Source organism: Ambystoma mexicanum, chromosome 10, assembly GCF_040938575.1.
Source record: "Ambystoma mexicanum isolate Mex_15411 chromosome 10, UKY_AmexF1_1, whole genome shotgun sequence".
NCBI lineage: Eukaryota > Metazoa > Chordata > Amphibia > Caudata > Ambystomatidae > Ambystoma > Ambystoma mexicanum.
Genome location: NC_090932.1, coordinates 898,566,050 through 898,638,138, shown reverse-complemented (window position 1 = coordinate 898,638,138; position 72,089 = coordinate 898,566,050).

Below are 72,089 nucleotides of genomic sequence, written 5' to 3'. Positions count from 1 at the left end.
GCTGCGTCATTGCTACAATTAGTTCCTCTTCTGTGATTTCTGTATCCAGAAGAGTTTTTTGTTCAGTGCTCATGACTGGCAGGGTGATATTTTCTAAAATGGAGATGTCGAAAGGGCCCTCGGGTGCCTCATATAGTTTCGCATAGTAGGCTGCAAAGCCTTCAGCAATCTCTCTATCTGTCCAGAGTGGGCCCGCATCAGGCGTCTGATTACTCTAACCTGACTGTGTCCCTCCTCCCTGCGTTTCAACCATGCCAGGATTTTCCCCGCTCTATCCCCCATTTCATAGATTTTACCCTTCATTACTTTGTGGGCTTGTTTGGCGTTGTCTAATGCTACGTTTTGCAGATGTTTTTGAGTAGTCACCAGCGCTCTGTGCATTTCTGGTTGGTCTAGGGCTAGGTGGGATTCCTCTGCCCATGTGACTTCATTTTCTGCTGCTACCATTGTCTCAGTGTATTTCCTTTTCTCCGCTGCAGTCCAAGAGATGATTTCCCCTCGGAGCACCGGTTTGTACGCCTCCCATAGGTTTACAGGGTTTTGTACAGATCTCATATTTAAGTCAAAGTATGATTTAGTAGCAGATTGTATATGCTCTATTAGTTTTGGGAATCCCAAATAATAACCATTAAGTCACCATGATTTGGGAGGGAATGGTCTCATCGTCGCCAATTCCAGTACCAGTGGGGAGTGTTCTGAAATGCCCATCGGGAGGAATCTTGTCGCGTTAGCCTTATGCGGTGTGGTTGTTGGAAGGAAGAAATAATCCAATCTTGACAGCAATGCGTGCACCCCCGAGTGAAATGAATATGCTCTCTCATTTGGGTGAAGATCTCTCCATACATCCCTCAACCCTAATGCATCAGAAAAGGCTGCAAGTTTAGTTTGAACGTTTGGGTTCCTTCCCCTTACATGTGTGCGGTCCAGCTCTACATTCATTACATCGTTAAAGTCACCTCCAAGGGCCAAGATATCTGCTGTGTCATTTGCAATCACTGGTGTAATGTTGTTTATCAATGTTGTCAGCAGTGCAGGGGGTGAGTATATTGCCAATAGATCCCCCAACCAACTAAACCCGTCCTCTACCCTATTCCAGCCGTTACATAACCTTAGAAACCTTAAAATAAACCAAACATTCCCTTCCCCACATCCCACCACCCTATACTCCATCCCAACTCGAAGTATCTGTCACCTGAACATTAGTCGGAGATCACTGCAACTCACTCCCGACTTTGAACAATATCCCACAAATGCTGCCTGTAAGAAGGTACTTTTGGACAAGAAGCGAGAGGGGCAGGGGGGGTTTCTTCTTACCCTTGGGCTACACCTTTCTTGCCGCTTTCTTAAAAAAAAAATCCCTGTGACATTTCAAGGTCTTACGTCGAGGGGCTACGTGTGGGTTCTTGTGCCTTTTCTGCGATTGTCCATCTCGCCCCACTTCATATCACTCTGACTTCAGTGCTCATCTTGGTTTATCCCTAGTTCTGGAGCTGCCGGTTCTCGAGCCTCTGGGTGTCTACCAAGAGGAACATGGTCTGGGCCAGGTCGGGGTCTTCCGCTTTGGCGTGGTGGTCATATAGTGCAATCGCCCTTGAAATGTGACTCTGCCCATTTCCAGGCTTCTTGTGGATCTCTGAAGTGCACTGTGGTCCCCTTATGATAAATCTGAAGTTGTGCCGGAAACAACAGTCCAAATTTCACTTTCATGAAGGATAATGATCTTTTGAGTGGTTTGAAGGATTGCCTTGCTCGCTGCACCTCCCGGGTTTAGTCAGGGAAACACGCTATTCGGGACCCATTATGGGTACCTTTTGTGAGAGTCAATTGTAGTAGCACATCCCTGTCTCGATAATTAAGCATGACTGTACTGGGTGGTGCTCCTGGTATCGGTCGTCCGGACAGCATCCTGTGCGCTCTTTCTACTGAGAAATATTTTGAGAAGGCATGGGGCGCGAAAATATCCACAAACCATTGTTCCAGGAACAGTTCCATGCTGGGCCCTTCTTCCCCCTCCGGCAGTCCGAGGATGCGCACATTATTCGGGCGCAATCTTCCCTCCCACTCATCCACTCAGGTTTCTAGGGTTTTAAGATGATTCATGGCTTGTGACAGCTGCTGGTTGATGCCCCTAATGTTGTCTTCGGTTCCTGAGATATGTTGCTCCACCTCTCCCGTACAGTAGGTGAGTTTCTGCAGATCCTGGTGAAGGAAGGACACGTCTGCCTCAATGCTGTCCATTTTAATCTCCATGGATGAGCGGGAGTTGGCTATTGCCCCCATCACGTCTCGCAGCGAGATGGTCTCCTCATCACTGGAGGAGGTCAGTTTCGGATTTTGGCCCAGCAGTGCTGGGGTGCTGGTGATCGCATATTGATCCATACTGCTTTGTGTCATCGTCCTTCGCTGTTTGTCCTTGCCCATTTTGCGTGGTGGAGAACCCAACTGTCCAGCACGCTATTTCGGGGGTGTCCACGATTGCGACGAGTGTGTATCATTGCGCAGTTTCAGTATGCAGTCTCTTTGGCACTCTGCTAAGCTCTAACCTTGGCGACTAGGCTCTGAGATCTTAGGTGTCCGCAGGTTCGCTTGTGGTTTCTGGTGACTGTTGGCGTCTAAGTGTGCCCCGGTGCGAGTGCCTACCGCTGGCACGTTAACTGCAGGTGTTGCTTTTGCGTATCCTCTTGAGGTTCGTGACACTATACTCTCAGGCAGTGGCCCTGGTGTGCCCACTGTTGGGGTTATGTCCTATTGCTCCCAGTGGTGTTGTGGTGCAATTAGGCAGAAATGTCATTCAACATTCACGATCCTCCCACCAGCTGTGTTAACACCACTAAGCCTGTTTTGGGCTTCCAGGCTGGTGATGTGTAGTTATTATCCCATTGAGAGCTCAGTTTCAAGTCTCAGGAGCAACAGGGTCTTCACATCTATGTGGTCATATTTCTCCCCCTATCTTGGCAGGCATGGTGCTGCATAGGTGGCAACACACAGCCCCTGCAAAGTGGCACACAGTAACTCAGCGGTTGCAGTACCTCTGCGTGTGTCCTTATCATCAGCATGTATAGGGCACATTTGAATGACAGCAGCACCCACCTGTTGACATTAGATATGTTGTGGCTTCTTTCACGCATGTGTCTTGCCCCTCCGGGTCCGCCGGGATCCCTAGTGCGAGCTTAGCATGTGTTGCTGGGTCCCGCCCGAGGTCGCTCACTTGATGGCAGTGGTGCTTCAACAGTCTGTCACGCGGTCTCCAAGACAGGTACTCCAGCCGTTGGGAGCAGAGCAAGCGTCTCCCACTATTCGTGCTACACGGGAGGGCACAGGGACTCCACCGGACCCCAGCAGTCACCGCGCCCCTCTCTCCTTTGGCACAGGGGAACAGAGCCGCAATCCCACGATCGCAGTGCTCCCCACCAGTGCTGCCGGGTTTGCCTCTGTCCCGGGCTCCCCCACACCTCCACCTCACGAGCCCCACAAGTAGAGTCTTTTTCCCCGTTGGTGTCGGGGCAGCCCCGATCCTCAGAAAACCACAAGCAGAGGCGCACTCAGCCGGGTCAGTGCAGCGACACGGGCGCCCAGAATGCTCCCTCCGCAGCACAACGGACAATCAGATAGTGTCCACCATCTTGGAGACATGATTTGCGTCAACGCTGTACACTTTTCGTTCCTGATTGTGGGCACACCGGGTAATTCCTTCTTTTGTTTTCTTTGCTTGTGGTGACCGCTTAGTCTCCCCCTTTCAGGCAATTATGTTTTCATTGGGAAAAGTACACGGAATCAGGATTTTTTGCAGGATATCCGCTGCATTTGTCAGAGCTCCGACGTTTGCACGTCTACTCGGCTCGCATGCTGGCCAAGCCCCCCAGTAGCATTATTAAAGGTTGAACTTGAACAGCTGCATTACCCCACGCATGTAACTAGGGAGAGTCTTGCTGGTTCATTCCAAATTTGTTATAACAAGTTGCATTCTTTATGGTGAATTGCATCATGTGTCAAAAGTTTACTGCTGGGCATACACTGGGAACAATTAGACGTGTATTATACCTCGACCACATGGTCTGGTTCAGCATTTACATCATGACTATGCTGCAGGTGTATAATGGATATAGGTATCTATTAGTGGTGGTGTGTTCCCTTTCCAGGTGGATCGAGGCAGGTCTGTTTACACACCCTGATACCACTTGCGCAGCAAAGTTTTTAGTACGCAAAGTCTTTTCAAGATGGGGTGTGTGAGAGGTGCTAAGATCCGATAATGGGCCGCATTTTGTGAATGAGGTGTATGAACAGATAGGGCTCCTATTGAACATAAAACATATGTTTTCTTCTGTTTATCACCCGCAAGCAAACAGGCTATGTGAGAGTCTCAACGGCCTCCTAAAGGAAAGGATTGCCAAGATTAAATTGACATTGAAGAAGGGATGGCTTTATTGCCTACCTTTAGCCTTATATGACCTTCGGAATCAGCCTGGTTCAGACCACCACTGCAACCCTCACAAACTGCAGAATGAGAATGCCTCTTACACCACCCTCTAGGAGTGGAAGTGATGCCTAGAGTGTAGCTAAGAGTTTAGGTGATGAACTGCATGATGATTTGACATGTATGACCTCTAGCATCTCACTCATTTCAGATCAACTCGAGTGTCAGGGAGGTCGGTCTCAGAACACAGATGAAGGCAATTCAACAACCGGATCAAATGAACTTTTATCAGCACCCAAGCTATATGTTGGGGATTTGATTCTAATAAAGAACTTTACCCGGAAGTGGCACGAGCCATGGTTTCATGGCCCCTTTTGCATTGAAAAAATAACCCCCTCAGCTGTGAAGGTCCAAGGAAGACGAGCTTGGCTTCACTTAGGCAACGTGAAGGCCTGCAAAGGTGAGACCCTCCTTCCCACCGTTGCCGATCCAGAAGCAAGACAAGAAGAAGAATTTCAGCATGTGCAGACTCAATCAATGACAAAGGAGGGCGATATGATGATGGATAATGCAGATTTTTCATTTGGACTGAGAATAAAACAGACACTCCTCATAGATATTTTAGCAGGAGTGCAAACCTTTGCCGAGAATCTCAGCAATCCTGATCAAATAAACTTTAGAAATGTATTGACATATCAAAGTTATGCCTAAACGTCAGTTCTTGATCAGAAATTGGAAACATGCTCAGTATCCAGATTCATTTCTTGGTGCATACTTGTTTTAAGTAGTTAACCTCTATGGTCCTCCCAGGCAGTGATGTGCATAGACTTGTGCTTGCTGTTTTTGTATTTATCCTTCAATCTTATCCTGCTCTTGTCAGAAGAGACGTTGATAGTCACACTTTTTTACAGGATCTGAAAAATAGCCCTGTGATTAGAAGGCTGTCACAAAAGGTGGATGTCAATGTTTTGGTGCATGATATATGCTTGCATGATTACACTCTTTGTCTTTCTATCCCTCTTAGTTCACAGTCTCTACCATACTAGTACTGCCAATGAGGTAGAGGCCACTGTGGTTCCCTCCACTACTGGAACTACTTTTGATTTGCTTACTTCCACTAAGGTGGAGGCTACACTAGTTATCCCCACTGTAAGAACTATGCTTGATTTGCTTGATTTGCTTTATGAATATTATACAAACACTGACCTTGTGAAGCAAGACTATGAAGTAGTGTTCTTCATGAGCAACACATACTGGATAAGAATAGAGGAAAGGGAAGTCCCACAGTGGATGGCAATAGTGCGGCAGCGTCCAGCATTTTATCAGGAAGACTTGGAAAAGGTACAGAATGTCCTTTGAACCACCGGCCTGTATGATGTAGGCGGATTGAAGGGAATAGAGGAAGTCAAAATAAAACTGAAGCCAGCTGTGATTTTACCTCGAACAAGACAATACCCCATGTCTCGAGAGGCTGATGAGGGAATATTTCAGACTATTTCAGAACTGATGAAACAAGGTATTCTAGTACCATCAGAATTGTTGTGTAATACTGCGGTGCATCCGATCAAAAAATCGAAGGGAGGGTCATGGAGATTTATACAAGATATGACACTGATTAACCAGATTGTAGAAGCAGAGTTTCCTTTAGTCCCCATCTGGCAATGATACTATGCAATATCCCAGTGGAAGCTCAATATTTCATGGTGATCTATTTGAAAAATGCATTTTTCTCAATCCCGTTGCATAAAGACTCACAAGACTTGACTTCCTTTACGTACCGCCAAACTTGACTGAAACATACTTGATTGCCCCAAGGGTACTGTGAGTCCCCATCAATATTTAACAGAGTCTTTTAGATGGATCTAGGCAATATTGATCTTAAGATTGCGGTGATACAGTATGTAGATTACATTTTAATTTGTAGCACCACTGTACATGAGTGCAGGCAAGACTTGATTCAGTTGATAACTATTCTAGACAAGGGATACAAAGTAGAAAAAGAGAAGTTACAATATTGCCAAGAAGAAGTGTTATACATAGAGCAGTTGATTTTACATGAAGGAAAGAAGGTGAAACTGGAAAGGGCTGAGGCGATTATGAAAACTGCAAAGTCAAGCACAGTGAAATGCAAGATAAATGGAGAATATGAAATTGTAGCAGATGCAAGGCTACTGTCTCACTTTTCAGCACAAGCAGTGGAATTGTTTGCGCTTATTGTCACGCTCGAGAAACATGAAGGGCAGGAAGTGATGTTGTACAGTGACTCCACCTATGTGACGTCAACCGTACACGCAGGGCTAGCATGTTGGAATAGGAGGGGCTAGCTCCATGTGGACTGCACTCCAGTGCAGCATGCATCCTTATTGGACCGGCTTATTAAGGCACTACAACTCCCAGTGGCCATCGTTAAGTGCGCATCTCACACTAAGCAAACAGATTTTCTCTATTGCTGGAACCAAGCCGCAGACGTAGAAGCCAAAAGGGTTGCATATTTTCCAGACATCTTGAGTTTCGATACTCCAAGTGTTAAAGATAAAGTAGTTATTATTAAAAAATTTTATTGATTGATTTTGTTTTTGATGCTTACGCATCTTTACAAAATTATATCGTATATCAACATACAATCCTTACATCATTTTAGAAAAGGTTTTAAAAATTCATATATTGCACAAATCCAGATATATCCATGCAACATATATACAAGTTAAAAACATAAAACAATCATCACAAATCAATTCCATCACAAAGATTACTAAAAAGGTTAACAATAAAGCAAATGATAACAACAGAACTCTGAAGACGATGGTCCAGTAATGGGAGCTCAGATTATGTAGATAGAGCTGTCTCAATGATTCTCACTAAGCGAACGGTTGCAATGATTATGGAGTTGCATGAACCCCACATACATCTAGACCAGATTAATTCTCGCCCATATACAGTGTGTGTCAAATTAAAAGAGGTTATGGCTTTTAGTCTATCTGCTTCAAAAACAGGACAAAAGAGAAACAGATGTTTTAAGGTTTCTGTACACTCAGCATTGTTGCAAAATCTACAAACGGTATCAGTTGCCTCTGCCGAATTACTAAACCAATGCTTGGCTCTTGCTTTGGGTGAAAAAGATCTAACCGAAAGCGCAAGTATACATTTCGAATTTCCTCGCTGGGGCAGAGCGTGAGATATTGTAAACGAGGCAATTGTCTATGTCTGTATAGTGCATATTCAGTAAATGAGGAATAAAAAGCAATTTGTGAGGATGTGGACAACCAATCATTCCAAAAAAGGCGTTTGTGTGCTAAGCGCAATTTAAATTGAAGATCCTCTGGAAGAATATTAATACCAGAGAGTAAAGTCAATATACGCTTATTAAAGTTTGCGATGGATTGTGGATGGGAATCTCTCAACATCAAGTGAAAATCTTCATATAAGGAGTTTGCTGTTGGAAAGCGCATTTTTGCGGAAGTGTTTAAAATGCGCCAGTTATAACAGGAGGCCAAGGAGTTGAGGCCAAATTCGTGGCGCAAGATGGCATTAGGCAGATATGCGGGAAGACCAAGAGTGGTTTTCCATAGTTTAGCTTGTAGTTTATTAAGAAAAATAGAAAGGTCAGGAAGACATAGATCCAATCCATATAGGAGAATAGCTTCAACCTTTTTAGAGTAGAATTCCAAAAGAGGCAGTAAAGAGAACTTACAATATTTCCGAAAGATGATTTTCATTTGGTTTTGGAGCGATAATACTTTTTCATTTAATGCCTTTTGCCAAAAAGATGCAGACGAGTTATTTGACAAATTATAACCTAAATAAATAGACTGTGTGACAATCTGAATGAGATGTGAATTAATGTGCCATTGAAATTTACGTATCTTGTTCCGCGCCGAAAGTACCAAAATAGATGATTTTGAAGAATTGATAGCTAGGTTATTTTCTAAGCAAAAGTGATGAAAAGATTCTAGTTTGTTCTGAAGTCCAGAGTGAGTGCTGTCGAAAAGGAGCAGATCATCGGCATAGGCCAGCCATGAAAGATGTAACTTACCGAGACGGACCAAGTTGGATTTGGAAGGGTCCCATATACCTTCGATATCAGCTAGATAAAGATTGAAAAGAACTGCAGCCAGGTTGCAGCCTTGTTTTACACCAATTACTGTAGGGATAGGTTCAGTTAGGAGCCCATTGTTTGCAATATGCACTCTGAATGAGGTATTATGATGCATTAGTGCAATAAGTGCTACTAATGATGAGGGAAAGTTATACTTTAACATTTTGACCCAGAGTCTACTGCGAATCACGCAGTCGAATGCAGAAGACAGGTCCAATGAGGCTATGAAAATGGAGCCATGAGCAGGAATATGTGCAGCAGCTATGAGATGAGCAAGAATAGATGCATTAAGTTGTGTCCCCATATGTTTCCTGATTCCTGTCTGGACTTTGTTGAGAATGAGGTTTTCCGCTATGTGAGTTTCGACTTCCTTTAAGAGTAACAGGGCAAAAATTTTGGCCGCAACATCAATAAGGACAATAGGCCTAAAATGTAAGGGATTATTCAGAGGTCCTTTTTTGTGAAGCGGAATGATGATTGAGGTGACCCAAGACGGAGGGAGACATTTATTGATAAAAATTGATTGAAAAATCCTCAAGAAGACAGTGGCCCAAAAAAGCGGGTCGTCTTTGACGACACAAGGTGGCAAACCATCGGGTCCTGCACACTTTGAGGATTTTAATTTTGCAATTGTGACAAGGATGTCCTCTATAGACCATGGACAGAACGATGGAATATGCATAGTTAAGCCCAAGATTTCAGTTTGTGGGAATCTCGGCGGAAGTAAATATTTTTGTTCGAAAAATGTAAACCAAGATTTGCCATCAATCACTGAGTCGAATTGGGACGGGGGGTGATTAGTAACCGTCCGGAAGATTTTCCAAATATCCCGAATGTTATGTTTGCAAATAGGTTTAACCATATTTTGATTCCCTATTAAATGAAATGCCGCACAGGCCGCTTTTATACTTTTCTTGTGTTTGCTTTGAAGAATCTTTTTAGCTGCATGATAGATTGTGGTGTTGGTATAGTGGAACTTATTCCTCAATTCTCTGAATTCATGGTTTCTTTTTGTTTTCAACTTAGTGAGAGTGTTCGAAAGTAGCAATGATGAATGAGAGCTGTTGTGCTGCTTACAATTGGATTTTGCAATAGATTCCAGGTGAAAGCGGATCATATGTAGGTTCCATGAGAGAATAGACTGAGAGAGAATATCATCGTTAAGATCAGGCCACCAGTCGCGATTAACTAAAAAAGTTAGTTGGGGACAAGTTGCAGTGTTCCAACGAATGGAAAGGAGATGTCTATCTGACTGAATGATAGAGAGCGCATGCATTTTAACAAAGGAAGTTGTTTCAACAGTCATAGTACAAGAAAGAATGGCGTGATCACCATAAGGAGGAAAAGAGGGGACAATTGGAGAAAGTATGCACGAAAGATGTTTAGAGACAATTATGTAGTCGATGGCAGAACTAGCATTTCCCCTTTTCCATGTAGTGAAAGACTTTCGACGGGATGATTTAATTACATGAAGATCCCAATACAAGAAGAAGTTAACCTATCTTGCTCCATTTGCATAGGCACTCTTAAAGTATTTAGTAGATGTGAAAGGGGGGGCACATTAACGGATGCAAGTAGGTAAGCATTAAAGTCGCCACAAATTAATAGCTCTGCTTCTGGTTATTTGCAGGTTATGTCCATGATGGTATCATTTAGGACGTTAAGTGCTGCATCAATTGAGAGGGTCGAAGGATTCCAGTAAATTGAAATCAGCACTACATTTTTAAATCCACAAATATTGATATTAACGTCTATTAAGAGAAACAATTGGGTAGATAGAGTGCGATTTAGGTCAAAGCATAGGGCATTATTAAGGAGTATGGAAATGCCATCGATCGGCCGGCCATACGACGGTTGAGAGGCAACATTATGAAAGGATGAAAATCCATCAAAGTGAAATTCATTGCAATGCATGGTTTCTTGAAGGAAAAGAATAGAAGGTAACCTTTCCATGTTCCTGTGGGCAAACCAGGTTGAGAGATTATTGCAACCACAACAGTTCCATGATTGCAGGATCAGCTCTTTGCATTATAGGTTTGGAGTGGGAACCGGATTAACAGATGTTTGTTGTGAAGAATGTTTTGAAATGGGGAGAATTCCCAAAAGACCATTCAATGCAGAGGTCAGGGAGGCTAATTGAGAAAGAATTTTAGAATTTTCAGAATGATCAGGGGGACCACCAGGGAGACTATTAAGATCCTTTGGCAACATAGTAGGTTTGAATTCAAGAAAATTCATCGCCTTTTCAAAAGATGAGAAGGCCTGCATTTCCAAGAATAAGAATAATAGGAAGAATAAATCAGATTTATGCTCCCAGATTGATTTCGCTATGATCGGAGACAACACTTTGCAGAGCATACGATTGTTGTTGATTAAGGGTAGCTTTATCCATTCCACGTCCAGTGAAATCAGATTGGGCAAAGAGGGAATTTTATAAAGAGTGTTCATCAAAAATGTACGATTAATCGGAGCTACACCATTGGTTTGGGAGTTACTGGACCATCCAATGAGCGTTTTCATTTCTGTCGAAATGTCATCGAAGGCAACCAACTTCTGGTTGTTCATCACCAGAAGGGAAGAAGATAAACTTGTTGGATCAGACTTCACTTGAGCACCAATTGTAACATCTTGAGGTAAAGGGGCATCTATATTCCCAGAAGCAGGTATGCAAATATCGTGTGAGGGTTGCGCAGGTTGTCCGTCTACCTCTGCCGTTGATGAATGCAGCAAATGTGAACATGCACACGGTAACAAAGTGTGAGATGAGATTTGCATATTAAGGACAGTTGCCGGAAGTGATTTTAGCGTTGAAGAATCTGAGCAAGGTTGATGAATCATTGCCTGAACTGCCACAGGGGCAAGCGCACTAGCTACGGTCATAGCATTGGAGGAGTTATTTTTGGTACTCAAAACCGAAGTTGTTTTGTTCTCTATAGAAGGAAAAAAGGACTTCAGATTTGCTTGTGTCAGAGAACAGGAAGAGGCGAGCTCTTCGGCACTTGAAGAGCATACAAAAGTACTTTTCTCCTCTAGTATGTTTTCGGCAATTGGTTTCAGGAGGGAACTGGCTGCACTTTTCTTCCCTCCTTTAAGTGCTTTTGTTGAAGATTTTACTTGAAGTGCAAGTTGGCTTTCTTCATTTAATTGACTAAAATTCAAAGGAAAGTCTTCGTTCCTGGAGGAGTTTGCACGAACGTTCTCCTGAGAATCTTTTTTATTCATGTTAGATTTGTGTCTGCGTTTTACTGCTCGCTGATGAGCTTTTTTAATTTTGCGAGACGGATGGTAAAGTTTTTTGGAAAAATCCATAGATTCAGACATCGCAGTGGATTCACTCACGTCTAATATGTTTATAAGGGCAGAAGGGCTGTCTGGAGAAGTGCCAACCGTCTCTGTGGCGTGCAATGCAGTGTCATTTTGGAGCTGGTCAGCAGAGAACAGATTCAATTTAAACATCATTTGTTCAATTTGTAAGATTCTTTCATGTTGTAATATAGCAATTTCTATAGAATCAATTTTAGGGAGCGGTGGAATAATAGGCTCCGCTATGTTGGGTTTGGCAACTGCCATTGCAAAGGATGTAGGAGTGTCCTTTAACAACAGAGATGTTACATCAGTAGTTTGGGTACTTTGAGAGACCAACTCCTGCAAGGGCAGGAGAGGGGGCAAGCTCTTGTTACAAGCTCGGCTGTACGCTCAGGACATGATACATGAAAGTTGTGGCATGCTTCTTACGCTAACATAAATCCTTAAATTTTAGAAAGTTCAGAAGAATTAGTTATTATGCAATCTTTCATGTCTTTTAAGAGTAAGTGAGTGAATTCGTGGCATTTGTCCAGAAGATTTAGGATCCGTGTGAGGACTGGAAAGGAATGTAGTTCGCGTTCTAAAACATGAGAAGAATTCTCCTCATGAAGGATCAAGGACATCTGAGAATGAGGGGAGATTGGAACAGAGGCAGCTTCTCGAGAGAGCTGTTTTATGGCTCAGTCATGTAATAAGGGATCATCAAGTTGTAGTTCCCTATCTGCAGGGAGTTCGTTGGATGGGGAACTTCCCATTTTGCTGGGTGCAAAAAAGGCATTAGCAGAATCACTGGGGGTAGTTGGGTTTATAAGAAGAGGTAAGGAGGGAAAAGGAGTAGGATGAAAGTGCACATGTTCCCGAAGCCCACATGAATCAGTGATAGGAGTAGATGGGCCCAAGGAGAGGCTTATTCGCCTCTCTAAGGCCGCAATGATGCCAGGTGCTAACATCGAGGTGTCGGACAGGGGAATGAAAGGCTTGGCCAATTCCTCTGAGGGATTGTCTGCATAGAAGTCAAGTTCATTTGCAGTTTTCAGTGTGAAGGAGGTGTTTGCATCTGTTGAAACATGTGCCTCCAACAGGGCTGTATCAATTGTCATTGCGCAAGGCAAATGAGCCCGCAAGGGGATTTCGGAACTAGGGAGCGACAAAATGTGTGAGGATAGAGAAGAACGACTTCTGATCAGAGGGAATGGTGTGCATGGTTTCTGGTCCAGATTTGGGCAGTTTTTTAATTAAAGAGGATTTTACCGAGTCTCGCAGGCGCTTACCATTCCTTAAAGTGGTAATAGTGCAATCCATAAGATCAGAGGCGTGTGTTGCCACTGATAGATAGGCGTAACAATTGCAGTGGACACTCCAGAATAGTAAATATCCAGGTATTAAGGAAATTCTGCCAGGGACAAAGGAAAAGCAGGGACTGTGCCCAACCAGACAATCGATGGAACCTGCGCACCCGAACACCGAGCACCGCGAACGGCAAACAGTACTTTGCTTGTGCTTTGCGGTGCGCGGCGCGGGTGCGCCTGGATAATGCTATTTGAAAGAAAGCAGAGGGTGTCCTCTGTGTGGAGGGGGCAGAGCTGACGTGGCTGGGAAACACCTACGGGACAAAAAAAATGAAAATGGAGGGAGTGGGTTAAACACACTGCGTGACTAAGCTAAATGAGCCAACCACACAACACACACCCTTAAGTGCACAACCACAGTGACTTGCAGTACTAACAGTACTCTAGGTACACAATCACCTCTGCAAGGTCAGGCAGATCAGTGTCCCGGTCAAAGACGTCCTCCTTGAGAGAAAGCAACTTCAGGGCTCCTTCGGCGAAGCGAGGCAGCAGAGCGGAGACAGCAAACAGTACTTTGCTTGTGCTTCGCGGTAAAGTAGTCATGACCATGGTAATACAAGAAGGGTTCAACAAATTGTCAATGACCCAATTAATGGAGATTCAACTAAGTGCACCGCAGGAAGAGCAGGAATTATGTAAGCAAAGGCGGTGTTTCTTATCCCCCACTGAAGCATTATGGTGACAAGATAGCACTGGAAATCCAGTGATGCCAGTAGCATTATTTTTTTTAAAATTACATTGGTTTTCTTATACTCATTACAACAACGGACTCTCACGGAGTCGAAGCATAACAAAACATACTGAAGTTGGTAATTAGATCCACGCACCGTACACCAAACACACAATAACATACCTATTGCAACATCATCACACTGTCATGGTTTATGCATTAGTCAGACTAGATGGAGCAGACATATCATCGAGCATCTTCCCACCGTTGCTATATTTTCCCAGCTTTCCCAATGCAGCCTCCGGCCTTATATACGCTCTGTTCCATTGCAACACACACATCAACCTCTACAGCCCATTGTTCAACTTGCGATAATATATCCGAACCCCATAGTCTTGCAATGTTCCGCTTGATCAGGGCTGTTGTGGTTGAAAAGAATGCTTTCTCGTACCGGGACATTTCCTCTTCTCCTTCAATTCCCAGCAATAGCGATTTGGGCTCTCTGGGGATTGTTCGACTCAGGACTTTTGAAAGTACGTTGCAGCGTTGTTGTCAGTACCGGCGTATCCTAGGGCATTCCCATAATATGTGGAAAAATGTCCCTTCCTCATGACGGCACCGTAGACAGTTAGGGTCTGTACTTTTCCCCCAGTGGTAGAGGGCCACCCTCGGGTAATACACTCTGTGCAGGATCTTTAGCTGAATGAGCCGGAGCCTAGATGAGATGGCTGTTTCACGGGGGTACATCAGAGATGTAACCCAGTCCTCTGGCAATATCTCCCCTACATCTCGTTCCCACTTAGCCCTCAAGCTCAACAGTTCAGGCATAGCGAAGGAGGTTATGACATTATACATAGTAGAGGTGACCCTATTATTAATACATTCTAAGACAATATTCCTCTCAATGGGGGTATACTCTGGCATGTTGGACAGGGCTGGGAGGTATCTTTGTAGTGCATGTTTTAGCTGTGTGTGGTGATATCTTTCTGTTTCGGGAAGGTGGAATTTCTCGGTTAAGCATTCAAATGACCGCAATTTGCCCATCTCCACCACATCCCCCACTTTCGTTATTCCATTGGCTGTCCAGCATTGCCATTTGGGTAATTTCCCTACCTCAGATAGATTCCTGTTGTCCCATAGTGGCTGCACTGGGGTAATCTTTTTGTCCCATCCAATAAACCTGTGTGTTTCTGCCCAGACTAGTGTCAATTGGGTTGTCGTTCGACGAGGAGGCGTCCTGCGCACTTTCTGATACAGGCTTCCCAGTGGAGGTGGTTATTGTCTTGTGTATAGATCGGCTTTGATATGTGGAAGTGATGCATCATCATGTAAAATATCATTTACTACTGCCATCTGGCTTGCCCAATAGTACGTTTGGAGGCGTGGTAGCCCAATACCACCCTCCCAGATAGATCTTTGGAGTGTGCTGAGTGCTATTCTTGGGTGTCTGCCCCCCCCCTTAGCAGTTTCCGCAGTATTCCATCAATTCTGCGGAATATATCCACCGGGATTTGGAGCGGGGCATTCTGCAGGATATATAAGAACTGGGGCAGCGCCATCATTTTAAAGAGTGCTGCCTTTCCCAAGAGGGTCAGAGGCAGGGAAGCCCAGTGGCGGGTATCCGTTTTAAATCTTTCGATAACTGATTGTAGGTTCTTCTCAATGTATTCGTCCAGCCTTGTGGTGATCACTATGCCTAGGTATCTAAATTGTGTATACTCAACTTGGTATGGACAGTTCACTGGAACTGCGTTCTCCATCTCCCTGACTGGGTACAGTATTGATTTGGCCCAGTTTACCTTGAGTCCGCTAAAGGCAGCGTATATTTGCAGGAGGTCAGTTATTATGGGGCAAACTGTGCCCGGGTTCTTTAGGTACATTAGTAGGTCATCCGCATATAGGGAGATCCTATCTTCCCAGCTTGTTGGCCCTGGAAAGCACCCCCAGGTCTGCGTCTCCATCAACAATCTCGCCAGGGGTTCCAATGCCAGTGCAAAGAGCAATGCGGACATGGGGCAGCCCTGCCTCGTTCCTCTGCCTAATTTGAAGGGTTCAGATGGCCAGCCGTTCACTTTAGTTTCAGCTTCTGGGGAGCTGTATAGTAGTTGTACCCACCCCATGAATTCTGTGCCGAAGCCCATCTGTCGCATTTTCTCCCAGATTGTTTCCCAATATATTGAATCAGAGGCTTTTTCGAAATCAATTGCCAATAGCGCCAAGGGTTCCTGGGAGTCTTGTGTTCTTTCCTGTGCTAAGTGAACTCTTCGTATGTTCATGCGTGTCGATCTATTTGGCATGAAACCATATTGATCGGCGTGTACTAATGATGTTATAACCCGTTGGAGCCTAATAGCCAGTATTTTTGCTAGGAGTTTTGTCTCACTATTTATTAGGGAAATTGGTCTATATGAACTGCATTTGTCAGGGGGCTTATCGGTTTTTGGAATCACAATAATAATGGCTTTCCTAAGGTCTGTTGGCAAACGCCCTTGTTCTTTGGCATGGCGGTACATGTTTAGCAGGTCTGGAGCCAGTTCACTCTGACCTATTTTTTTCCACATCTCGACCGTAAAGCCGTTAGGGCCCGGGGTCTTGCTGGATTGGAGCTGCGTCATTGCTACAATTAGTTCCTCTCTTGTGATTTCTGTATCCAGAAGAGTTTTTTGTTCAGTGCTCATGACTGGCAGGGTGATGTTTTCTAAAATGGAGATGTCGAAAGGGCCCTCGGGTGCCTCATATAGTTTCGCATAGTAGGCTGCAAAGCCTTCAGCAATCTCTCTATCTGTCCAGAGTGGGCCCGCATCAGGCGTCTGATTACTCTAACCTGACTGTGTCCCTCCTCCCTGCGTTTCAACCATGCCAGGATTCTCCCCGCTCTATCCCCCATTTCATAGATTTTACCCTTCATTACTTTGTGGGCTTGTTTGGCGTTGTCTAATGCTACGTTTTGCAGATGTTTTTGAGTAGTCACCAGCGCTCTGTGCATTTCTGGTTGGTCTAGGGCTAGGTGGGATTCCTCTGCCCATGTGACTTCATTTTCTGCTGCTACCATTGTCTCAGTGTATTTCCTTTTCTCCGCTGCAGTCCGAGAGATGATTTCCCCTCGGAGCACCGGTTTGTACGCCTCCCATAGGTTTACAGGGTTTTGTACAAATCTCATATTTAAGTCAAAGTATGATTTAGTAGCAGATTGTATATGCTCTATTAGTTTTGGGAATCCCAAATAATAACCATTAAGTCACCATGATTTGGGAGGGAGTGGTCTCATCGTCGCCAATTCCAGTACCAGTGGGGAGTGGTCTGAAATGCCCATCGGGAGGAATCTTGTCGCGATAGCCTTATGCAGTGTGGTTGTTGGAAGGAAGAAATAATCCAATCTCGACAGCAATGCGTGCACCCCCGAGTGAAATGAATACGCTCTCTCATTTGGGTGAAGATCTCTCCATACATCCCTCAACCCTAATGCATCAGAAAAGGCTGCTAGTTTAGTTTGAACGTTTGGGTTCCTTCCCCTTACATGTGTGCGGTCCAGTTCTACATTCATTACATCGTTAAAGTCACCTCCAAGGGCCAAGATATCTGCTGTGTCATTTGCAATCACTGGTGTAATGTTGTTTATCAATGTTGTCAGCAGTGCAGGGGGTGAGTAAATTGCCAATAGATCCCCCAACCAACTAAACCCGTCCTCTACCCTATTCCAGCCGTTACATAACCTTAGAAAGCATAAAATAAACCAAACATTCCCTTCCCCACATCCCACCACCCTATACTCCATCCCAACTCGAAGTATCTGTCACCTGAACATTAGTCGGAGATCACTGCAACTCACTCCGGACTTTGAACAATATTCCACAAATGCTGCCTGTAAGAAGGTACTTTTGGACAAGAAGCGAGAGGGGCAGGGGGGGGTTTCTTCTTACCCCTGGGCTACAGCTTTCTTGCCGCTTTCTTAAAAAAAAAATCCCTGTGACATTTCAAGGTCTTACGTCGAGGGGCTACGTGTGGGTTCTTGTGCCTTTTCTGCGATTGTCCATCTCGACCCACTTCATATCACTCTGACTTCAGCGCTCATCTTGGTTTATCGCTAGTTCTGGAGCTGCCGGTTCTCGAGCCTCGGGGTGTCTACCAAGAGGAACATGGTCTGGGCCATGTCGGGGTCTTCCGCTTTGGCGTGGTGGTCATATAGTGCAATCGCCCTTGAAATGTGACTCTGCCCATTTCCAGGCTTCTTGTGGATCTCTGAAGTGCACTGTGGTCCCCTTATGATAAATCTGAAGTTGTGCCAGAAACAACAGTCCAAATTTCACTTTCATGAAGGATAATTGTCTTTTGAGTGGTTTGAAGGATTGTCTTGCTCGCTGCACCTCCCGGGTTTAGTCAGGGAAACACGCTATTCGGGACCCATTATGGGTGATCGTACCTTTTGTGAGAGTCAATTGTAGCAGCACATCCCTGTCTCGATAATTAAGCATGACTGTACTGGGTGGTGCTCCTGGTGTCGGTCGTCCGGACGGCATCCTGTGCGCTCTTTCTACTGAGAAATATTTTGAGAAGGCATGGGGCGCGAAAATATCCACAAGCCATTGTTCCAGGAACAGTTCCATGCTGGGCCCTTCTTCCCCCTCCGGCAGTCCGAGGATGCGCACATTATTCGGGCGCAATCTTCCCTCCCCCTCATCCACTCAGGTTTCTAGGGTTTTAAGATGATTCATGGCTTGTGACAGCTGCTGGTTGATGCCCCTAATGTTGTCTTCAGTTCCTGAGATATGTTGCTCCACCTCTCCCGTACAGGAGGTGAGTTTCTGCAGATCCTGGTGAAGGAAGGACACGTCTGCCTCAATGCTGTCCATTTTAATCTCCATGGATGAGCGGGAGTTGGCTATTGCCCCCATCACGTCTCGCAGCGAGATGGTCTCCTCATCACTGGAGGAGGTCAGTTTCGGATTTTGCTGGTGATCGCATATTGATCCATACTGCTTTGTGTCATCATCCTTCGCTGTTTGTCCTTGCCCATTTTGCGTGGTGGGGAACCCAACTGTCCAGCACGCTATTTCGGGGGTGTCCACGATTGCGACGAGTGTGTATCATTGCGCAGTTTCAGTATGCAGTCTCTTTGGCACTCTGCTAAGCTCTAACCTTGGCGACTAGGCTCTGAGATCTTAGGTGTCCGCAGGTTCGCTTGTGGTTTCTGGTGACTGTTGGCGTCTGAGTGTGCCCCGGTGCGAGTGCCTACCGCTGGCACGTTAACTGCAGGTGTTGCTTTTGCGTATCCTCTTGAGGTTTGTGACACTATACTCTCAGGCAGTGGCCCTGGTGTGACCACTGTTGGGGTTATGTCCTATTGCTCCCAGTGGTGTTGTGGTGCAATTAGGCAGAAATGTCATTCAACATTCACGATCCTCCCACCAGCTGTGTTAACACCACTAAGCCTGTTTTGGGCTTCCAGGCTGGTGATGTGTAGTTATTATCCCACTGAGAGCTCAGTTTCAAGTCTCAGGAGCAACAGGGTCTTCACATCTATGTGGTCATATTTCTCCCCCTATCTTGGCAGGCATGGTGCTGCATAGGTGGCAACACACAGAGCCTGCAAAGTGGCACACAGTAACTCAGCGGTTGCAGTACCTCTGCGTGTGTCCTTATCATCAGCATGTATAGGGCACATTTGAATGACAGCAGCACCCACCTGTTGACATTATATATGTTGTGGCTTCTTTCACGCATGTGTCTTGCCCCTCCGGGTCCGCCGGGATCCCTAGTGCGAGCTCAGCATGTGTTGCTGGGTCCCGCCCGAGGTCGCTCACTTGATGGCAGTGGTGCTTCAACAGTCTGTCACGCGGTCTCCAGGACAGGTACTCCAGCCGTTGGGAGCAGAGCAAGCGTCTCCCACTATTTGTGCTACACGGGAGGGCACAGGGACTCCACCGGACCCCAGCAGTCACCGTGCCCCTCTCTCCTTTGGCACAGGGGAACAGAGCCGCAATCCCACGATCGCAGTGCTCCCCACCAGTGCTGCCGGGTTTGCCTCTGTCCCGGGCTCCCCCACACCTCCACCTCACGAGTCCCACAAGTAGAGTCTTTTTCCCCGTTGGTGTCGGGGCAGCCCCGATCCTCAGAAAACCACAAGCAGAGGCGCACTCAGCCGGGTCAGTGCAGCGACACGGGCGCCCAGAATGCTCCCTCCGCAGCACAACAGACAATCAGATAGTGTCCACCATCTTGGAGACATGATTTGCGTCAACGCTGTACACTTTTCGTTCCTGATTGTGGGCACACCGGGTAATTCCTTCTTTTGTTTTCTTTGCTTGTGGTGACCGCTTAGTCTCCCCCTTTCAGGCAATTATGTTTTCATTGGGAAAAGTACACGGAATCAGGATTTTGTGCAGGATATCCGCTGCATTTGTCGGAGCTCCGACGTTTGTACGTCTACTCGGCTCGCATGCTGGCCAAGCCCCCCAGTAGCATTATTAAAGGTTGAACTTGAACAGCTGCATTACCCCACGCATGTAACTAGGGAGAGTCTTGCTGGTTCATTCCAAATTTGTTATAACAAGTTGCATTCTTTATGGTGAATTGCATCGTGTGTCAAAAGTTTACTGCTGGGCATACACTGAGAACAATTAGACGTGTATTATACCTCGACCACATGGTCTGGTTCAGCATTTACATCATGACTATGCTGCAGGTGTATAATGGATATAGGTATCTATTAGTGGTGGTGTGTTCCCTTTCCAGGTGGATCGAGGCAGGTCTGTTTACACACCCTGATACCACTTGCGCAGCAAAGTTTTTAGTACGCAAAGTCTTTTCAAGATGGGGGATGTGAGAGGTGCGAAGATCCGATAATGGGCCGCATTTTGTGAATGAGGAGTATGAACAGATAGGGCTCCTATTGAACATAAAACATATGTTTTCTTCTGTTTATCACCCGCAAGCAAACAGGCTATGTGAGAGTCTCAACGGCCTCCTAAAGGAAAGGATTGCCAAGATTAAATTGACATTGAAGAAGGGATGGCTTTATTGCCTACCTTTAGCCTTATATGACCTTCGGAATCAGCCTGGTTCAGACCACCACTGCACCCCTCACAAACTAGTGACAGGGTGCAGAATGAGAATGCCTCTTACACCACCCTCTAGGAGTGGAAGTGATGCCTAGAGTGTAGCTAAGAATTTAGGTGATGAACTGCATGATGATTTGACATGTATGACCTCTAGCATCTCTCTCATTTCAGATCAACTCAGGTGTCAGGGAGGTCGGTCTCAGAACACAGATGAAGGCAATTCAACAACCGGATCAAATGAACTTTTATCAGCACCCAAGCTAAATGTTGGGGATTTGATTCTAATAAAGAACTTTACCCGGAAGTGGCACGAGCCATGGTTTCATGGCCCCCATTGCATTGAAAATATAACCCCCTCAGCTGTGAAGGTCCAAGGAAGACGAGCTTGGCTTCACTTAGGCAACGTGAAGGCCTGCAAAGGTGAGACCCTCCTTCCCACCGTTGCCGATCCAGAAGCAAGACAAGAAGAAGAATTTCAGCATGTGCAGACTCAATCAATGACAAAGAAGGGCGATATGATGACGGATAATGCAGATTTTTCATTTGGACTGAGAATAAAACAGACACTCCTTATAGATATTTTAGCAGGAGTGCAAACCTTTGCCGAGAATCTCAGCAATCCTGATCAAATAAACTTAAGAAATGTATTGACATATCAAAGTTATGCCAAAACGTCAGTTCTTGATCAGAAATTGGAAACATGCTCAGTATCCAGATTCATTTCTTGGTGCATACTTGTTCTAAGTAGTTAACCTCTATGGTCCTCCCAGGCAGTGATGTGCATAGACTTGTGCTTGCTGTTTTTGTATTTATCCTTCAATCTTATCCTGCTCTTGTCAGAAGAGACGTTGATATTCACACTTTTTTACAGGATCTGAAAAATAGCCCTGTGATTAGAAGGCTGTCACAAAAGGTGGATGTCAATGTTTTGGTGCATGATATATGCTTGCATGATTACACTCTTTGTCTTTCTATCCCTCTTAGTTCACAGTCTCTACCATACTAGTACTGCCAATGAGGTAGAGGCCACTGTGGTTCCCTCCACTACTGGAACTACTTTTGATTTGCTTACTTCCACTAAGGTAGAGGCTACACTAGTTATCCCCACTGTAAGAACTATGCTTGATTTGCTTGATTTGCTTTATGAATATTATACAAACACTGACCTTGTGGTGAGACATAAGAGAAATGCACAGGAACATGTGGTATCAGCACATGAAAAGTGTGGGAGAGCGAACGTCTAAGGAGAGTTGTTACGTCTGCGCTCTCATACCGTATGCCATGAATACAGTGCGCACTTTCATATCTAGACAAGTCCCAAAACATGATGCCAGATGCCTTGTTCATCTTGGAGCATGGGACAATTCCAAGGAGTTTGGGCTACTTTGTGGTGGAGATCTAAACAGTTGTCTCCATTCCAGGATGATTATATCAAGACTGCGCAGATGGAGAAACAACCTGGATGGGAGAGCAAAATGCTTACGTATCCTGCAACAGGACAGGAAGAGGTAGTTGTTGTAGCCATGAAGAGACTGAACTGCCCTGATAAAACAGAAGTAGCTGGATGGCCTGGATGTTGGGAACAAACTCAAGTCTTGGTTTATGGACAAGTGAAATCCAAGAAGGGATGGGAAGGAGGACTGATGTCCTGCACAGCTCATCCATTGAAGTCAGAATATGTGCATGAGGTACAGAGAGTTACCGATGAGTGTTTGAAGTCATGGGCCAAACATGCCAAGCTGCTGACATGGATAGAAGATGAATCGGGTCCTATGGTTGTGATCCCATTGGCGAATGCGACATTGTGCTTCCAGAGACATGGAAAGAATCATGTAGGAGATAACAAAGGCTGCAAAACTACAGTTGATGTTACTATAATGGGAGCAGGAACAGCTGTTCTGATGGATCCATATTGGGCTTGTGGGCCTTGTGCCTACATGAAGCTGCCCAAGTATTGGGGAGGAACGTGTTCCTTGGTGCTCATTCATGTTCCAGCATTAGTGATTCCTCAGAGTGACTTGAACATTGGAGAATTTCCAAAGGTAGATGCCCATTTGAGAAAGAGAAGAGCGCTTAAATTTCTCAATCAAACCAAAAGAGAGAACTACTTCTCAGCTAAGTCAATAGATGCCTTTGAGTTTCTCGCACTTTGAAACACTTATGGATAGGAGCATTATAAATGCCAAATCATATCGTAACATTTCATACCTTATGAGTATATGTTGTTTAGTCAGACTGCTTCGAAGGGAGCTCCTGCAGACAATCAACACCACCATAAAGGGATTCAATGCTATCAAAGAAGAATTAAGGGCCATACGACTGATGACCCTACAGAACAGATATGACCTCGACATGATCACTGCAATGGAGAGTGGAGTTTGCGCCAAGATTGGGCCATCAGGTTGCACGCTCATAACATCTCACGATGACAAGAATGGGCCATAACGTTGCTGATGAATCTGCATAAGAAGGTGGAAGACAGATGACAATTGGTTTGAGTTCATATTCTCATGGGTTCCATAGTGGATGGCGAACATCTTTAAGTTTCTTGGAGCAGGATTAGGGATGGTGATGTTTGGATTCTGTGTGATCAGGATAATGATTACACAGTGTATAAAGACGGCAAAGAAGGCAGTAGGAATGAAGATCATAATCAATGTCGAATCAGGGTTTGGACCCAAAGAATTGACAGATGAAGATATCAGAAAATATATAGAGGCCAGCATCGTAGAACCTGAGGGAACGTAACTCCTGTATCTAAAGAATCATAAGAACTACGTAGGTTGATGGGTCTATTGAAATCTGAATGGGCAATTCAGCTACATGACCTGTAGTGTGGACGAACATGTAAAATCAGCCAGCACCCTGAAGGGGGTGATGAAGATCTGGACTCCGAAGAAGCAATTCTTCAAGGGAAGGTATCAAGATGAGAAGACCGGTGAAGGTGTGGTTGATGACTTGACCAGTGGGGGGAGTATAGAGGAGCAGCTGAATGCCTCTGCAGGACATCTCGCCCCCACCTGTATGGTGGAGGCCTGAGATTGTGCCATGCTTGACACCCGCAGTTGTGATCATACCCCAGAGAATATTTGAAAGAAGATACCCTCTGAGAAAACCCTATCAGATGTACTCCCGAATAGATGATAATCTAACGGAGGAAATCTCTGAAGGAATATGAAAAAGAGCAAGAAAAGGAGTTGGTGGCGCCACGCGAGTTGAACGTGACGCACAGAGAAGACTGGCTGAAGAAGAAGATGCATGACCCTTCTAGAAACTGATGATGAAATAAAGAATCGAGTAACCTTTCATATATGAAAAGAAGAGTGCCAGTGTGAAGAGCACTGCAGAAAATGCAAGACGTGTTACGCTCACCTGGCTCCCACAGAGGCATCAATCGGAACTGAACAGCTGCGGTCTCCACCAATGTGACGCGTAGGGCCGAGATGACGGACTGGACTGGCCCACCTAGCTTCGTTTGATTGGCCCGTAGGAATATTCTTCTGCAAATGAAGAAAGTGAATTAACCACCCGTGGAGTTGAGCGTAAATCCCCCCACCCCCGCTGTTCTCCCCACAGATCACCTTTGATATCCCCTCTTATAGTCTTACCTGATGGTTTGAAAAGATGAGCTCTCCATCCTGCATTGAGCGCAGGGGCGCGTTGATAACCAGTTGCTTCACTGGCTTGAAGGAATTGGTGAGTTCCAGAACAATATTGACTCCGAGATTCCCGGCAAGACGCTGTAAGTATAAAGTTCGAAAGAGTTCCAATGCCTGACTTTCACTCTTGTCCGATTCCTTGCAGGTTGCAGCTTGACCCTAATGAAGAGTTCCTTGTGGCAACCGGTAGTATTCTGGTAAGGATTTGTATTTTCCAACACAGTTCGATAAAATAATGTCAATATGTAACCCGTTGCTTTCTCCCTTATTCAGGCGCTGAGAGAAAGTATGAAGTCTCTGGGAATAATACCTCCGGTGGTAAAATCAGGTAAGTCTATTGTGGTGAGGAAGGTTCCCCTTGTTAGTCCCTTTGTTTCACCTTGCTGTCCTTTTGTTTCCCCTTAGGGGCCGGGGTTCGTCGAAGATGCAGTGGAAGCTGCGCCGACCCGTGAAGAGGAATAGTACCCCAGGTGGTAAAATCAGATAAGTCTATGGGGGGTAACTAATATTCCTCTGTGTATTCCCTTGGCTCACCTTGCTGTTCTTGTCTTCTCCTTAGGTGCTGGAGTGCGGCGGGAACATGCGGGAGGATGCGGTGGAATGTGAAGATGCTGCGAAGGCCGGTGAGTTCAGCGCGGTGCTGCAGCAGGCGAGGGGACGCGCATAAATAGCTTCTTTCTTCCAGCTCGAAGGCGCAATGGATCGGGAATTCAGGTAAGGATCAAAGGTATTGCTCTTGTTCTAACCTTTTCTCCTTCTTTCTCCCTTTTTCTAGTAGCTCCAAACTCGAGGCGGGCGTGGCAGAAGGCTGGATGCAGACTTGCAGGCACGGTGAACGTTACGCTGCTGGATGCAGAATAACGCGCAGCGTGTGCTGCTCTTCAGGCGTGGTTTAAATAGCCTCCAAAGCAGGTAAGTATTCCTCCCCAGCCCCGCCCGAGTAAAAAATAGTCCCTAAGTAAAGTAGTCCCTTCCAAGCCTCTTTTGGCTTGTAGCTCTTACAGCATGGTCTGCATCAGGTAAGTTTGCAGCATGGTCTGCATCAGATAAGTTTTAATCTATGAGCCTTGCGCCTATGGCGCCAGGACTGACTCTCCATATGAGCTGGACCCAAATAGCACCTAGCAGGGGTTGTTGGGCTTGCTTGGAATAACTTGATGCCTGCTTCCGGGTTTGCTGGACTTGGTCTGAGTCCCCGGGAGTAGGCATCATGACAGCACTCCCCCCCCAAGGCCCCTCCTAAAGTCGTTCTTCCCTGTGGTTTTGGTTTGTCTGGGAAATTTCGGTGGAATTTTTTCACCAATCGGGGTGCATGAACTTGGTCACTAGGTTCCCATGACCTTTCCTGTGGTCCGTAACCTTTCCAGTCGATTAAATAAAAGAGTTTTGACTTTATCAGCTTGGAGTCCAGGATGTTCTTAACTTCAAATTCGGGTTCTCCGTCTACAAGGATAGGGTCTGGTGGCTTAGTTAGTCTTGTCCCTGGTTGCACTGGCTTCAAAAGTGACACATTAAAGACGGGGTGAATTTGCATATTAGCAGGTAAGTCCAACTTGACAGCCACCGGGTTGATAATGGCCTTAATAGAGTAAGGTCCCAAATATATGGGGTTAAAGGTCCGTGTTCCCTTTACAGGTATGTGTTTTGTGGCTAACCATACTTGGTCCCCTATCTGGTATTGTGGAGTATCACTTCTATGCCGATCAGCATCTTTATGTATTTTTCTTTCACCTGTTTTAAATGTGTAGTTGCTTCCTTAAAGGCTTATGTAATCGTAGTGTGCAGATGGTCCACTGCGGGCATTTCTAAGTGTTGGGGTGAGTCAAGGTCTGAGGTTCGAGGATGGTGCCCATATAAGGTATAAAAGGGGCTTTGTCCAGTTCCAAAGTGTACTGAATTATTGTATGCATATTCGGTGATCCAAAGAATGTCTTTCCAATTACTCTCAGTCCGATGTAACATACAATGCAGGTATGGTTTGTCCTCTCCGTTTGACCATCGGTCTGGGGGTGGTGACTGGTCGATAACCTCACATCGATTTGCACCAATTGACAGCATTTTTTCCAGAAATGTGAAATGTATTGACTGCCCCGGTCAAAGACCAATATGGACGGAAATCCATGTATGCAAACAATGTTTTCCAGGAACTCCTTGGCCAGGATTGAAGCTGAAGGTAATCCCTTTAAAGGAATAAAGTGGGCCATCTTGGAAAAAAGATCCACAATAACTAGAATGGTGTTAAATCCATTGCATGGGGGTAGATCAGTAATAAAGTTTAACGATAAGGTGTGCCATGGTGTAGGCGGAATGTCTAAAGGTTGTAAGGGTCCAGCTGTTTTTTTCTTTTGACTTTTGTTTTGGGTGCAAATGCCACAAGACATCACAAATGATTTAATATCCTTTCGCCAGGTGGGCCACCAGAATTGTCTTTTAATTTTAGCTTCCCTTTTTGCAATACCCGGGTGGCCCTCCATTAGGGTATCATGATAACGGGAAATGACTAGCTCTTGTAGTTCCTTGTGTGGCAGAAATAGCCGCCCTTGGTAATAAGGCAGATCATTGGTGACAGAGTAGTCCGGGCCTTTTTTTACCCAGTCCTGCAGGGCTGTATGATCAAAGAGTTGCTGGATCTTTACCTGAATGTCCTCTAGTGTCTGTAGAGTAGTCATGCCAAGAATTCTTTGTTCGAAAATTATAGGTACTGGTTCTGGGTTCACTTCTGTCTCTCCCATCCCTATTCAGAATAAGGCGTCTGCTTTACCATTCTTACAACCTGGTCGATAGGTTATTACGAAATCGAAACTCGGCAAAGAACAATGCCCATCGGAGTTGACGTGACGATTGGGCCTTGGCTGTCTTTAAATACTGTCAGTTCCGGTGATCGGTGATCACAATAATGGTATGCCTGGCACCGAGAAGATAGTGCCGCCAAGCCTTGAAGATGGATTTAATGGCTAATAACTCCTTGTCGGTAACCGCATAGTTCAACTCGGGTGCCGAGAACTTTCTGGACCAAAATGCTACTGGATGAAGCTGGCCAGTTTCAGGGTCCTTTTGAGACAGGACAGCTCCCATGGCCAGACTGGATGCATCCGTTTCCACTATGTATGGAAGTTCAGGGCGCGGGTGCTTTAATACAGGTGCAGACGTGAATTTCGCTTTCAGCTCTTGTAAGGCATTTTCAGCTTCTTCAGTCCACATAAAGCGTTTATTTTCTCGCAAGAGTGCTGTGACGGGATGTACAACATGTGAAAAATCCGGGATGAATCTGCGGTAGAAATTGGCAAATCCGAGCATGCTTTGTACTCCTTTAACTGAACTTGGTGATGGCCACTTAAGGATTACGTCCACCTTTTGTGAGTCCATTCGGACTCCCTTTGGGGTCAGGATAAACCCAAGGAATTCAACTTCTGTGGCATGAAAAACACATTTTTCCAGTTTTGCATATAGTTTGTGCTGGCACAATTTATCAAGGACAGCTCGGACGTGCTTCACATGGTCAGATTCTGAAGAGGAGTATACTAGAATATCATCGATATATACGACAACACAAACGTCAATGAGTTCACGAAGGACATCGTTCATGAAGTATTGGAAGGCTGCTGGTGCATTGCACAACCCGAAAGGCATCACCTGGTATTCAAATAACCCATACTTAGTGCGGAAAGCAGTCTTCCATTCGTCGCCTTCTTTTACACGTACCAGATGGTATGCCCGCCGGAGATTTAATTTAGTGTATATACAAGCGTCCTTCACTTGGTCTAGTAGTTCGGGGATCAGAGGCAATGGGTAACGGTTCTTAACAGTTATCTGGTTCAATGCGCGGTAGTCTATGCACGTTCTGAGGTCACCTTCCTTTTTGGGCACGAAGAACAAAGCTGAAGATGCAGGGGACTTGGATGGGCAAATAAAGCCATTGGCAAGGTACTGGTCTAAGTATTGTCGTAGGTGAAAGTTCTCAGGTTCCGTAAGGGCATAGATCCTGCTACAAGGAGGTTGTGCACCGGGTATGAGATCGATTTGACAATCGTACGATCCCTGTGAGGAGGTAAGGTGTTTGCCTGTTCTTTTTGGAAGACACCCTGGAATTCTTGGTATTCTGGAGGTAGTTGCATGACTGCTGTGGTTACTGTGGCAAGGCCTGCATTCTGATTTTTCTTTGGGTAACAGCTTTGTGCACAATCCGGGAAGGTTATTCTCTTCTCTCGCCAATCAATACAAGGATTATGTGTTTCCAACCAAGGTATCCCCAGTATTATTTGGAACTGTGGGGCTTTGATTAGATCAAACACAATAGTCTCTCGATGCCCATCCTGACCCAATGGTGTCATCTCTGCGGTGGAATGAGTTACAGGCCCAGAGGCAATTTCAGTTCCATCGACTGTGGTGATGACATTTGAGGTTGTTTTTCGGCAGAGAGGTAGATTCATCCTGGAAGCCAATTCATAGTCCACAGTTTCCTATGGCCCCGCTATCAATGTATGCCCTTACTGTGTGCATACGCAATGGCTGCCCTGGATCTACGAGGACCATTGGTATGATGAAATGCGAGGTCTGAGTATCCTTCTTCAAGCTCGGCAAGTGGACCTCTACGCTTGTCGGGCGTGGTCGTTTCCCGAGTCTGACTCCATACCGCTTTTATCAGCAGCTCCTACCACCTTCTAGTGTGGTTTTACATGGCAATCCCGGAGAAAATGCCCAGAAATTCCACAATATAAACACAATTCCATTTGCCGTCTCCTTTCTCTTTCCTTCTGGGTTAAGGATCCTTTAACCCCTCTGATTTGGATGGGTTCTGAAGCATCTGCTCCTTTGGGGTTAGCGTGGGTTTTGACCAACACCCGATTCTCAAACTTGGCTCGATCAGCCTTTCTGTTCTGAAGTCTGTTATCTAACTGGACCACTAAGTCTATATATTCAGCGCAGTCTTGAGGTGGGTTCACGACTTCAGCCAAGACATCCTTGAGTTCTCCTCGAAGCCCTTGATGAAATAACGTGATTCGTTTTACCTCAGGCCATCCAGTTTCCACTATCAACCTATTCAAGGTTGTGATGTAGGATAGAAGGTCCTGGTTACCCTGTTGTAGGGACAAAAGTTCGTTATCCAGGGCCTGTCCTTGGGAGTGCCGGGCAAATAGTATTTCCATGCTCGTTTGAAAGCCCTGAAAATCCTGAAGAATTGGGTCATCCTGAGTAACTAGTGGAATTGACCAATCAGCTGCACTGCCGCTGAGATATGACAATACAAAGGCTACCTTGGCTTGATCTTTTGGGAAGGCTCCAGGTCTGCATAAAAAGTGCAAGCGGCATTGGTTCATAAACAAGGCGAACCTTTTGGGATCTCCGGCAAAGCGTTCGGGTGGAGCTAATGGAATATTTCCTGGTAGGTTTATTTGCACAGGGTTACTCGATAATACAGGAGCTGGATTTCCCCCGGAACCAGGTAGGGGTGCTTGTCCAGCCTGGCTTTGCAATAGTTGCCTAGCAAGGTCATCAGTTCGCTCCTTTGACAAAATCAGTTCTCTCCTAAGAGCATTGGTTTCTTGACGGGCGGAATGCACTTCAGCCCTCAGTATCGCCTAGTAATTGGGCCAATTGGTCAGTCTCTGAGGTATCCATAACGCCCGGGTGGGAATTTGTGGGTAGGCTTCGCGTTCTGTTACGCTCACCTGTCTCCCACAGAGGCGTCGATCGGAACTGGACAGGTGCGGTCTCCACCAATGTGGCGCGTAGGGCCAAGATGACGGACTGGATTGGCCCACCTAGCTTCGTTTGCTTGGCCCGTAGGAATATTCTTCTGCAAATGGAGAAAGGGAATTAACCACCCGTGGAGTTGAGCGTAAATCCCCCACCCTCGCTGTTCTCCCCACAGATCACCTTTGATGTCCCTTATAGTCTCACCTGATGGTTTGAAAAGATGAGCTCTCCATCCTGCATTGAGCGCAGGGGCGCGTTGATAACCAGTTGCTTCACTGGCTAGAAGGAATTGGTGAGTTCCAGAACAATATTGACTCCGAGATTCCCGGCAAGACGCCGTAAGTATAAAGTTCGTAAGAGTTGAAATGCCTGACTTTCACTCTTGTCCGATTCCTTGCAGGTTGCAGCTCGACCCTAATGAAGAGTTCCTCGTGGCAACCAGTAGTATTCTGGTAAGGATTTGTATTTTCCAACTCAGTTCGATAAAATAATGTCAATATGTAACCTGTTGCTTTCTCCCTTATTCAGGCGCTGAGAGAAAGTATGAAGTCTCGGGGAATAATACCTCCGGCGGTAAAATCAGGTAAGTCTATTGTGGTGAGGAGGGTTCCCCTTGTTAGTCCCTTTGTTTCACCTTGCTGTCCTTTTGTTTCCCCTTAGGGGCCGGGGTTCGGCGAAGATGCAGTGGAAGCTGCGCCGGCCCGTGAAGAGGAATAGTACCCCCGGTGGTAAAATCAGGTAAGTCTATGGGGGGTAACTAATATTCCTCTGTGTATTCCCTTGGCTTACCTTGCTGTTCTTGTCTTCTCCTTAGGTGCCGGAGTGCGGCGGGAACCTGCGGGAGGATGCGGTGGAATGTGAAGATGCTGCGAAGGCCGGTGAGTTCAGCGCGGCGCTGCAGCAGGCGAGGGGACGCGCACAAATAGCTTCTTTCTTCCAGCTCGAAGGCGCGATGGATCGGAAATTCAGGTAAGGATCAAAGGTATTGCTCTTGTTCTAACCTTTTCTCCTTCTTTCTCCCTTTTTCTAGTAGCCCCAACTTGAGGCGGGCGTGGCAGAAGGCTGGATGCAGACTTGCAGGCACGGTGAGCGTTACGCTGCTGGATGCAGAATAACGCGAAGTGTGTGCTGCTCTTCGGGCGTGGTTTAAATAGCCTCCAAAGTAGTCCCAGGTAAGTATTCCTCCCCAGCCCCGCCCGAGTAAAAAATAGTCCCTAAGTAAAGTAGTCCCTACCAAGCCTCTCTTGGCTTGGAGCTCTTGCAGCATGGTCTGCATCAGGTAGGTTTGCAGCATGGTCTGCATCAGGTAAGTTTTAATCTATGAGCCTGGCGCCTATTGTACCTGGACTGACTCTCCATATGAGCCTGGCGGCATAGGCGCCAGGACTGGACCCAAATAGCCCCTAGCAGGGGTTGTTGGGCTTGCTTGGAATAACTTGATGTCTGCTCCCGGGGTTGCTGGACTAGGTCTGGGTCCCCGGGGGTAAGCATCATGACAGACGTCCAATAACTGTACAGATGCAGCAACGCAAGTAGACTAAGTGATCTTAGAAGCTCGCTATATGTAGTGAATAGACTGCAGACACAACCGCCATTATATAGAAACTGGATATCAGTGTCATAAATTCAGTAAGCTCAGACCCAGGGAGAATGAAGGCAGAGAGATGTGTTGCAGAAAGAATTAGCTGAGATCGCAAACTTGAATGGTGAAGTTGTCTAGCTTGGTGTTAAGGCTGAAGGCAGTCAAGATGGGTTATCTATTCTTGAAGGTGAACCTGCAAGCTGAACCATCCCTTGTTAAGGTACAAAGAAAGAACACCATCGGGGTAATTCAAAGATTCCAGCGCACAAGTGGCGCACGCGGCTTGCGCACAGTGTGCGCGTGCGACAGTCTGCGCCAGCCGTGTGCGCCAAAATCCATTTCCGCGCACAGCGTATTCATGGATTTTAAAATCCATAACCAGCCGTGGTGCAGAGTGGCGCAGTGACCCTGCAGCAGCGCCAGTTACGCCCCAACCCCTCCCCGTGCGCCATGTACAGCGCACAAATCCCGTACATGGCGCACAGGCCCCCAACCACGAAAACGCCTGTAAAACTCCCCGCGCACCCCTCCGAATACACATACCCCGCTGCACGGGGAGTTTCATACGCGATTGGCCGTGTGCGAGTGGGGTACGTGTATTACTGGGGTGCGCGGGAAGATTCACACGTGATTGGCCCTGTGCGAGCGGGGTATGTGTATTTTGGAGGTGCGCAGGGAGTTTCACACGCGATTGGGCCTGTGCGAGTGGGGTACGTGTATTTCAGGGGTGCGCGGGGAGTTCCACACGCGATTATCCCTGTGCAAGCGGGGTACGTGTATTACTGGGTTGCGTGGGAAGTTTCACACGTGATTGGCCCTGTGCGAGCAGGGTACGTGCATTTCGGGGGTACGCAGGAAGTTTCACACGCGATTGTCCCTGTGTGAGTGTGGTACGTGTATTACTGGGGTGCGCGGGGAGTTCCACACGCGATTATCCCTGTGCAAGCGGGGTACGTGTATTACTGGGTTGCGTGGGAAGTTTCACACGTGATTGGCCCTGTGCGAGCAGGGTACGTGCATTTCGGGGGTACGCGGGAAGTTTCACACGCGATTGTCCCTGTGTGAGCGGGGTATGTGTAATACTGGGGTGTGCAGGGAGTTCCACACGCGATTGTCCCTGTGGAAGAGGGGTACGTGTATTACTGGGGTGCGCGGGAAGTCTCACACGCGATTGGCCCTGTGCGAGCGGGGTACGTGTATTACTGGGGTGCGCAGGGAGTTCCACACGCGATTGGCCCTGTGCGAGCGGGGTACGTGTATTACTGGGGTGCGCAGGGAGTTCCTCACGTGATTGGGCCTGTGCGAGCGGGGTACGTGGATTTCGGGGGTGTGCGGGAAGATTGACACGTGATTTCGCTGTCAGAGCGGGGTACATCTATCCAATGGGGTGCACAGGGAGTCCCACACGTGAATTGGCAGTGTGGGTCCTCCCAGCTGTGCCCTCTACCCCCTCCACGGCCCCTGCAAGCAACCCACACCACAGGGGACTACCCTGCACCCCTGGTCATGCCCCGCAGACAGCCCATCCACCATGGGCATGCCCCCCAGCCAGCCCACATGTCACCTTCCACTAGTGATCACCAACTCATGTCCCCCAGCAGCCCCACCCACCCAGCAGTGAGGGGCACCTGCCAGCAGGCCACGACTCATGTCCCCCAGCACCCCCACCTCCCAGCAGTGAGGGGCACCTGCCAGCAGGCCCCAACTCATGTCCGCCAGCACCCCCACCCACCCAGCAGTGAGGGGCACCTGCCAGCCGGCCCCCGACTCATGTCCCCCAGCACCCACACTCCCCAGAAGTGAGGGGCACCTGCCAGCAGGCCCCGACTCATGTCCCCCAGCACCCCACCCCCCAGCAGTGAGGGGCACCTGCCAGCAGGCCCCGACTCATGTCCCCCAGCACCCCCACCACCCAGCATTGACAGGCACCTGCCAGCAGGCCCCGACTCATGTCCCCTGCACCCCCACCCCCCAGCAGTGAGGGGCACCTGCCAGCAGGCCCCGACTCATGTCCCTTAGCACCCCCATCCACCCAGCAGTGAGGGGCACCTGCCAGCAGGCCCCGACTCATGTCCCTCAGCACCCCCACACCCCAGCAGTGAGGGGCACCTGCCAGCAGGCCCCGACTCATGTCCCCCAGCACCCCCACCCCACAGCAGTGAGAGGCACCTGCCAGCAGGCCCCGACTCATGTCCCCCAGCACCCCCACCCACCCAGCAGTGAGCCTCAGGCCCTGACTCATGTCCCCCATCACCCCCACCCCCAGCAGTGAGGGGCACCTGCGAGCAGGCCCTGACTCACGTCCCAACAAATAACATGTCCTAACAAAACAGACCCATGTCCCTAAAGCCAACCGTAATCCCCCTTGCCCCCCAATCCAAGCGTGTAACCATCCACAGAAACCAATCCCAAATTACCCATCCCATGATAGTCTAAATGAACCACCATGCCCATGCAGAAATGCACAACGTAGCCAGACAGTGGCAACACGTGACTGAGGAAATGTTCAATGAGACATGAACAAAACCAATGACAGAACACACCAATTCAGAAGTTATCAAAATTGTATTAAAAACATAATGAACTGACTTTGAGGAATAGTAAAATTAAAATCAATGTACAATGACCGATTTAGAAAAAAAAATATTGTAAATCCAATGAAGTAAAAAAAAAAAGAAAAATCATGTACAATAAAAAAGTGGTCCATTGCCAATGTCCATAATATAAACATAATCCAAATAAAAAAAAAACATTGATCCATGGGAATATAGAAAAAGAAAGTATGTACAAGTCTGCAACTATATACAATGTAAGTCCAAATGGTCCATGATACACAAACAAAAGGAAACCTACAAAAAAGCCCTATGACGAAAAAACTATATACACACGAAGTGGAGCAATGTCGATTAACTCCAAATTAAAAGAAAAAAAAAGAAACCTAACACTATCTAACTATATACAATGGCGGCGGGCAAGTCCTACGGCTCACTCTGTGATGTCCCAGGCCAGGGCATCATCGAACTCCATGTTGATGTCCCGGAGGCGGGACTCTGCCCTGGCCCTAAGGTCTTGCAGGGAAGCACTCATGGCCTGTTCCAACTCCCTGCGAGTTGCCTCGAGGCACTCTGCCCGCCTCAACGCCCGACGCATGGAGAACTCCGCCCTAACCATGGTGAGCCATGCCTCTTCCGCCCGCCGCTGCTCCGCATCTATACGCTGGCCCAATCGCAGCCACACGGAAGACACACCCATTCCGGGGTCCTCCTGCCCTCCGGCCGATGCCTGCCCCTCTGATGTCGATGGCCCCGAGCCATCATTTCTCCCACCTAGAGCCTGCTGCTGTTGCTGCTGTCCATCTGCCCTGTCCGATGCCTGCACATCCTCCATCTGCTGGTCTCCAGTTGGCAGGGATGGGATCTCCACCAAGCTGGCTGTGTTGATCAGGCCAGGTCCACAGGGGGCCCTGGTGGAATCTGGGCTGGAAGACGGCAGGGAGAACGACTGACGCATAGTCTCCACAGAGGAGGAGAGGTCCGCCAGAGTGCGCGACACATGTAGGAAGCCACCGACCAAGGGCCCTCCCAACAGTGCCACGTCGCAACTCTGCTCTTCGTGATGGCGTGCGTGCTCCGCCCAGGAAACACGCACGTCATCACAAATGTCACGCGTGCGCAACGTGACACCAACCAGGACGGAGCCCATACGGTCATGGGACCCCTCGTCCGCAGGTAGTGGAGAGGCAGATGACGTGGCACTCGCCCCTACCTGCGGACGGGCCTGGGACGGGGCATCCCTGCTGGTGCATGGTGGTGCAGTCACAGGGTCATGGACAGCGACATGTACAGGCCCCTCCGCGGTGACCTGTGCTGCCTCCTGACCCTGGCCCTGGGCTGCACCACTTGCACCAGTGGTACTACCCCCACCAGGCCCCATGTGTGCCTCAGTAGCGGGCTCCTCCTCCCCTGTGGAGACCACCAACCTGGATGTCTCCACACCATCTTCCGCCATTGCAAGCCCCTGTGGGGGCTCACCCGGCCCTTCCGCTACAGCCGTAGTGGCAGACGCGGCACCAGCCCCCTTGCTCCCGGATGATGGCAATTCCTGGGAGGGTGGCTGGGCCTTGCATCGCTGCCCGGTGGAGGCATCCCCGCTGCTTGGCTCCACAGCGCCGTCTCCGCCCTCTTCTTCATTTGACGCTGCATAGAGGGAGACATAGAACTCAAGCATCAGGTTACAGTACAATATTCCCCTAGACAGTAAGCAATAAAACACGAGTGGCACGGTCATATGTCACTTCCATCCTGTCCCTCCACAACACATGGGTGAATGCACGCAACCCACATGCAGAAACAGTCCCGACACCTGCAATCAACATCAGCATCCATGTACAAGGGCCTCTGTTAACCAAAATGTTGCCTTCAAACTCACATGCATCCTGGCTCACACTGATCCCACGCACACTCATCACTGCAGGGTCATGCATCATGGCTTGTACTTTGAAACACCATGGATGCATGACACATGTCTGTGATGATGTGTAGATTCCCTCATGCAGTGCCGTCACCGTTGTGACAATGGATACAAAGGTGACGGCACTGCATGAGTGAATCTACACATCATCACGGACATGTGTCATGTATCCATGGCGTTTCAAAGTCACACACACACTTCTTAGACACACACACATGTGCACCATACATGTACATGACAGCAGCACCCATCCCTCACACCCCCCCATGTCCAAGAACAGAGACTGGTATGCTTTCATGTGTGCATTCCGCATACAGCTCCCCATGTTGCATTGGAACACATGCACCATCCATGTGGTTCACACATTACTGGTCTCACATGCATGACCATGATGTCCCTGCACACACACATCCATACATGGCCTATGTCACACACACAGGCAAGTATCAGACTATCAGCACACTGCAACATGCCCTGTCTCACACAGCAATGCTTGGCCACTTACCGCTCAACTCCAGACGGGTCTGCCTCCGAAGGATCTGGGCGTGGAGCGCTGGGCCTACGTGTTCCAGGACCCTCATCTGGATGTTGCCCATGCTGCCCCGGCCCCCCTCCGTGAGGTGCCGGGCACTGTAGAGGGTCCTGGACCTCAAGTCCTCCCAGTGCTTCTTGATGTGCTTGATGTCGCGGGCTGCCACCCCCTCCGCGTTGATGGCAACCACTGCATCCTCCCAGATCCTCGATCATCCTTGCTTGTTGGCGCATGATGTTCCGAAGAGGGCATCATAATGCCCCAGGACATGCTGCACCAGGACACCAACTTCCTTCTCACTGAAGCTGGTGGCCCTCTGCCTCTCTGACTGGGGGTCGCCAGTGGTCTCAGGTGGTGTTTGCCCCGACATGGTGACCCCCGAGGCAGGCGTGGGTGGGCAACTGGGTCCTGGGGCTGGGCTGTGGAGCGATGGTACCCCAGTCGGGAGTCTTCTGGTCCAGCAGGGATGGACACAGCAACTGGACCCCTGCAGATGGCTGACGTGCAGGCACCAAATAGCAGGGCACGTGGGCAGCAGACAGGCAGGCAGCAGCAGATGGCTGGTGGGAGCGTGCTCAAGGGTCTTGGGGGCAGGAAAATGGGCTTGTGGGCAGGAGCGTGGTCTTCCGTGTGTTTTCGTGTGGCCAGCTTGATACGGAGTGATTTGGCACGTGAAAAAATTGCACATCAGCGTGTAATTCGAGGAAAGGCCCTTAGCACGTAAGCTCGTCTGTGACGTAGAGCGCACGGGCGTTTCCCTCATGACGTGGGCATAGTGGTTCAGCGCACGCGTGAAAAAACTGCACGTCTGCGTGTGAATGCGTGTAATCTGAGAAAAGGGGCTATGGGCTATGCCCGCAGGCGTTTCCCTCAGCACGGGTTAAATGTGAGCGGGGCCAGCAGTTTGCTGTACGTGCCTTTCGTTGAGACCGACGTATGTTGCTACTTCATGTTGTTTCGCGCGCCATCACAACTTCACAGCGGATCAAGGACGTATCTCTTCTTTTGGCGGGGGCTACACATGTTTTTCATTATCACGCTAGTCAGATGGTGAGTCGCGCACGCTATTTTTCCCACAGCAGGTGGCCCTGTGTATCGCACCCGTTTTCGAGGTCATAGTAGCCTGCGTGTCCCACGCGTATGGGTTTTTTGTATTACTGGGTGCCAGCGCGTACTGCGGGAGGTTGATTCCACGCACGTAGGCTGCAGGGTTGCGTGCACGGTTTTACTGCAGTTTTGGGGTGCCTGAGCATTGCGTGACCCGTCACTACATCACCAGGGTCACATACAGCCTTGCAGGTGCAGGGGGGCTGTTAACATCTTGCATCCCACCCCCTTCACCCCAATTGCCCAGGACAATTGTGATGTACACCTCCCATTGGCACTCCTCCATCTGTGCCAGCACTGCTCCATCTGTGTCATGGTTGGGAGGCCACCAAAGGTGAGGGGCGCCTCAGCTGGGCGTCCTCCTCATGGTGGGCGTGGTCAGGGATGTGGCCAGGGTGACCAGGGAGTAGGGGGACTCCAGGGTGTCCAGGGTGGCCGCAGAGGGGGAAGAGGCAGGGGTGCGCCACTTGAGCATGATGTTGTCCCATGTGTCGGTGCAGTCGTGCCACCACCCCCTGTGGTTCCGGGAGATGCAGCTTCTGCATCTGGCACTGGTGCCCGTGTGACCCGGCAGTCTGTTTCATCGACTGCCACAGGCCCAAGGGTAGTGGTAGCTGCAGGTGCAGCTGTGGACACCACCACCCAGGCTCAGGGTCTGCCAGCGCAGGCTGCGTTGGCACTTGAAGAGCCCTTGTAAGATTTCCAACAGGCCAGGTGGGAAACCGTAGGTGCACGCAGGGCTGCCCTGACCAAGACACGTGTCCCTGGGGCAGTAATGTCATCTGCTGCCCCGAACAGCCGGGTGTTGGCAAGTGCAGGGGCAGATGCAGCCAACAACACCCCGGTTGTGAGTCTGCCAACCTGGACAGTCGCGGTCAATGACCCTGCCACAGCGGATGTTGCTGCGCAGGGTCCATTAGAGTGCACCCAGCTGACGCAAGTCAGGCCTTTGGTCGTCCCTCCACCTGCCACTCCCTTGGCTCAATCCACCGGTGCTACTGGCCATAGTGATCAGGGTGGCATTTGCCAGCCAGGGTCTGTGCCACAATCCAAGAGGAGGAAGGTTGCACCTGCAGCACAGGCTGGTACCCCACACACAGCCACGACCTCCTGCATGTCGAGGAAGAAGCCTTTCTGCAACCAGGAACTGGACTACCTCGTGGACTACGTGCGGGACCACAGCCGTGACAAGCTAGTGGGTCATAATTGTCAGACTATGGCTGCCCACCGTGATACCCACTGGAAGCAAGTTGCGGGACATGTGAGTGCATTCGGCCATGAGGTGCGCACGGCACAAGAGTGCAAAAAGCATTGGAATGACCTCAAACGCAGTGGTAAGGCTAAGTGTGCCTCAAATTACAACTTGACTCCGGTGACTGGCAGTGGGCCTGCACCTGAGGAGGAAGACCTCACTCCGCATGAGTCACTCGTTGCGGAGTTCATACCATCTGAATCGGTCGAAGGAGTGGGAGTGATGCCGGACTTTGATGCCCAGTCCAGTGAGTGTTGCTGCGTGTTTGTTGTGGACATGTGTGTTTTACTTGTGTGATGTGTTGTGCATGACTGCCACTACATGTCACGTGTACATGGTTCTGATGTGCAAGTAATGCAATGCTTCCCTGATGCATGTCTGCTCTGCTGGATGGTGGACATGTGGAGCGGACGGGGACTGTCCGCGTCACTGCTATTGCACCCTACTCACATGCTGGTCACCAGGATGCCCCTCAAGTCCATGTTCCAGCTCACTGGCCCTTCTGCATGTAGCGTGGGGTGACCTTCCTCTCAGCCCAGGGACTATGTCATAGCATGACTGACGTGCATGTGTCCTCTGCCTGCATGCGGGTACTCCATTTAGGCATGCTCCCTTGCCCCTCCACCCCCCTCGGCACCCCAATTCCACTTAGCACTGGTATGCTTCAATTGTGTCTTTGAGTACTTCCCTGTTCATGCGTCCTGTGTACATGCTAACTTCCAGCAGCCAATCTGCCAGACATATGCTGTGTGGTACATCCTTTGTACTTGATGCAGGGTGTCTCACTTGGACTGTGCAGAGGTCAGATGCCCCGCAGGGACATGAGTGCCCATTCATGCTCCATGTGTATTCCACGCATGCCCCTATGTGTCCTTGACTGGATGATCATTGAAATACGGGTCCAGGGGGACCTACATTGCATGGCATTTCATCAGCCTTCCCATGTCCACTGTGGCTCAGTCCTGCGTCGCACACATGTTTAGGGTGTGACAGTCCGTGTGGGTCACAGGCCTCAGCCTGTTTAATAGCCAATGACTCTGTCCGACTGGTGTAGTGTCTTCTTCACACGTGGGTGTACTCCGGAGGTTCCATCATGTGTCCTGACTAATGTCCCATCATCATTTGCTGTGTTGTCACTTGACTCACATGATGCAGTTGATGCTAGTCTATACTGTCTGTCAATACACAGGTCTATGGTCAGCCTTTTGATACCATGCTAGGCATCCCTGCATTTGCACTTGGGGGGAGGGGTGGTTTGCTTGTAGCCATGCTAGCCATTGAATGCACATTGCACGTGATGGCTGAAGTTGACCTTGCACTGCCTTCACATTTTCAGATACACATCATGAAGTACTTGTACATGTAGACAGTGAGTAACGTACAAATTTGCTGCACTGCATCGACCCATTTCTGTGCAAAATGACACCATTCTACATGCCTAATCACAGAAGCAGTGTCAAGTTGACTCAGCATGCATGGCAGGTTCTCTTTTGTGTGTGACAAGTCTGCTTGTTGTGTTTGGTGTCTGTGTGATGTCTGTGTGTGTGTTGTGTGCTTCTAACATGTGTAGTGACATTTTGTCTCTCTACTTTTCAGATGATGACGCAATGGAGCCAGAGGATGGTGTTGTCATGCCAGGCTCAGGGTTGTTATCACTACAGCAACCCGGCACAAGTGGGGGTCGTGGGGTGGTAGGCCACGAAAACCCACATGTGCTACAGTCCATCTTGTCTCTGGCTGGCAATGAGTCCAGCCCTGATAACCACTCTGACGTCCATGTCGAGTTGGATGAGCATCAGGTCCATATGTCAGGGGTGAGTGATTCTGATGTGGGCACTCCTCTGTCCGCGACACCTGCACTGAGGGGTCAGACAGTCTTGGAACCTCCGCCTGTGGTGGTTTGGGATGCAGGGTCACCCTCCACACCAGTCACTGATGTGCCTGGGCCATCACGTCGACGGGGGCATGTAGTCGTGCAGCCGCGGGCGGTGCCAACACAACGAGGACACCCAGTCCTTGGGTCCCACAGGGATCAAGCCCAGAAACGCTGTCGCCGCGCGCAACCGCTGTATACTGAGTGGGAGCAAGACATGACTGCCAATTCTGAACGCCAGGGGGCAGCAATGGAGAACATCGCTGTGAGCATGGAGTGTGTGGCCCAATCCGTGCTCCCCCCTACTAGGCAGGTGCTTCTCCAGCAGCAGGTGGCACGGTCCACGGCCCGCTCACTCAGGCTGGGCATGGCGGCCTCAGACAGGGCACGCCAGGCTGAGATGGTCTCTGTGCGTCGAGCAATTGCTGCTCATGCAGAGGCACACATGGAGGCCCTGAGGGAGGAGTATGCTTCCCTCAGATCCACTCTAGGTGTCCTTATGATGTCCCAGAGGGAGCGGGGAGAGGAGAGGTTTGCGCAGCTTGAGTGTACCGTCTTGGCTGAGGTACATGCTTGCCTGGAGGTGCAACAGTTGTCCAGCCAGGCCTTGCTGGAGGAACTCCGTGTTACACGTGTTACCTTGCAAGAGGAAGCACGTGTATCACGTGAGGTCCTGCATGCAGACCTACGTGTGATCGCCGCACAGAACCAGGCTCACCCGTCCGGCAGACTTGCTGCCAACGAGGGGCAAGCTGCGGCTAGGCGTGGTCAGGCTCCTGTGCCACATCCTCCTTTCCAGGAAGAGCCAGACTCGGACGACAATCTATCTCCCACATGGTATGATTTTTCCTTTCTCCATTGTAATTACATTGTACATGTTTTTGTATTGTTGACTTATTATTTTTACATTTTGAAATTGTTAACATATGTTTTGTCCTTTGACATTATGGATTGCAAAATTTGCAATATTGTGCCATGTATGATTACTGTACTGTTCCATGGCTCATCCCTTGTTTTGCCCTGTAACCTTGGGTCCACACAATTTGTTTAATTTATTTGCAATACATTCTTTTGTGTTTACTTAAACAAACTTGTAGCCTCAGAGGAAGGGCAAGTGCCCGAAACATGTGTCAGGCTACCTCAGTGTCAATTAAAACTCATTTAATCGACTAGCGTTATTTAGTGTTTATGCGCAGTGTGTCTGCTAATACTGTATCTAATTCTACCTACCTGGCGGTGGACTTGGCAAACCCCGCCCCTGCATTCACCTGCAGCTTTCTTCACTACTCCAAAACTTCTTAGGTCCTTGCGCTGAACCTCGCCAGTCCCCCCTTGCCAATTCATTTTTGTTCTTCACTTGGGGCATAGAGGCTCAGCTGCAGAGCCCCTCTTCTTTATCTATCAACAAATTAGTATTATGGAAACAGCAGCAGAATATATTTTGACTAGAGAGGATGATATTAAAGCCTTATTTGCTCCTAAAGGCTCAACCCTGAACCCCTTCAAAAGATTGATAGCTGAAAATGATGATCTCCGATCCAAGTTTATTAAATTAGAACGCCTCAGCATTAGAGAGCTCAACAAATTTTGGGAAAAAACGACCCTAACACATTATCTCAAAGAAAATAAAATTCCTAGGGGCCTTCGTATACTTATTTTGCCAGATTTTGAAGACCCTGCTGATAATGATTTAGCAACTGATTGGGAAGCCAACCTATCGGCCAGTTCAAATACCATGCTCAAACTTCTTATTGAGCATGCAAGCAGAGATCGCATTGTAACTCAAATTGATGCACTCAAAGATGAGATTGCACATTTTGATGCACCAAGTGCTACCATAGATAAAAATTATAAAACCCTCTATACCCGCCTACGAAGACATCAAGATGAGGTCAAACTTCGTAAATCACGCAAATTTTCCCGTGATGACAGAGACTATCAGGACAATAGGGTGTACACATACCAACCCAAATATAATGAAGTCTCTCGATCACGACCTACCAGTGCAGCCTCCTCATCAGCAAGCTCCGAAGTAGATAGTGATGCTGACAAAGCTGATACAGATACAGACCCCTCAGTGGGACCTAGCCATAAAGAAGTGGATCTCTCTTATGTTTCTGAGGTTTCCACTGGCAATCGAGCCCATATTACTTTACCTCAACCAACCCCTTTTTTAGAGCAGATTTGCCGTTACAAGAAAGGCAATCGTCAAGCCGCACTGGCGGCCATGAAAAAAGTCAGATTTCAAACACCACTAGTCACAAGTACCACAATCCCAGACCCAAGCCTCGGGGCACTAGGGGCGGCCAATCCCATAGGCGCAAACGCCCCCCCTCCACCGCAACGCAGAGTGACTCGGTCGCTGATGCCAGCAAAATCTCAGGAATCAGACAAGATAGATCTGATTTCTAATTTGAGTGACTACCCTCTCTCTCAAGACGAAAGAGTACTCCTGAATAAGGGACTCTCGTTCGCTCCTACTAACACTAATGATTATGTGCAGATTCAGATTGATCTTTTCAAATTTATCCGTAAAATCAAACTTAAAAAATATTTTGCTACGCAAGTGAATTTCTTTAAATCTAAATCACATCAGCCTGCCCCATCAGACGTCACATTACAGACAATGTTAAGTACACATGTTCTCATGTCTTTGGAAGAATGCGAACATGATTCAACTGCTAATGTGATGGATTTGTTGCATGATCTAAGTATACAACAGCAAAATTTGAAAATAAAGGAATTATCGAGCAAATCAAAATTTGTGCCTACTTTCCCCAAGGACAATTTAATTGATACATTTCACCAAGCAGTAACTAATGACATACACAAATTGCAAGATTCTACCAATTCGAAAAAAGGGTGCAAACGCAACTTATCTCACCAACAACAAATAGCATTACAAAAGTTAGCCTCCAACGATAACTTGATCTTCAAAGAGGCAGACAAAGGTGGCAATGTGGTAATAATGAACAAGAAAGACTACATTGCCATGGGTCTTGAACATTTAAACTCACCTGGTTGTTATGTTACTTTGCCCTCAAACCCAATTGGTACAATACGGGCAACAGTCAGCCAACTTGTGGCCAGATGGTGCACCAGAGGCCTCTTATCAGATGTTGGAAAAAGGTTTCTCATTGTAGATGGTCCAGTCATGCCCACAGCCTACTTCCTGCCCAAGATTCATAAAGCCTATACCACAATACCAGAAGGGAGACCCATCCTGAGTGGAGGGGGTGGCATCTTTGAACCAATCTCTATTTATATCAATGAATGTCTTGCACCCCTGGTGACGTCCATTCCGACCTTTATTCGAGATACCATGCACATCTTACATATATTGGACCAATTACCTGTTCTCCCTGATAAGTTATTAGTGACGCTTGATGTCAAAGCACTCTATACCTCTATTGACCATGTTAAGGCAGTAACCAGTGTGGATTATATTTTCCGTGAGCATTCTGCCTCGTTCTTCGAACACATTGAATTGATCAAAGAACTCCTTCTCTGTGCACTTTCTAACAATGTATTTCTGTTTAATAACATCTACTATCGTCAACTCATTGGTATAGCAATGGGAGCAAACTATGCGCCTGCCCTTGCAAATATATTCATGCATCACTTTGAACAACTGGTTGTGTTTACAAATGTTATGTTTTCACCATATATCCATACTTGGAAGAGATATATAGATGATGTGATTCTGATTTGGACGGGCTCCTGTGACACACTCAATGACTTTGTGAATTATCTTAACTCTAACTCATGGGGAATTCAATTTACTCAGACCGTTAGCCACAGTAGTATCAATTTCTTGGACTTAACCATTACTATTTCAGATAACAAATTGATAACTAAAACTTATCGTAAATCGACTTCGGTTAACTCATTACTCCATGCGAGCAGTTGCCATAAGAAATCGGTCTCATGTAATATTCCTAAAGGAGAATTCATACGTGCCAGACGCAACTGTTCCTCAAATCAGGATTTTCAAACAGAATGTGCATTTATCCGTAATCGCTTTTTGGCCAGAGGATACGACACTCGCTTCCTTGACAAAGCTCAACGGGAGGTGAAATCGCTAAAGAGAGAGGATTTGCTCACTCCAAAAGTACGTCCTCAGAATACTCATAGCAATAAACTGAAATTTATTACCAAATATAACACAGAAAGTTCCAATCTGTACAGCATAGTCAAGAGACATTGGCACATCCTCCAACTGGACAGAGATATCACACCCTGGGTAGATGACTCGCCAAATTTCATCTACACCAAGGCAAATAATCTTAAAAACATCCTCTCACCTTCATTTATGTCTAACCCACAACATAAACCAACTTGGCTACAGCTAGCAAGTACAAGTGGATTCCGTAAGTGTGGGGGGTGTTCGATGTGCACCTTTGCACTTGAAACAAGCAAGCTTGAATTTGGCCATTTGGGTACACATACAATCACCTCATTTATTAACTGTAATACCAAGTTTTGTGTATACTGTATTCTGTGTGTATGTGGACAGTGTTACATTGGCAGTACAATTCGGCCACTAAAGATCAGAATTAGAGAACACTTGGCCTCCACCTCCCAGACAGATTCTAAATATCCATTAGCAGTACATTGGCAACAAACTCACCAAATGGATAACAAAGCAGAAATTAGATTCACCGGGATGGCCAAAGTTACACTACCACAACGAGGTGGGAATTTGATTCTCAAATTGCAACAATTAGAAGCGCAGCTTATCTGCCGTTATTGCACTGTCACACATGGCCTCAATACAGACCATGAACTTTCTGTGTTTTTATGAGCTAAGAGCAATGCACAAATGTATTGTTCAAATTGACTTCTCACTGTTCTCTCTCTCCATTTTGCTTGTGGTTCTTCGTGTGTCATAAACTTAGCTGGTTTACAATTGCCGATCATTGCCATACCTGCTAATATTAGGTGTAACAGGCAGGATTGGTTATTCATTCAATTGTACTCGCTACGCAGCTTTTCTCTTCACCTATCACAATCTTCAAACCCGTCTCTTTGTTGGGTTATTTCTCCAAATTCACGTATATTTTTACTTCCAATGCGGTCAAGGGGGTCGAGTCAATTCGATACTGGCCCTTTTTTACTTCAGTTATAACTGTCAATCTCACCGCATTTGTGTTATAAAACAAAACAGCATGACGATTACTTACAGGCCATACCTCTGTCATTCCTATAAGACGGAGCTGGGCTGTTATGAGTACATACTTCTCTAATTAATTAATTCAAATTATTTGCTCATTTCTATTTTACCATCCAGCTAACTGAGGCAGATCTAATCTGCAGATCTCATCCCCTACAGGGGCGCACACACACTCAAGATGGCGGCCTCACATTCCCACACGTTAGGCCGCGCACGTTGACTTGCACACACTGCTGCTATAATTATGGCAACATGGGTCGCGGCCGGCAGGCTCCAGATTCAATTCTCAGCGGAAACGCTGGTAAGTACTACACTTGCACGTAGACCCCTAGGGCTCCGAGGGTCTACGCACTTAGCAATTACCAAACCAGACAAGCAGCTGATTCTAATTGCGCTGCCTGTCTGTCTTTTTCTCCCTCTTTCTTTTCGCTGGACACGCGCTACACGCTCGTCTTCTCTCCATTATCCTTGTATCATTATGCTTCCTTACTTCCTTGTTGCAACTGCAAATGACAGGTACTCATTTGGCAATTGCCCTCCCATATGCTTAACTGGTTTTATTATGTAAATAGTGCACATGTATAACATATTTTTTATAAAATTGAACTTACAGTGGAGCCCATGAGAAATCCATCTTAAATTGCTTACCTTCAATTAGGGTAAGTGTATAGTGACTATTTTGCAGGAATGTTAAGATGACAAAATTTAAATTAGTGATGCCGCCTCTATAAAGTGTCCTAAATTGGCTTTTTTATCTCACTTTCTCTCAGTTCATAATTGAACTACATCTGCTCACAGGTAAACTTATGTAATATTTAATAGTCCTTATATCTTGTATGGCCCACCGAGAACCATCAGGCTAATGAATTCTTATTTACCCTCTCTTCCCTTCTTCCACTGTTGATCTGTTGAATTCAAACATGCAAATGGTATGATTTTTCCTTTCTCCATTGTAATTACATTGTACATGTTTTTGTATTGTTGACTTATTATTTTTACATTTTGAAATGGTTAACATATTTTTTGTCCTTTGACATTATGGATTGCAAAATTTGCAATATTGTGCCATGTATGATTACTGTACTGTTCCATGGCTCATCCCTTGTTTTGCCCTGCAACCTTGGGTCCACACAATTTGTTTAATTTATTTGCAATACATTCTTTTGTGTTTACTTAAACAAACTTGTAGCCTCAGAGGAAGGACAAGTGCCCGAAACATGTGTCAGGCTACCTCAGTGTCAATTAAAACTCATTTAATCAACTAGCGTTATTTAGTGTTTATGCGCAGTGTGTCTGCAAAAACTGTATCTAATTCTATCTCCCACATAGGTCGGGCTGTGCAGACGTTGAACCCATGGGGTTTTTTTTTCCTCAACATAATTGCATGTGGGTGTTGAGCAGCACCTTATACCTCCCCCCTTCTGGGTGCCTCCCCCCAGGTCGTATGTGGCCATTTTTGATTTTTCTTTTAGTTTAGTTAGTTAAGTTTCTATTTGATAGTTAGTTTAATTAGGTTATGTAGGTTTTTATAGTTAGTGTAATTAGTTAATATAGTTTAAAATTGCTTGTCTATTGTGCTTTCATGTGACAGTGTGGTGCTTTGTGGCTTTTGAAAGCATCCACTGTCTGTTCCAGCTGGGCCCTTCAAGCTTGTCTTGTGTATGTGTTTGCAGCTTTGGGTCCTTGACTCACATATGCCACTCCTGCTTCCCTTATCCATGGGATCGCAAGGATGGTTTGGTATAACAGCCTATTACACAAGGGCTTTGGACTGTCATATATATACATGTGCTTGTTGCAATTCATGCCGTAGATAGTGTGTTCCACACTTTGCCTGTGAAAGACGGACTGATGGTGTGATTTCTGATGTACGTCTCTGACATGGTCCAGTCATGAAATGCCTGAAGAGACACCCACAGATGAATTTAAAGCATTAATCATGTGTTTCATGCCCTTTCTGCAGGGGGATGAGCCTCCAGACTACCTTTGCCAGCAGACATGGGCCATTGGACGTCTGGAAGCTGGACACGTTTGGTGGTGCCGACATGTGCATGTGTGCGCACGGAGAGGCACAGGGACTGCGCTCATACATCCGAAAACAGCTGACATGTTTCAAGGGACTCCAGGCAAGGTGAGCAGCACAGAGGGGCCACAACACAGCAAAACTTCCACCAGGCCAGTTGCACATGCATGCTTAGTAGCAGCACTGACGGTGAGCTTGGACAAATATTGGTGTTGAAGTGCACAATACAGCTGAGATGTGTTGGTGGACTAATGGCTAGTTGATGGGAAAGTTGTCTGGGGCACCTGCAGGGGCAGTGGCACATACCCTCCGGTCCACCATGGTCCATTCAGGCACTTGTATTAGCCATGTAGCGTTGCGAGACATCGAAAGAAGCAGCTCACAGGGACAGACAGCAAGGGACAGACTCGTGTGCAGTGCATTTCATTTCCATGTAGAACTTGACACATGCACTACCTACTTTATTTCGGTCATGGTGGAACACGACTTGTTCTGAAGTCATACCTTGCTATATGCGTCTGGCTGCTTACCCAGGGAACATTGCATGTTGTGTAAATCGTGACACATTGGTCTTCCATTTGCCACGCACCCACCAGCGCCTGACTTACTGCATTGACTGTGTATGAACCATCACAGGGGTAATGTTACGTATGGGTACGAAGCATCCACACCAGATTGTTTGTTTGTAGAGTAGTTTGTTAGTTTGGGGCATATATGGTGGTGTGTTTGTGTGTTATGGGCATGCACAGATTAGTAACTGTGGCTCTCTTTGCAGCATTGAACTGCCTCTTTTACCGGACCTCAGAGTGCGCAGGCAGAAGGACAGCACTCACCCCAGAGATAAGTTTCTCTTTGTCTTCCATTTGAGTAATTTGTTACTATGTTCATGATGATCAAGTTTGGTGTACTTGTGTGTGTGTTAATGTGAATAGTACAGTTTTGTGCATTTCCTACTTTACCATGTCAATCCTACTCCCCTCTCCTGCCCCGCATTCCGGTTATCCAGTATAGCAATGCCTGTCCTGACTGCATATCCCTGACCCTCCTTCCCCACCATGGTCTCAGAGGCCTGTGTGAGTTTGACCTTGCAGGCACCCAGACCACGGTGGGGGTGGTTGGTTCATGCCACTCCTGCACCTGTGCACGTGAGCTGTGACAGTACACATCAGTTTGTGGTGCATCATTCTGTGTTACATACCACACATGGTACACATCCTGTTGTGACATTGTTTTACTGTGCTACCTTGGTTGTTACGTCATTGTGGTAGTACTTGGGCTTTGTGAATTACTGCTACTTCAAGTCATCTACTGGAGGCTCTTCTGGTTTGTTTTGCTGCCTGCAGGCTTTTTGGTTGGCTTCTGTGTTGGCCTGCTTTGAGTTCTCTTTGATGTGGTGTTTTTGCAAGTCAAGGTGGCCTCTGAGGGTGCTGGATGCTTTTTGCACACAAGGTGGGAGATGGTGACAAAGGGGAAGGGTGATCCTGTGGCCAGGTGAAAATCAAGGATGAAGGCTCATAACCCAGGTGCAGTTGTGCAGTGGGTCATGGTGATTTGTGAGGGAGGGGGGGTGTTTTGTTGTTGACAGTTGCCTTGCCCTACAGTCTGATGCACACCCTGACATTGTAATTGCGGTATCCTATGTACATGATGTATTCTGTTGATCAATGCCTGTTCATGTGTTGTGTTTACCTGTCAGGTGTAAGGGAATAGTTATGGTTTGACATGCTGGGGTGTACACATGGTGAATGTTCACATGTGATGTGTAGAGGAAACTGATGGTCACTTGATTGCACATGCATATATTGAGTGCATGTCCCTACTGACCCACACACTCGCACTATGATCCACTACATGTACAACCACCCTTCCATGTCCACATGTACACTCTGTTTTCCTTCTGGTGGCCACTGAGTCCCTGCAGCACATGATCTATGACCAATTGTGGATCCTGTACATGCGTAATTTGCTATTTGATGTAGTTTGTCGCTTAGATGTGATGCTCAGGGTGTGCGTCACACACAATGGCTGTTCACTATGCTGTGCGCTGAGCAGTGTATTGCAGGAGGTGGGCACGGCACACAGATGCTGCAGTGTTGATTTTGCAATGCACAATGTGCATGTAGACAGGCATTCATTGTTATGTTACAACTACAACTGTTGGAATGCATTTGGATATGACTTCTTTTGGGTGGGAGGTTGTTGGTCAGTCATTTCATCTGATTCCATGTCAGGCATCATTGTCTGATGCCATTTTACATTTTTCACATGTCAATGGGCCTCATTACGACCCAGGCGCTAATGGGTTAACGGCGCCGTAAAAGGCTACGGCGCCGTTAAACTATTAGCGCCTAATTACGAGGTCCCTTTGCAGGACCCGACCTTAACGGCTGGTGTAGACCAGCCGTTAAAGTAGGGACCCGCAAAGGGACCTTCGTGCTAATTACGGTGCCGCAATTTGCGGCACCGTACTTAGCGCCTTCCCCATTCCCATTGAGTCCTATGGGGCAAAAATGGGAATGGGGAAGGGCCATGGAGGAAAAGGGGAATTACCGCCCTGCCAACCTTGTAATGGGGTGGTAATTCCCCCTTTCTCCATGGTGGAGTCGGTAACTTACCGGCATGGACCATGGTGCTAATAGCACCATGGTCTTCCGCCAGGGTCGTAATGAGGCCCAATGTGTACTTTATTGGTACTGTGTTGATGTATAGCTATTGCTTGCCATGTCATGTTGTGGTTTGGGAGGTTTTGGGTGACATACCAGTGATATTCATGGCCTGTTTTGCAGGTCTTTGTGATTCACACCTTGCATGTGTGCCTTTTGGTCACTCAGGATTGCTTATGTTTAAGTAGCTAGGGATGCACACAATGTGGCACTTCAATGGCAACATTCTCAGGGTGGTAAGGTTGTGACAGTTGACTGTCTCTTTGTCATTATTGATTGTCACCTGGTATGTGCCAGGCCTGTGTGCACTCCACAGGGGTGGGAGTTTAGGTGAAAAATTTGGCCACAAGCTGGGTCCGGGCTTCCTCGCCACGTACCTGTCCCCTCCCATGGGCAGCGCCTTTGCCTGAGGTTGGGGATGTGGGGGCACCACCATGTCCACCGGTACACCCTGCCGTGTTGCAACATTGTGCAGGACACATGCTGCCACAATGATCCTGCACACTACTGGGGGTGCATAGAGTAGCTACCCGCCAGAGCGGTCAAGGGAGCGGAAGCGTGACTTGAGCACTCCGAATGTGCTCTCCACTATGGCCCTGGTTGCTATATGGGCTGCGTTGTATCTTACCTGGGGTGGTGTGGTGGGGTTCCGGATTGGCGTCATCATGTGGTTGCTCAGAGGGTAGGCACTGTCCCCTGCAGAGGTGATGATGGTTGTGATTATTGGGGTTTGTGTATTTGTGTGTGTGTGTGTGACATGCATGCATGTGCACAGGCATTTGTACTCACCTAGGAGCCATGTGTCACCATGATGCCCAGCTTCCAGGGCCCGGCTCAGGGTGGACATTCTGTATATGAAACTGTCATGGGTGGAGCCAGGGTAGTTTGCATAGACAGAGGTGATGATTCCCTTTGCATCGCATGCCACCTTCACGTTGATGGAATGCCAGTGCTTGCAGTTTCGGTAGATGTGCTCAGTGGTCCTAGGTGGACGTAGGGCCACATGGGTGAAATCTATGGCACCAAGCACTTTGGGGAAGTGTGCCACCCTGTAAAAGTCCTGGACAACGGCCTGCCTTTCTGTGGGTGTTCTGGGCATGTATATGTGCCTGCGGACTGAGGGGCGCGCTGTCATGATTGCCAAGACATGGTGTAGGCAGTGTGACTGTGTGGCCTGCGAGACCCCCCCACTATGGCAGTAGTCCGCTGAAATGACCCAGTGGCAAAAAAATGCAGGACATTGAGCACCTTCTCCAAGGGGCTCAATGCTTGTGAGCAGAGGGTGGGGGATGTAAGGTCATCTTGCCACTCCCTGACCAGGTCTAGGATGATACAAGGTGGAAACCTATGCCTGCCGTAGACCTGGTCGTCAGGCATCCCAAAAAGGCTTGTCCGGGGTGAAAAAATGCGGCCTTGGCTATTCTCCTCCTCCTGCGGTGTCCCACGATCAGTGCTGCGACAAATGGGGCATTCATTGTAGCTGTATATATGTGTTTGTTGTTTGCGTGCACTTTTATACTGTGCGCGGGGACGCTTCTGCCTGCCTTCCTGTGGCAGACGTGTTGACGCCTATGCACGTCTTTTGCCGTGCGCAGGTTTCCCGTATTCGAATCCATGAATACGGGTTGTTTGCGTGCGTGTGGGCGTTCCGTGTAGTTCCCTGCAGTACTTCCCCAGTTACGCCTTCTTTTTCACGCGTTGTTCCCCATTCCGTGTGTTACGCCAACTTTTGTTGTGTGCTTTCACTGTGCGCGTGGCGCACGCCGTTTGATGACGTGTGCGCCCGCGTGTGCCACGCACGGATTTGGCGCACAACTAGTGGAAAACACGCGCAGCGCCTTCCTTGAATCGCACGTGTGCGCTTGCTTTCTCACGCTTGCGCCACCTTGCGCCTGCTTGCGCTGGGATTTTCGACGCATGTTTGTTCCATGAATTGGCCTCTATGCGTGTCAAGTTTTATTCATTTAAGACATTTAGGGGGTAATTCATAGAATTTAGCACACAAGTGGCGCACGCGGCTGGCGCACAGTGTGCGCGTGCGAATCTCTGCGCCAGCCGCGTGCGCTAAAATGCATTTCCGCGCACAGCGCACAGCGTATTCATGGATTTTAGCTACCAAAACCAGCCATGGCGCACAGTGGCACAGCGACCCTGCAGCAGCGCCAGTTACGCCCCCAAGAACGCCCCTCTCGCAGGGATAAGCCATCAAAATAAATCCACAATCCAGCGCAAAGGGCTGCGCAAACCCTGTACCAGTATACATGGCCACCACACAGCACACGGCAAGCGGGGAACGTGAATTGGCCCTGTGCGAGTGGGGTACGTGTATTACTGGGGTTCGCGGGAAGTTTCACACGCGATTGGCCCTATGCGAGTGGGGTACGTGTATTACTAGGGCGCAGGGGAAGTTTCACACGCGAAAGGGCCTGTGCGAGTGGGGTACGTGTATAACTGGGGTTCGTGGCAAGTTTCACACGCGATAGGCCCTGTGCGAGTGGGGTACGTGTATTACTGGGGTTCGCAGGAAGTTTCACACGCGATAGGCCCTGTGCGAGTGGGGTACGTGTATTGCTGGGATTCGCGGGAAGTTTCACACGCGAAAGGGCCTGTGCAAGTGGCGTACGTGTATAACTGGGGTTTGTGTGAAGACTCACACGCGATTGGATCCGGGTATGTGTATTTCGGGGGGTGCGCGGGAAGTTTCACACGCGATTGGCCCTGTGTGAGCGGGGTACGTGTATAACTGGGGTTCGCGTGAAGTCTCACACACGATTTGAGCAGGGAACGTGTATTTCGGGGGTGCGCGGGGAGTCCAACACGTGAATTGGCAGTGTGGGTCCTCCCAGGTGTTCCCTCTACACCCTCCACGGTAGACTACCACACCACAGGGGACTACCCTGCACGTCCCGCAGGCTGCCCATCCACCATGGGCATGCCCCCCAGCCAAGCCACATGTCAGCTTGCACTACTGATCACCAACTCATGTCCCCCAGCACGCCCACCCCCCAGCAGTGCAGGGCACCTGCCAGCAGGCCCCCACTCATGTCCCCCTGCACCCCCACCCCCCAGCAGTGCAGGGCACCTGCCAGCAGGCCCCCACTCATGTCCCACTCATGTGCCCCTGCACCCCCACCCCCCAGCAGTGCAGGGCACCTGCCAGCAGGCCCCCACTCATGTCCCCCTGCACCCCCACCCCCCAGCAGTGCAGGGCACCTGCCAGCAGGCCCCCACTCATGTCCCACTCATGTGCCCCTGCACCCCCACCCCCCAGCAGTGCAGGGCACCTGCCAGCAGGCCCCCACTCATGTCCCCCTGCACCCCCACCCGTGCAGGGCACCTGCCAGCAGGCCCCCACTCATGTCCACCTGCCCCCACGTCATGACGATCCTCAATCATGGCCCTTATGGCCAGCCTCCCCAGCCCAAAGACCCAACCAAGTATTGCATCCACCCACATAGAAAAGGCAATTACATGATACAACCCCAAAGGCAAGTATGTAAATGAACACATGTTCGTCACACACACACAATGGGTGCAAGTGAATGTGAAAACCCATATCATGACATGCATGAAACCAATGAGATAATACCACACATCGAAGTATGAAGAAAAAAATGTATTAAACACAACATGAATGTAATTAAAAGAAAACACACAACAATGGGAATAATTAAAGAAATGCTGCATGTCCGTAAAAGAATAAAAAACAAGAAATCATAATCCAAAGAAATCCAAAAGAAATGGTGTCCAAAGTCACAGTCCAACAAAGCAAATCCAAGGGAAAAAAGAAAGTGAAATCCATTGCTCCATGGTGAAAATAAAAAAAATGAGAATAATCCAATGGTGAACTATGTACAAATGAACAATCCAGGGTCCATGAGCCCAACTGATGAAATGAAACCTACCAAAAATACTACCTAATAAAAAACTATATACAAAAACATGGTGCATTGTCCAAGCGCAACCAAAATAAAAAAAAAGGAAAGGAAACCTAACACTATCTAACTATATACAATGGCGGCAGGCAAGTCCTGCGGCTCACTCTGTGGTGTCCCGGGCCAGGGCATCATCGAACTCCATGTCGATGTCCCGGAGGCGGGCCTCTTCCCTGGCCCCGAGGTCTCGCATGGAGGCACTCATGGCCTGTTCCAACTCCCTGCGAGTCGCCTCGAGGCATTCTGCCCACCTCAATGCCTGATGCATGGAGAACTCCGCCCTGACCATGGTGAGCCGTGCCTCTTCCGCCCGCCGCCGCTCCGCAACTATGCGCTGGCCCAACTGCAGCCGCACGGAAGACACATCCATTCCAGGGTCCTCCTGCCCTCTGGCCGATGCCTGCCCAGAGCCATCATTGCTCCCACCTAGAGCCTGCTCCTGCTGATGCTGTCCATGTGCCCTGTCCGATGATGCCTGCACATCCTCCACCCCTGCTGGACCGCCGACTCCCGACTGTGGCAGGGAGGGGATCTCCACCAAGCTGGCTGTGTTGGTCAGGCCATGTCCACAGGGGGCCCTGGTGGAATCTGGGCCGGAAGACGGCAGGGAGAACGACTGGCGCATAGTCTCCACAGAGGAGGAGAGGTCCGCCAGAGTGCGTGTCACATGTAGGAACCCACCAACCAGGGCCCCTCCCAACAGTGCCACGTCACGACGCTGCTCTTCGTGATGGCATGCGTTCTCTGCCCAGGAAGAACGCACGTAATCACGAATCTCACGCTTGCGCAACGCGACATCAATCAGGACGGAGCCCATACGTTCATGGGACCCCTCGTCTGCAGGTAGTGGAGAGGCAGATGACATGGCACTCTCCCCTACCTGCGGACGGGCCTGGGACGGGGCCTCCCTGCTGGTGCATGGTGGTGCAGTCACAGGGTCAAGGACAGGGACATGCACAGGCCCCTCCGCTGTGACCTGTGCTGCCTACTGACCCTGGCCCCGGACTGCACCACTTGCACCAGTGGTACTACCCCCACCAGGCCTCATGTGCGGCTCAGTAGCAGGCTCCTCCTCCTCTGTGGAGACCACCAACCTGGATGTCTCAGTACCGTCTTCCGTCATTGCAAGCCCCTGTGGGGGCTCACCCGGCCCTTCCGCCAAAGCCGTAGTGGCAGACGCGGCACCAGCCCCCTCGCTCCCAGGTGATGGCAAGTCCTGGGAGGGTGGCTGTGCCTTGCGTCGCCACCCAGTGGAGGCATCCCCGCCGCTTGGCTCCACAGCGCCGTCTCTGCCCTCTTCTTCACTTGACGTTGCGTAGAGGGAGACATAGAACACAAGCATCAGGGTACAGTACAATATTCCCCTAGACAGGAAGCAATAACACATGAGTGGCAGTGTCTAACTTCACTTCCATCCTGTCCCTACACAACACATGGGTGAATGCACACAACACACATCCATAAACACGCATGGCGACTGCAATCAATATCAGCATCCATGTACAAGTGCCTCTAGTAATCAAAATGTTGCCTTCAAACTCACATGCATCCTGGCTCACACTGATCCCATGCACACACATCACTGGAGGGTCATGCATCATGCCTTGTACACGATAGACACAGTGCATACAATGGTGACCGCACTGCATGAGTGAATCTACACATCATCACGGACATGTGTCATGAATCCATGGCGTATCGTAGTCACAGACACACTTCTCAGACACACACACATGTGCACCATACATGTACATGACAGCAGCACCCATCGCTCACACCCATCACCATGTGCAAGAACAGACACTGGCATGCTTTCATGTGTGCATTTGCCATACAGCTCCCCATGTAGCATTGGAACTCATGCACCAACCATGTGGTTCGCACATTACTGGTCTCACATGCATGACCATGATGTCCCTGCACACACACATCCATACATGGCCCATGTCACACATACAGGCAAGTATCAGACTACCAGCACACTGCAACATGCCCTGTCTCGCACACCAATGCTTGGCCACTTACCGCTCAACTCCAGACGGGTCTTCCTCTGAAGGATCTGAGCGTGGAGCGCAGGGCATATGTGTTCCAGGACCCTCATCTGGATGTCACTCATGCTGACCCGGCCCCCCTCCGCGAGGTGCCGGGCCTTGTGGAGGGTCCTGGACCTGAAATCCTCCCAGCGCTTCTTGACGTGCTTGATGTCGCGGGTTGTCACCCCCTCCGCATTGATGGCAACCACTACATTGTTCCAGATCCTCTCCCGTCCTTCCTTGTTGGCGCGTGATGTTCCGAAGAGGGCATCATAATGCCCCAGGACATGCTCCACCAGGACACCAACTTCCTTCACACTGAAGCTGGTGGCCCTCTGCCTCTCTGGCTGGGGGTCGACAGTGGTCTCAGATGGTGTTTGCCCTGACATGGCGACCCCTGAGGCAGGCGTGGGTGGGCAACTGGGTCCTGGGGCTGGGCTGTGGAGCGATGGTATCCCAGTCGGGAGTCTTCTGTTCCAGCAGGGGTGGACACAGCAACTGGAACCCTGGCTGACGTGCAGGCACCAAATAGCAGGGCACGTGGGCAGCAGGCAGTCAGGAAGCAGCAGATGGCAGGTGGCAGCATGCTCGGGGCTCTGGGGGCAGGAAAATGGCCTTCAGGGCAGAAGCGTAGTCTTCCGTTGGTGTACGCGTGGCCAGCTTGATACAGAGTGAATTGGCACGTGAAAAAACTGCACGTCAGTGTGAAATCCGAGGAAAGGCCCTTAGTGCGTAAGCGTGTCAGCACACGTACGCGATCTCATTGGACCAAAGGCCCTTAGCGCCTAAGCACGTCTGTGACGTATCGCGCACGGGCATTGCCCTGGCACGGGTTGAAGATCCCACGTGGCTTTCCATTGCTCTGTATGCGCTTTTCGTGGGGTGCGGGCATGTGTTTTCCAGTCATTGGGGTTCACACGTTATAACTTCTCAGCGGGTGGGTGTTGGCGACGTGTTCTTCTACACACAAGGCAGAAGGTGAGTGGTATCCCTTCGCACAGGGCCAATCGCATGTGAAACTTGCTGCGCACCCCAGTAATACACGTACCCCACTCGCACAGGGCCCGTTCACGTGTAAAACTTCTCGCGAACTCCAGTAATACACATACCCCACTCGCACAGGGCCAATCGCGTGTGAAATTACCCGGGAACCCCAGTTATACACGTACCCCACTCGCACAGGGCCAATCGCTTGTAAAACTTCCCGCGAACCCCAGTAATACACATACCCCACTCGCACAGGGCCAATCGCGTGTGAAACTACCCGCGAACCCCAGTAATACACGTACCCCACTCGCACAGGGCCAATCGTGTGTAAAACTTCCCGCGAACCCCAGTAATACATGTACCCCACTTGCACATGGCCCGTTCGCGTGTGAAACTTCTCGCGAACCCCAGTAATACACGTACCCTACTCGCACAGGGCCAATCGCATGTGAAACTACCCGGGAACCCCAGTAATACACTTACCCCACTCGCACAGGGCCAATCGCATGTAAAACTTCCCACGAACCCCAGTAATACACGTATCCCACTTCCACAGGGCCCTTTCGCGTGTAAAACTTCCCGCGCACCCCCGAAATACACGCACACGCTATTTTTCACACAGCGGGTGTCGTGTTTGTTGCGTAACCCTTTTTTTTAGGGCCATACTGGCCTGCCTGTTGATCGCGTACATTTTTTTTGGGCTCCTGGCTGCCACACCGTACTACGTGTGTCATTTTTAACGCACATGGGCTACTGGGGGCGCTTGTCTCTTTTTCTTCTTTTTATGGGGTGCCTGTGTGTTGCATGCACGTCATTTATCCTAGGGGGCCACAGTATGGGACATTCATCATAGCTGTATATATGTGCTTTTTATTTGCGCACACTTTTGTAATGCGCAGGGACACTACCGCCTGCCTTCGTGTGGCAGACGTGTTTAGGCCTGTGTGTGTCTTTGCCCGTGCGCAGGTTTGCCCTATTCGATTCCATGAATACGTGTTGTTCGCGTGCGTGTGGGCGTTCCATGTACTTCCCAGCAGTACTTCCCCAGTTACGCCTTCTTTTTCACGCGTTGTTACCCATTCTGCGTGTTACGCCCCGTGTCCCACCCCCTTTTGAGTGTGTGCGCTTTCCCTGTGCGCGTCACGCAAGGCGTTTGAGCTGTTGCAATGACGTGTGGGCCCGTGTGCGCCACGCTCGGGTTTGGCGCACATCCCAAGGAAAACACGCGCAGGGACTTCCTTGAATCGCACACGTGCGCGTGCGCCTGTTTTTTCATGCTTGCGCCAAGATTTTTGGCGCACGTTTGTTCCATGAATCAGCCCCATAATTGCTGCAAAATGGTCCAAATTGTGGTCTCCTATCACGTGAGCCAAGGATGGAAATAGAGTGGCCATGGAGTTCTTGAATAATGATAGTGCGTGCTTGCACTCCCTTATATTCCCAGAGACAAGAATACACTGCAAGGCCAAGATCAAAGACCATCTTCATGGCAGAAGGCATGCGTGATGAGAAACGTTGGGCTAATTGGGTGGGGAGGTAAAGTCATGCCCACCTCCTGGCAACTGGGTATGAGCTTATGTGCTGCTAAAGTGAACAAAATGTTCCTGACATGACACAAATGTGCCCACTAATTATAGAGAGCTGCATAACGAAGGGCCTTATAGTTTGAGAGCCAATGATTTATTCTGTACTTAATAATGTTGAAGATGACTTGCACTAGAGGTAGGTACAAGTTGTCCACCTGACAGTAGAGCTCCTGGTCTCTTTACTACATGGTTAGACATTAGCTACACTCTGCCAAGCGATCCTGTCCATAAGCCTTTTGGACTACACTTCCCTACCACCCTGGTAGTTTTTTTTCCATATATCGCTGATGGCGGCCATTTTCTCATCACGTTTTACTTTGTTAGATCTGCTTCTTTTTGTAAACTCGAGAGCTCTTTGCAATCTCGATAGCTCAAGAGTTCTGGCTTATTGTGGGTACATTTCAATGCCTGAATTATGGCATTACACTATTTTCTCCAAGCCACATACTGACTAATGCATATACGGAGCAGTCCATTTTATATTTTTACAGCCGCTACCACGGTAATGATACCAACAAGGACGGCATTAATACACTAGTTCTTTTTCCATGACACACCCTAGTGCCATGGCAACCTAATATATACAAGCGGCGAGACACGTTCTCCCATTTGCCTACAAGGATTTGTTTCAAATGCAGCATTTGCTCTATACACAGGTAGGATCATGTCTCCTTGTTCTCTTAATTTTTTGCTTTTAGCTACACTAAACCCTGAATGGGCACTATATGTTTCCCATTCCTTTTCAGCTGCTGATTCTCTCCATTCACACATGATCTCAAACCTCAGGGGATCCAATAGGTAATTTAAATATTTTGTTTCATTATTTACACACAGTGTTTCTCGACTTTTGAAACACAGACCTCTATTCAAGATGGAATACTCAAGAGAATCTCACGTGTCAAGGTCTTAGATAATATATTTTTCACTCAACATTTTGTCTATGCGTGTGGTGCAGGTCTGACCACATACATACTAAAGGGACACTGCTCCCACGAAGAATGTCGTGAACATTTAGTGCTCTTCACTGCATGAAAACACACATCATTCAGACCCTCCAGTTTATTGCGACTTTGCAATCCCGCAAAATGCTGCGAAAACGCTGTTTTGCGCAAAATGCCGCAAAAATGGCCGTTTTGTGCAAAAACAGCATGTTTAAAAAAAAAATAATGTAACTTTTTTTTTTTTTAAAGTAATCTGCAAAAATTACTGTTTTGAAAAAAAGAATCCTCAGGGTGCCAGGTTCTCAACTTTTTTTTAAATTTATTTACACAAGAAATGAAATCACTTGTGCCCCAAAAATTGCAGCCCAATCCACAAGGGACACATGAATGGGCACATTTTATATGCGCGCCCATTCAGATGGCCTTTTTCACCTCCTTGATCAAATAAAGTGGTGTTTCTGTCCATTTAAAAGCACGGGATGTGGGGCTGCCACTGCATGACAGGGGGCCTCATTACAACCCAGGCGTTAAGGGTTTAACGGCGCCGTAAAAGGTGTCGGCGCTGTTAAACCCTTAACGCCTGATTACGAGGTCCCTTTGCGGGTTGCACTTTAACGCCATCTTTTAGCAGGCATTAATAAACCAACCCGCAAAGGGACCTAGGAGCTAATTACGGCACCGTAATTTACGGTGCCGTAATTAGCACCTTCCCTATTCCCATTGAGCCCTATGGGCCAAAAATGGGAATGGGGAAGGGGCCATGGTGAATGGGGAATTACCGCCCCGCCAACCTTGGAACGGGGCGGTAATTCCGCCATTCCCCATGGCGGACCCCGGCATGGACCATGGTGCTAATAGCACCATGGTTTAGCGCCGGGATCGTAATGAGGCCCTGGGTCTTTCCTGACCCTGTAATGTATTTCTTTTAAGGTATGAACCGCTGCTGAGTCGCTTGCATTTCTGTTCCTCAAACAGAATAAAAATGCATTTTTTGGGTCTCATTTTACAGCGGCAGGCACCTAGAGTGCCTGTCCCTGTGAAAGGCGCTGGGAGCTTGCAGAACACTGTCGGGAGAGCGATTCTATTCAAAGTACTGCCCATTTTGATGACAAAAATCTATCGAATGTTACAATTTGACCAATTTCATCCAGTACTATTCGATCGATTTTTATAAATACTGAACATGTGTTGCGGGGGTGTCACCCGCTCCCCTTGTTCAGTATTTTTGGTCTAGGGTGGTTGCAGAAGTGTTTTCCCCTTTTTCCTCAAAATTGGAGACGGGGACAGAAAAAAAAAGAAAATAACGAAAAAGGGACCCTGCAGAGTCGGATCCGACCCGCGTTAGAGGGACGGATCCGACCTGCGTTAGAGGGACGTATCTGGCACCGCAGGGTTGCAGGGGAAGCGGCAGCGACCAAGCAGTTAAGTAGGAGAGGGGGTCGGGTGGTGGTGAAAGGTACATTTTGGGTTGTTTGGGTGAAGTGCAAATCAATTCGCAGCAAAATTGACTACAGTCAATTCCGCCGCAAATAATTACACTTCGGTCAAACAACCCAGAACACCATTCAAGGCAGCTGCCAGCGCACAATTTGCGCTACAGCTCAAGCCTGTAGAAATGCGCCGGTCACCTTTGAGAATAAGGTGACCTGCTCATTTCCAAAAATGGGTTGTCTAAAAATAGCATATCCTCCGTTCTTTTTTTAAATGCCCCATCATTTGAGGAACTGGGTCAAAATCTACATTTAAAAAAAAAACAAAAAAATGGTTACACTATGACAGAGAGGGAGAGTGATGGGTGAGATGTGAAGTGATGGGTAAGAAAGCAGAGGGAGAGCAGTGGGTCAGAGGAGGAAGAGCTGCACAAGAGAGCAGAGGAAGCAGTGATGCGGTGGGCCAGAAATCTGAGAGCGAGCAGAGGTACAGAAAGTAGAGGAAGCGGTTGGCCAGAAAGAGGCAGTGAGCTGCAGATTGGGAAAAAGGATGAGGGAAGAATGCGATAGAATGGGAGAAAAGATGCAAGATGCAGAAGCAGCCCAAAAGAATGAAGGAGTGTATATTGACGGAGGAATTGTAGAGTGTAAGGTGTGAGTTGGGAGTATGATTTGGAGTGTGGCAGGGGCTGGGCAGTGCACATTGTGACTTGACAGTGTGACATAGTATGTGAGTATTTGTATGACAGAGTGAGAGGTTAAGGAATGTAAGTTGTGATGGAGAGTTGGTGAGATTTGTGTGGGTGTTTGGGGGATTGGAGAACATAGAAGGAGAATATTTTCAGCATTACAATTGATAATGATCAATTTAGTTAATACTATTAAGTAGGCATGAACATTAAACCAGAAATGTAGCCAAATCAAACACTGTTCTGCCAAGCCAGAGACATCTGGGACTCTTCCTATTAAATTAATACAAAAGATACATAATAATGATACCCTGGCTCTCTTTTAGCCTTGCACTCTGCCTATTTCCTGCAATGTGGCAATCTTACACCCTCCAGTTAATACAAAATGTCCCGCAAAAATGCCGCAATAAATAAAGGTTTGTGCTGCAAAATTTGCCATTTCATGCCGCAAAATCCTGGAAGGTCTGCATAATGCATCTTGGGCATATCACCGGTGCTTGCAGTTACTCAACTTAATGGTTATAAGACACAGTCTATTGGAGCATATAGCTTCTTTTGTGAAATATGAAAGAGATTCTCTCTTATCTCTTCAGCATTTTCTAATACAATTAAATACTATACTGACAGATTTTTATATTATTTTGTATTGTAGACTTTTGAACTGCACCTGAGGAAGGGAAACAGAATCCCAAAATGTGTTGTGCTGATGATATCAAACATAAAGAATGTTTAACCTACTGGACTGAATCATTGTCATTTGTTCATTTTATTATTAAACCAATCAATGTAATATGAGCATTTTAAGTATTATGAACTGTTTACAACTATATTGGCTGAATTTTCAGTACCAAGGTGTGCAGGGAACGGGAGTTTCTGATACTTTTGGATACTCTTTCTTGTCTATCAAATTGACCTCAGCCTAAAACAACATTTCCCACATTGAGCCACACCATCAACAAGGTTCCCCCTGGATCTGGGTATGCTCCTCTCGATCAACTTTTCAGAATACCATGTCTGTGATAGAATTTCTCTCTATCTCTAACATGCTCCCAGAAAGGACACCCTATTTTCCTAAAGGAAGTCTGACTCCCTGTTGCCTTAGCCGTTACATTTTCCATAGCCAAAACACACTACATTTTGACCGACCAATGAGCTGTAATCGGGCCCTCTTCCATTTTCCAAAAGTGTGCTAATGTCAATCGGGCTGCATTCAACATGTGGGTGATCAGAAATGCCATTACACCCTTCATATCATACAGATTTTCAATGGATTGCTTTTCTCCCGCAGATTCCTCATTTGATAGATATCCCATCCAGCTTTGCTGCTTTGGAAATTTTTTCAACAGGGGGTGTAGTGGACCTTGTCTTGCTCGGTACTCAATCGACAGCTCCAGATGTGACGTCAGGCATTGTATATAAACTCCGACACTACGCCCCATACCACAGTTCCTTTTTTCTGTGCGCTATCACGCTGCTTGGGAACACGGTCGAGTCTTCGACTTATTCAACGTTTTTGTCTGAAAACTTTAACAAAAATCTAAAGATGTCAGTTGCATGGGTTTCTGGCTTCAAGCGGTATATCGATTGTCGCACCAAAATTTCCATCACTTACCCGCATGAGTTATGGCTCTGGTGCCTCGGCACGGATCACTGGACAGAAGGGTTTGCGTCCTGTGCCAAAATGCAGCCGGAATCCCTTTGCAATCGGCTACTAAGCTCGCGCTGGGCCGACCGCCCTCAAAATCTGTTGCGCCGTTGACGGTTCAGTCCTCAGAAGCTGAAACCGAGGGGCACACCCCTGAGAAAGAACATCAGAAAAAGAAGAAACGGTCCCACTTAAGGAGCCATTCTTCTTCGTCCCGTGAGAAGAAGAGGCGTCACTGCCATCGTCGGGACTCTGATTCGTCGATGGAAATAGGTAAGCCGCTGAAGGGGCACTACCACTGGCCGGGAGTGGGAGGATTTTCAACACCTCCATGCTCGAGATGCTCAGAAAGCATACTGTTTGTAGGCGTGGGTGACTCCCCCCCACACACAACAGGCCTTGGATGTAAGAGTGATGCTCAGCGTTTACCGATCCCTCACATGCCCCGGTGCTGACGCCATCGGTGTCGATTAATCCTTTGCTATTGAAGGAGGCTTCAAGGCCCTCGATGCTGGGTCAATCCCGCGCTTTTAAAATTGCAGGTGCTTCGACATCAAGACCTTGGCCGATGCCCACGGCCATGCTATTGGTGCCCAAGGAAAAGCCAACGGCACAGACATTTGTCAAAATATTTTACACCCTGCTCTCCCTTTCGGTGCCATGTCAAGCATTTTCAGTGCCTTTCAGATATGGGAGACCAAGGGGACGTTGACCCCGCTTTCATTGGCATGGGTGGTGTCGACTACTTTGAAGACCATAGCCAGCTGCTGGAGCTAGCTCAGGGCCTCCATGAGCCCAGTGCTTTGGATACCTTGCCGGACCTGGATTTTCAGCAAAGCCAGCCCTATACCCATAACTGTTCTAAGTTCAGGGCTTTACTTGAAAGGGTCATTGACACCCTAGGGTTGCAATCTTCAGCAGTACCAGTGCAGGGGTACGACCTCACTGATATTTTTGATGAAGATCTAGTGACGGAGCGCAATATGCCCTTAAAACCTACAATTGCCGAGCCTCTGACTGCTCCGTGACAGCACCCTTGTTCTATTCCCCCGGTTACTTCCAACATATCCAGGAAGTATAGGCCGGCTAGGGGGGACCCATCATTCCTCTCTTCTCACCTTTCTCTGAAAGGGCTTGTTATGCAAGCTGCTACAGTCTCCTCCAGACCAGCTTCTTTAACTTTTATTTTACCACCCGACAGGGAAGAGAAGGTTAATGCCTTGTCCAAAAAGGTGTTCACTTCGGGCAGTATAGCCCTTAAAGCTACTAATGTGGCTAGTGGCTTTGCAAAATATTCGTTTGGTCTTTGGACAGCAGTGGAGAAAGCTGCGCAGTGTGTCGCTGAGGGAGAAATGGCTTCCTAAAGCTGGTGGAGGGTGGGAAAGAGTTGGCCAGGCAGTCGCTGTGAACGGGCCTGGGTATCACCGACTGTGCGGGTCGATGTATGGCATCGGCAGTAACGCTGAGGAGGCAGGCTTACTTAAAATCTTCAAGCTTTTAGCCTAATGTTCAGGACAAATTACTTGATATGCCCTTTGAGGGCGATTTCCTGTTCGGTCAAAAGGCCAACCATTCCTTGGAGGAATTCAAAGAATCCAAAATCGCTGCTAAATCTTTAACTCCCACCGGCCTGGCAAGGGCAGAAGCGTTTCTCACATGCTGGAAGGGGCAGAGGGACTTCTATGGGTCAACAAGCAGTGACAGTGGCAGGGGTGACTCAGCCTCCTAAGCTGCTTTAATTTCCCCTCCCACAATTTACTGGTGGGTGGACGGTTGACAGAGCACTGGCCCCATTGGTAGGGAATTACTTTTGATGCCTGGGCTCTATAGCTCGTTTGGTGGGGTTATTGTCTGCCCTTCTGTAGAAAACCACCGGACAGACCCCCAGCACCTCCGATCCAACCAGGACAGGAGCTCCATGAAGAATTGCGAGCCCTGTCATTGAAGGGTGCCGTGGAAGAGGTATCTCCTGAACAGAGGATCGGGTTGGTATTCCCAGTATCTCCTGGTACCCAAGAAGGGAGGAGGTCTCTATCCCATTCTGGATCTCAGGGCCTTGAACAAGTTCCTGAGAAAAGGCAAATTCAGGATGGTGATGTTGAGAGAAATTCTCCATGCTCTCGAGCTACAGAACCGGCTAGTGTCAATAGATCTACAGGATACTTATTTCCACGTGCCTATTCATCGAAAGCACAGGAAGTTCCTGAGATTCAAGGTGCTCCCTTTTGGTCTGACCTATGCTCCAATGGTCTTCACCAAGCTCGTGGCAGTAGTTGCAGCTCACCTCAGGTGATCTGGGTTCCAAGTATTCCACTACTTCTTTTCGTACACTTTGGCCACTGCTTCTCGGGCTCTCCATCAATTGTCCCCAAACTGTTAATCTGCAATGGACTGTGTGTAAAACCTGGTACGGAACGGTAACCTAATATATAAAATGGCAGCAAAATTCACCTGAAAATAATGCAACACACGTGAAGAACGTTTTGGAAACGAGGAAGGTTGAACAAGGTGCTGTCATTAATCCATTACTGCCCATGTCTACATTTTATAATGAAAAATTACCCAGAATGGGCTAGAACGGTATCACATTGAAAAGGCTACAAAACTCAACTGAAAATGATGCAAACACACAAAGAACAATTTGAAATGAGAAAGGTACACCAATATGCTGTCATTAACCCATTACTGCCGAAATCTACATTTTATAATGAAAAAGTACTCGGACTGGGCCAGTATGCTACCCTAATATATAAAACGGCAGCAAAACTCCTGAAAATGAGGCAAACAGACATGAAGAACATTTTGGAAATGAGGAAGGTTGAACAATGTGCTGTCATTAACCCATTACTGCCCAAAATCCACATTTTAATAAGAAAAAGTACCCAGAACGGTACTTTAATATATAAAAAGGCAGCAAAACTCACATGAAAATGATGGAAACACACATGAAGAACAATTTGGAAATGAGAAACGTTCCAATGGTCTTCACCAAGCTCATGGCACTAGTCGCAGCTCACCTCAGGAGATCTGGGGCCCAAGTATTCCACTACTTCTTTTCGTACACTTTGACAACTGCTTTTCGGGCTCTCCATCAATAGTCCGCAAACTGTTAATCTGCAATGGGGTGTGTCCAAAACCTGGTATGGAACGGTAACCTAATATATAAAACGGCAGCGAAATTCACCTGAAATGATGCAACACACATTAAGAACATTTTGGAAATGAGGAAGGCTGAACAAGGTGCTGTCATTAATCCATTACTGCCCAAAATCTAAATTTTATGACGAAAAAGTACTCGGAACGGGCTGGAACGGTATCACATACAAAAAGGCAGCTAAACTCACATGGGAATGATGGAAACACACACGAAGAACATTTTGAAACGAGCAAGATACACCAATATGCTGTCATTAACCCGTTACTGCCAAAATCTACATTTTATCATGAAAAAGTACCCGGGCCGGAACGCTACCCTAATATATAAAATGATAGCAAAACTCACCTGAAAATGATGCAAAAAGACATGAAGAACATTTTGGAAATGAGGAAGGTTGAACAATGGGCTGTCATTAACCCATTACTGCCCAAATCTACATTTTAACACGAAAAGTTACCCGAAACGGGCCGGAACGGTACTTCAACATATAAAAAGACCAAAAAACTCACATGAAAATTATGGAAACATGCATGAAGAACAATTTGGAAATGAGAAACATTCAACAATGTGCTGTCATTAACCCATTACTACCTACAAAATACATTTTTATACCGAAAAAGTACACGGAACAGGCCAGCACGCTACCCTAATATATTAAATGGCAGCAAAACTCACCAGAATATGATGCAAACAGACATGAAGAACATTTTGGAACTGAGCAAGGTTGAACAATGTGCTGTCATTAACATATTACTGCTCAAAATGTACATCTTAACGTGAAAATGTTCACGCTACGGGCCGGAATGGAAAAAGGCAGCAAAACTCGCATGAAAATGATGGAAACACACACGAAGAACAATTTGGAAGGGGGGCAAGGCTACATGCGTATTCCTGCAGGCCTCCTGCTGATCCGGAAAAGAAATGCACTAGGAGTTGGCAAAGAGACGCCGTTTTTTGAAACTGCAGGCGTGTGAACATGAAGAGGATGCAGCGGTCCAGATACAAAACAAAACCGCATAAGGATCGTTGAAATATGAGTTGACGAAGATAGCTGGAAAAAACAAAGTAGAAGATACAAAATGGCGCCCACGGCAGAACAAAGGACTGTCCTCTGTGTGAATGTACCAAGACCCTGATCGAAAGAGCTTTGTGACGGCGGGCAGATCCAGCTCATGGAAGAAAGCGCTAAATACAAAGGAGGAATAACAGTGGTGCGAAGGGGGGCCAGCGAGAAACATGCATAGGAGGCACTGGTCCCAGTACCGCCTAGCGGGCGTGGAGATGCGGTCTGTGAGGCAGGATTGCAGCCCCGACGCCTGGAATCAAACTAATGCCAGACGGAGGTGAGGATGGGCTTGGATTTTGCACCCTGATGCCACGAAGGACCGCGACTGCAGCCTGCTGAAGGTCCTGAGGGCTGAGCTCGAACAAGCACAATACCAAGATCACGCGCGATGAGAGAAGCTGTCTGGGAGGGACAGGACACGCAAACGTAATAAGAAAAAGAGCTGCAAGAGATAACAGGCTGGACGGCTGTGGGGGGGAGCTGCCAGCTGGATGCTAATTGAAACGTATGGAGAGAGGCACGTCAGTGAGTGTTTATGAAGCCCGATCTCCCACTGCTGCGATTACTATTTGCAACTGTAACTGATTATCACAGCGGCATCAAACTACATTGAGGTCGAGCGGGATACAATGTAGCAGTCAAATGAATTCAGAGCAAAGCTGCATTAGGAAGGCATCACTGAAACAACCGGAAGAGAATTTCCAGTACATGCAAGCTGGGCCCTATGGTCGCCGTATGGAAAAAAATAAGAGACATAAACACAAGGGCAAGATGCTGGGCACACCATAGGAGGCGCTTCAACACAGCAAGCGGATGGAGGAGATGACGACAGTGCAACACAGGGCACAGTGTGTTAGTCTGGAAATAAAGCCCTATCATGGTCTTGCCCCCCTTGGCAAGCATGCACCGGTCTTAGACAATCTTCGACAATCCCCTGGGGGGATCCCCCTGCTCTCATATCCCTGGCCCTATGTGCACTGTGTTACTCCTAACTTACTTCTAACAACATACACCTATCTTACTCATATGGACACAAAATACAAGACACAAATAAAACACATGAATCGATTCAATTATAACAATGGAATACATTTATTTATGCACAGCTAAGCATAATGCAGACAATGCTAAAACTCTATCCAATCTCGAATCTGCACCTTTGATGCTTCTGGTGCAAATCTACCATGCAATAACTATAAGCCTTTCAGGTTTCTAATGCAAGCCTGTGATGCAAGCCTGTGATTCTAATGCAGTCTAAATGCAAGCCTGTGATGCAAGCATGTGATTCTAATGCAGTCTAAATGCAAGCGTCAAACATCCAGCAATCCTCTCCTTCATACAGAATCAAACCCCTCCAATCCAATCCACACCATTCTTCACACTCACTCTCTTAAGACAATCCCTATCTGATCTCCCCTTTCCCAAACCCAAAGCTCTTTGTGTGAGTGTCTGTCCAACAACTAGATGGTGTCACATTCTAATGATGGGTGTAATTCTAGGGGGGTGGACAGGGATGCCCGTCCCCCCAACCCCATGGCACAACATTCTGTTCCCACTCATTTGGCTCGGGCAGCTCCCCTTCAGATGCCATGTCTTTCCCAAACCCATCAGCAAAGCCACCCCACTGGTTGTAATCAATCAGCTTGTCTGGGCCATGAACCATACTTCCCAATCAGCCAGTCAGTGGCAGGCCCCAAGATCTGGTCACTCAAACTGCTTCTGCCAAGCTCTGCCAACCTCTGCCAAGCCATCTGATTCTGCTGCACCAAGACATCTCTCTCTCATTCTCAGGAATGCATCCCCAAAACTCCATCAGCAATTAACTTGAATGAACTCCATCTGTATCTAACCCCATTCTCCAACAGCGACTACCAGAAACTACCAAGAACTACAGCAACTCTCTCCCCTCCAGCTTCTGGTTATACTTTCCAATAACACACTCATTCCCATGGTTACTTTAAACATTCTCTACTAAGAATGTCTCTTCAGCATTTAACAATGCCTGCCAGTCTGTGTTATGTTCTGTCTCGTGTTATGGTCACTACGTGTGCTGTGTCAATCTTACATAGGACATCATATCTCTGCCTTGGCCTTCTGTGTGCAGTGCCTGCAAAACACTATCTAATTCCCTCCATTTCTCCATTCACTCCACTGTTGGCATCACGAAATCCCTCTCTCTGACAGAGAATAGGCCATCTCTCCTCATGCAAAAAGCACTTCTCCCATCTCCCCATGTCACTGCCCCCACCGTTGTCTCCGCAGCACACAAGCCATGCCATGCTAATTAGCTTCCTTCGCTCTCCCCACTCGGACAAGGGTTTGTGTTATCTGTCTGTGCCTGCCAATATTTCCGAATTCCTTCTTTCACTGTACCATAACTTCTCTCTGCACAGAGCCCAGTGGCGCTCCTGTGTCTCCATCAGAAATGGATTCAAATGCCAGCCAAATACGTTCTCTATTCTCGAATATAGTGCCTAGCACATTCAAACAATACCAAGCACTATCCTCAAAACATAATGCAAATTCTAAGTGCACACTCTACATACATGGTGTCTCTACAATGCATACATGTGTAAATGTGACTACAAAGCATAACAATGTGTCATTCTAAATGGCTCTTCATGGCATTTCAGGCCTCAGCCGTTCTCTCTAGTGCAAACAATACATCTCTCTCAGCCTAAGCGCTACATAAATGCATAATACATAACATCATCTCTACATGTCATGATGCAAATATACCGTGTCTCTAAAGCACTACATGGCACTTCAAATACGACATGGCAAGTGTCATTCTATTGCAAATGGCTAATGCATACAAAAGTCGCCGTCTAATATGTGGATAATATAATGATGCTACTTCTTCATGTACTACTCAGAACAGGATGCAATAATGGATAACTAAACATGATGCAATCATTCCTAAAGGGGTAATACTAAATAATGGTTCTCTAACAATGGGCACTGATGGGTAGTGGTTCTGTAAGAAAGAGTACTGATTCTCTTATGATTCTCTAATGATAACAAACCAGGCATCCTCATTTTATCAGATTCCACAAGTGTGAACGGGAAGCTATGCAGCGCCACTAACAGTGAGTGGAGGCCAGCAGAGCGGAGGGACACTAGAGTGTCCAAAAGCAACGGGGAGGTGTCACGGGCACGTGACAATGGTCTATTGAAATGGATGCCCAATGGGTGGTGACCACAGGCTACCGGCGCTCAGACCCCTGAGAAAATTAGCATAACACAGTGCAATGAAAGTCAGTGACAATAGAAGGTAGGGACGCTGCCACAAGCACTACTGAGAAGGAGGGCTGGTGGGGCAGGAGCGCACTGAGAGTGGTGCTCTGCTGCAAGTGAGACCACAGACCAGCCAATATAAGGCGCCCCAACACCCTGAGGAAGATTGGGCGAAGTATACAAGAATGACACCTCACCGGAAGGAACTCCCCACCTGATGAACTGTACCATTGTGCACGGCAGCGCACCAAAAGGCCCGTGGCCAAGCAAAAAAAGGCTGGTGGGGAGAGCAAGAATCTCAGCACTACCAAGAATGTGCAATCTAGAGAAGAAACTGAGGAGAACAATGTCGGTGAGAGGAGGGAAAGTGAAGGCCAAACAACCAACAATTGACATATTTGCCAAGACACTGCAGCCCCCTACCACCCTGGCGCACGCCCTGACGAGTACACCAGCAGA